The sequence below is a fragment of the Chaetodon auriga genome, chromosome 1, assembly GCF_051107435.1.
Source record: "Chaetodon auriga isolate fChaAug3 chromosome 1, fChaAug3.hap1, whole genome shotgun sequence".
NCBI classification, from domain to species: Eukaryota; Metazoa; Chordata; class Actinopteri; order Chaetodontiformes; family Chaetodontidae; genus Chaetodon; species Chaetodon auriga.
The window spans coordinates 14,680,975-14,753,063 of record NC_135074.1 but is presented as its reverse complement, the minus strand read 5'-3'; the positions used below and the strand labels follow the sequence as shown (position 1 = coordinate 14,753,063).

General features: G+C 42.7%; 1 protein-coding gene across 1 annotated transcript; it reads right to left on the bottom strand.

Moving 5' to 3' along the window:
• Positions 1 to 33,599: 33,599 nt before the first annotated feature.
• spata17 (spermatogenesis associated 17) lies at positions 33,600 to 68,501 on the bottom strand. Its single transcript, XM_076741813.1, has 10 exons — positions 68,434 to 68,501; positions 67,979 to 68,068; positions 66,775 to 66,856; positions 65,242 to 65,292; positions 62,441 to 62,544; positions 56,886 to 57,009; positions 51,918 to 52,160; positions 47,852 to 48,000; positions 46,914 to 47,011; positions 33,600 to 33,706 (listed from the first exon to the last, which is right to left on the bottom strand). The coding sequence occupies exons 1-9, from the start codon at positions 68,499 to 68,501 to the stop codon at positions 46,930 to 46,932; spliced, it is 993 nt and encodes a 330-aa protein (XP_076597928.1). The 3' UTR covers positions 33,600 to 33,706; positions 46,914 to 46,929.
• Positions 68,502 to 72,089: the final 3,588 nt, after the last annotated feature.

Here is a 72,089-nt window from a genome sequence, read left to right as displayed (position 1 = left end):
TTCACACTGGACATAAATAGCACTCTACTGGGCAGGCAACATTAAATGCTGTGTTTATTGTGTTTGTGTGTGTGCACATCTGTTTCAGCACTGGCACACACACACACACACACACACACACACACACACACACACACGTATCTGTGTGTGTAAATGGATTCTTTTGGTAATTTGGCATCCATTATAAATGCGCCACAAATGTCTTTTTAAGCTGTTGGGGGTAATTACTGTTTGTATGAGTGTGTATCAACCCCCAGTGGTCGCATGTGTGGTCGGCTTGTGTGTGTCTGCGTGTGTGCGCTCCATCCCTAAGGGATTTTTTTTTCTCCTGTTGAAAATCAACTGTCTATCTCTACTGCAGGCTGCAAATATTTCAGTCTGCTATGTAATTAATTATTTATTTAATATACTCTGTGTGTGTGTGTGTGTGTGTGTGTGTGTGTGTGTTGCAATTCAAAGAGAAATCCCCTCTACACGGACATCTGGGTGTTAAACAGGATCTGAAAGAGGGAAAAGCTGCAGTATTGATACTGTTCATCACTGGGGGTTGGAGTGAGGTGGGTGTGGTTACCTGGTTCCTCCTGCTGCCTTTTCACCTGCACACCTGAGGCTCATCAAGCAATCACCACCGCAGCATACAAACCCCGGCTCTTCACTCCAGTCTGTGCCAGATTGTCTGTTTACCCATGTGGTAGTATTCTCTGCTCTGACTCTCACTTCTGGATGTTGATTCACTTTCCATTTCATTTTCCCTCTTTGCCTCAGACCACCTTGAGCCATAGCACACCTGGACCCACTGCCATGAGCCAGTCAAACTCATTCTCTGTCTCTGCTGTCCTCACTGTCACTCTCCAAAGCTCACCTGGCTCAGCACTAACACCAAAACAATGTTTGTTGGGTTAAACACACGTAAAGCTCTCCTCTCTCACTAATGACTGATAACATGAAAAGCGCAAGATGTCAGCTCCAATTGCTCAATGCATTTATATGATTGGTTCACTAAAACACTTGCACACACACAGACAGATGCGTGCACATGCATGGACACACAAGTATCTACTGATGATCACATCATTGTATGATTGCAGAGGTCTGTGACCAAAGAAACTGACTCTTTTACTGTTATTAGTATGAGGCTCAACAGTTTTCTCTGTGCTCCTCAGATGGACTCTTTAATCAGTGTTCATTTTGAGCAGAATGTTTCAGGTTATATTGTTCATTTTGTAATGGTTGTACCAGCAGGTGAGAGCATCGCTAAGGGAGCAAATATTTGTTGTTTGTGTTGTTTCCTTTTGTGTGTAATTTGTCATATCCCTCTCTCATTGTAACCTTGGCTCTTTGCTGCTCTCTGCCACGCTGCTGTCTCATCAGTGCTTTGTTTGTTTGTGCTAAATGTAGTGTTTTCAGATGTTTCATACATTTAAAGTTTAGTCCATGGAGGACATGATGACTGTCTTTTTCAAAGCACTGCTTCTGAGTTTAATCATCTATAGAACTTATAAATCAGTGCCACATGACTCTGCTACCCTGTTGGCAAAGCAATCCAGCCTTTCTACACTTCACCAGAGACCAACTCGTCTGGCTCTGCCTCAACCACTCACCTGCTCTCCAACTACCAAGCGAACTGTGGGCTCAAACCTCGAGCAAAGAGGTACCACAACAGAAGAGAGGCGAGCGTGGGGACGTGAGACAGTAACTACACTGAAGAGATAACAGGCCGTTTCCACCATCCATCATTCTCTGCAAATCCCAGCAAAAGAAACAGAGGAGGCATTTGTGTCTTTGTTAACCAAAGGTGGTGCTCCAAAGTCTCAGACCTTTTTATTTCCCCTGTGAATTCGGGAATACTATTAGCCACCCTCATAGTGGACTGTGTTCACAGACGATTGCTACACATTCTATTCCTTTTACCCAGACTTGGTTTTAGGGGTTAAGTTTGATTAGGTTTAGGTTAGGGTTAGATGAGGGTTGGGGTTGGGCATTCTACTGTGTTGGTTAAGGTTAAAGCAAGGGGAGAGGGAATGCATTATGTCAATGAGTGTCTTCACAAGGATAGAAGTGTGTTTGTGTGTGTGTGTGTGTGTGTGTGTGTGTGTGTGTGTGTGTGTGTGTGTGTCTGCCTGGAAAAGGAAGATCTCATCTCATTCAGGTATTGATGTGCTTCAACCTTGACGCCTTCCTTTCTCACACTACACACACACACACACACACACACACACACACGCCTACAGTATACCTGACTGGAGCAAAGCAAGGTGTAATGGAACTCAATTCATCGGGAAGTAGCACTGAGAATAGATCACTCATTACTTGTCCCAAGGTAATCACACACACGCACATACACACATGCACATACATGCATGCGCGCGCGCGCGCACACACACACACACACACGCACAAAGTCGTGTTTCCATCACTTTCGAGGAAATCACATAAATTTACATTCATTTCCTGGTGACTTACCCTCACCATAACCACTACTGGCCTAACCCTAACCCCAATGGTTTACATTAGGGGGACTTGCATTTTGTCTCACTAAGTCCCCACAGTGTGACTTTATAAACAGATTCATGTCCCCACAACATGAGTTATACATGTCCACACACACACACACACACCTGGCTGCAGATGGCTGCTGGCATACATCGTGTCTACCTGTGTTCTGAATCATGGCAGCAGATGCTTTTCTGCTGGTGGTGCACGGCACAATAAGAACAAAGTGACATGAACACTGCTGCGCTGAGGGCTCAATTTCCAGCAGAGCCACCTGTGGCTATGTTACCAACATTTGATTGATTTTTCTAATTTTCAAAAGGTGTTGTTACATTACAGTATTGCTCATCAGTTTTATTTTACTTCCTTTATGCACATTTGTTTAGTTGCTCCTTTTAGGGTTGGACAATTCAGTCCTTTATCATTCTTATTGGTTCCTGATGTTTTGTGACTTCACGTAATTCTGGCAAGTCTAGGAGAGTGGTTCTCGCAGATTTAACACTTTTTCACCAATAATTCAATTTGACAGTTTTGTCTTCAGTTATGATAAAATTCGATCGGAGAATCCAAACTAAATACTTGCTGACTTGTGTTTCATTGTACGTGGACTGGAATGCTGATTGTGTTTGGTCACTTGCTATGCAGGCAGAGCATGTCACTAAACCACCAACTAAAATGTACCATGTGATTAAATAGGGCAAACTGAGTCTGGCAAGAGTAGCAGTGTTTTGTGTGTGTGTGTGTGTGTGTGTGTGTGTGTGTGTGTGTGTGTGCTGCAGGGAGGCAGACGTTGCTCAGTATGCAATGTCCGCTGAAAAGAGAGCATCTCTGATCTCAATTGCCACAAAAGTGCTTGTGTCGGTCTGTGTGTGTGTGTGTGCGTATGTGTGTGCGTGTGTGTGCGTGTGTGTGTGCGTGTGTGTGTGCACGCGCGCAGTGACTGTCAGGGCGTGGGCCTCCATCGCACTGCTGATGACCTGTCTGGTCCAGTCAGACCCCAGTGGGTGTGTGTGTTTGTGTGTGTGTTAAGGAGGGTGAAAGGGAGTCTTAAAATGTTACTTGGCACTCTTCCCTGGAGCTGCATCTTTGACCTCACAGTAACCTCAACACACACACACACACACACACACACACACACACACACACACACACACACACACGTGAGATTGTTTTTTCTTGCTCTCCCTCTTCAGAAATAAATGCTGTCAACAGACAGGCAGTAAATAACAGCTCTGAAAGCAGCACACAGAGACATAAAATACACTGTTTGTGTCCCACTAATGTGATGTCACTGACAGGTGAATCAGTGCAGGTGTGTTTGATGGCCACCTCAGTAATCTCATGCAGAGTGATTTGGTGTAACAGTCAGTGTAATGTGATTAGCAGTGTTTTGGCAGTTAATGATACATTATTGACACAGGTTTTAAAGTCAGAGTATTGATGCTGTAAGGGTAGTAGTGGGCTAATTGATCAACCACTTGCTTAATGCTGACAACATTAAGAACATGTTGGAACTCCATTACCAAGAGGCTCTGAACGGCAAACACGCACACACACACACACACACACACACACACACACACACACACACACACACACACACACACACACAGAGAGACGCACGGCCCTTCTGTGTTAATTTCAAGCAAAAAAGGTACTGAAATGCATTTTCAAGTAAGCACACAGGAATATAATTAGCAAGGGGAATTGTTTTCGATAACTTTGGCAATATAGGGTCATTTCCAATGAAAGACAAACTTCCCAATGCATCTGTACCAGAACATCACTGAAATGACAGTCAATGTTCAGGACATAATAGCTGTACTGAAAAAGTACTGAGATGCCCTAAACATCATTGATGGAAGGAGGAGCAAACTTAAACCTCCTTCTCTCTTCCTCTTTGCGCCTCTCTGAGATGCTAAAACAACTTAAAGCAACACTGTGTCTTGGTCTCCTCTCAGTTTCCCCTCTGCCTCTCTCTCTCTCTTTCTCTCTCTCTCTCTCTCTCTCTCTCTCTCTCTCTCTCTAAGATGCCAGCCGTAATGGCAGTGCCAGGCAGGTGATGGTGATGCCAAGCTGGAATGACACGCACACACGCACACACAAGCGGACACAAGCGTATCCCTACGGACGATCTTAATTAGACTCCACCCGTCCCCCACGGTCCCTGTGGCAGGCGAGACAAAGGGAGGCTCACTCGTTTGGACGTGTGAGTGTGTCTCTGCATGTGTGTACTGTGTGTTTGTGTCTGAGGGGCCTATCTTTAGCAGATGCTCATACCTCTCCCGTCTCTCTGTGTGCGGAGCAGTGGTGCTATCATTAAAGTGTCATTGAGAAGTGGCACCACTTAATTTTAGCTGCTCTCACTGGGGGCACTGAGGGAGACGCTGGAGACTGAGTGGGGAGGGAGGGAGAAGAAATGGAGACAGAGAGGGAAGCTTGTAGAAAGATGCAAAGGTTAGATGGAAGGGATTAGGAGGGAAAAGGCACGTAGGTTCAAGAGAAAAAACAAAAGAACCTTGATAAGAAAACTTACTGCAGCCATGGGCTCAACCATGTCTCCACAGGAGCAACACGGGGAAAAGCGTCCCTCATGATGCGTCCCCTCAGACACAATGCTTTCCACCTTTCTAATGTTTCAAGCTCAACCCCAAACGTTCAAAAATGTTTAAATCTGCTGAATAAAAATGTCCACTGCTGCACAGTTGAGACGAATCAGACGGCATAACCAGTTCTCTCGCCAAAACCCATGCTGCGTAAATCAAGCTGCATCATGTTTCCTGAGATTTGGATGAAAGACAGAAAACGAACGGAACAAAATATGGCAAACAAAAAGAGAGAGTGGGAATGAAAGAGGGAAAGAGTGAAAATTACAGTGTGCAGGGGAGTATATTACACCTTCCTCAGCAATTTCCCAAACAACTGATTACCCTGAGATGAGTTACATGAGACACGCACACACACAGCATCCCGGTGGCGTCGGGCTCAGTAATGAATCCATGTCTCAGGGACGTCAGGTGAGAGGCAGCACTTCCTATGGAGAACCCAAAATAACCAAGTGGTGGAGTGTTTGGAAGAGAGAGCAGACAGACAGACAGACAGACAGACAGACAGACAGACAGACAGAGATACTGTGTACCTGCAGAGTGAAAGATTATTAAGAGTATTTTCATTCATCAGAGAATGACAAGTCACAAATATTGTAAATACAGAGGCCTGTTAGACCCTATGCATATTACATTTTCATAGGGTCTTCCCGCCTTTTCTCACTCATTCCTTGACCTCGACCTTGGCGTCCCCACTCTTTCCCTCCCTCCGTCCCATTTGTCTGTCTGCCTGATGTGTCAGTAAAATGTTAGCACATTGTCGTTGTCTTCAAGAGCAGGTATAGACTTGTTAATCCCCCCCCCCCCCCCGCCTGCCCGCCCTCCACTGCTATCTGCTATTTAGATTTTGTCTGCGAGGCGAATGTGTTTTCATAAGGCAGTTGCCAACACATACAGAACATTCTTCCACAGTCTCCACAAACTGTTACTTTTACTGGAGGGACTTTTAAAACTTTTCCTGACTCCCTCTTACCGCAGATTCTTCTCTTTCTCACCTCTCCAGCCTGCCATCACTTCCTCCCTTCCATCTCCACTCAAGGTCTTTCAGTTTTTAAGGTTTTGGGATGTTTCACAACTTGCTCAGCTTTAGGAGTGGCCAGAGGTGCTCAAACTACCATTATTGTTGGTATCATTTATCAATTTTTGCTGGATAGAGCTAAAATGATTGTGATCCCAGCCACGTTCATTTAATGGATCTTGATCTAGTTCTTCTTTTCTGCCTTTTTTTTAAACCACCAGTAGCTGCTGCAGAGATGTCAGGTCAGGTTAAATGTGAAAATGTGTGCATCTGCAAGATTTTGTCACTGGTTTTGTTCCAAAAGTGAGAAAACCTCACTCAAAATCCCGTTGACATTTCTGTGTATATGCTAATCACTTGAAATACAGCCTCAGTATGCCATCAGTACATGGTGTGTCTCACTTCGTTTAGATAAGAACGCCATTGTTATGTAATATTTCTTCTTTTTAGTGACCTTTAAGAAGCACCATGTCCCATAAAGCCTTGACCTTTGTGGGCTAATTGTCACGGCTCCACAGGGTCTGCAGTCATTATCGGACATGTCGGCGACATCAGCAGGACAGAGGAGAGAACGCTGTCAAAGTTTTTAGACAGTGGAGATTAGAACTAGAAAGTTGGAAAAATGGCTGAAGAATAGAGCTTTGCTGAGTTTTACGGAAATGGAAAAAGCGTTTTTTTTTGTTTGTTTTTTGATTTATCATTATCATCTCTCCAAGCTCTGATCTTGTCTTCCAGCTCTCAGTTGGTTAAATATTTCCAGTGTCTGTAATAGATTTGTGAGAAAGTGGAATAAACATCCCCTGAGCTGCATGCTGCTCTAGTCTTGCTTGTTTGATGTGTAGCTGTCCGTGGTGCTGATGTGGTTGCCATAATATCGCTGTTTTGGTGACTTTCTTTTACACTAACTCTTTGTGTATGATTTGTAAGTTTAATAGTGGGATGAGACAATATGAGTATAGCATACTTTGCCAAAAAAAAGGTTCCACCAATGAGTCACAATTTATTTGGACTGATCCAAATTTTAATTGTCACCATTACAATATACAGCAAATAGGTGCCTCCTTTCATGATAGTCTTTTAGCACTGCTGTAGTGGATGGCAAATTGTCTCACAATATGGAAAATAAGTCCTAAGAACATGTTTTCAGTTTTTTAGACAGCCCTCATGATACACTGAAAGGAAGTTGACAAATCAAATGGTGACACAGATGTATCATCTGAACACTGTTGAACTATGTTAAAAAGCCCCACAGTAACACACCGATCACACGAAGCTAACAACCAGCTCAGCCAGTTTCATCCACGCGTCTCCCTGTTTTTTTTTGCCCGCTTACACAGAACTTTGCAACAAATGAGCTGGTGTCACATTTAATTGCATTCTGCTTCATTTCAGGTGTCTCAGCTCGGGAGTTTTTCCTGTGCGTCAGTACATAACAGACATTGACGATGGATGGTACTAAAGCTTGTTTTTTGTCTGCTACAAAAGCATTTTCGGTACAAAAACAACATCAGTATTTACCATGACCCTTTAAGGTCACAATCACTGCACACTATTATGAATACAAAGCAGCTATCTTAGTCCTTTTCTCAGCCAGAATGTCCTTCAGTCTTGTTTTAATACGCACTTCCCATTGTCTCCTCTCTCTCACCTCTCCTTGCAGCCACCCACTGCTCCCTCCACCCTCATTCTCTCCTTGTTTGACACTCACTGTCATACATTTTTGGCATCTGCTCCCTGAACCACCGCCCACACGTCTCCCTGCCTTATCCCACCCATTACAACTCCATACATTCCTTTACTCACTTTACATCTCCGGCTTTTTTTTATCCGTCTGCATGCTGTGTCTGTGTCTCGTCTCTCGTCATGTGCTGTACTTGATAGGGCAGCTGACTCCAGCGTCCTCATATGAATCTCTGCGTTGTTGGCTGGGGTTTGATGGTAGCACTTTCAGTGTTGGGACCCCTGGTGTCGTTTAGCCCTTGCTTCTCTCAACATGGGATCCTTCGTTAACCCTGCAACTTTTCTGAGTCTTTCTGCTTGTCTGCAGCAGTTTGTCTTTCAACCCCGGGGCTCTTTTGCAGGTGGGTTTAATATAAAATAGTATTTTATATAAAAGCAATGATTTTCTGTGTGTTTAAATTTTTTATGAAATATATGTGAAAGTATAAGTCTTCTGTACAACAATCACATATTTTAACGCGCCCCTTTTGTTTTCTCCATCTGAAAACCACATTTCTCATGACTCCAATATTTGAACCATTATTCATTCATAAACATTCTTTTATGAAACATTTATGGACAGTGCAAAATACAATTAATTTACAACTAAACAATTCAACTTCAATAAGTAGAAAATACAAATAAAAACAGATTAAATCCGAGACAAAGGTAATTCTTTTGTACATAACTCATCAAAGCATCTGACAAATGACGGAATACATAAACATATTTGTAACATGTAAGCAGTTTGTTTGTGCAACTTTACTCACAATATCTGTGCGTTTCTTAAATTTTTGTACACAGAGCAACATGAGTGTCCCCTGGAAGCCATTTTTATAACCACTTCACAAATGTGTCCAGTGTTCACTCACTTATCCGGTTAAAGAAGTCACTTGTTAAGCTTTTTGTCATTTTGTGCTGGGCCTGTCGTGGACAATGTGCTTGTTTGCCAGAAAGAACAGCTTACAGTTTACAAAGCAATGGGGGGCAGTGAAACTCAAGCACACAGTCCAGCTGCCAAAAAAACAAGAGTCATTAGATTCACTAGAAAATATCAGTTAATGAAGATCTAATTTTCTAAAAGGGGTGATCAGTCTTCAAAGTCACAGAGCTGGTTGCAGTAAAGACCATGCTGTACCACAACAGGGGTGACACCAAGGAAGTGATGTAATGAGGCTTCAGTTGGTGTTCGTGCATTTGGACCACTAATTAATGGTCCAAAGTGTTTCCAGTGTACTCCGAGCAAACCAGAATTTAATCATAGGGGCCATTTGTCATGGCTGCAACATCTGTCCCTTACAAGTATTACTGCACTCTACATCCTCTGTGTGTGTGTGTGTGTGTGTGTGTGTGTGTGTGTGTGTGTGTGTCATTTACAAAGTGGGATAGGGCCATAGGGTCATAGTTAGTGTGTTATGGGTAGATCACGAGAGTCCGCCATGAGAAGAGATGACAGGAAAGGAGAACAGAACACATTGTATGAGGAACGAAGAAAGAAAAAAAATCCAGAGGTGATAATTAATGACCAAAAAAGAGGATAAAAAAGAAAAGTGAGGACAAAACGGGAAAAGAATGAGAAGATTGAGGATGAGGAGAAGAGAACTGAGAAGAAGGCGTCGGGAGGTGAGAAAGGAGACGAGCGGGGACCTGAAGAAGGGATGAGAAAGGAGAGGATGAGGAGGAAGAAGGAGTGAGGCCCTCTTCATTTATTGCTCCAGTGGAGAAGAACGTAGAGCTCTCTAATGGCGCTGCCGTGGTAATAACAATAAAAACCAGGAGAACAAGAGAAAAAGAGAGACGGAGGAAGAGAGACAAAAAGAGAGAGGTTAGGACAGAGGGGGAAAACATAAAGCCTGATTGTTTTCTTTCTACATTTCCATATTTCCCCATCCAGCCCCCCTTCTCTCTTTCTTTCTCTGCGCCCTCCACCCAACACACACACACTTTCCCTCTCTTCCTCTTTTCTGCCTTTCCGCTGTTGGCGCTGTGTGTCCTTGCTCTATGCTTTGTTAGGCAGGGCAGTGGCACTGCTGTAGTTGCTGTGTCAGGGCTTTCTATTGGTGGTGATTAATGTATGGAGATGGACTGATCGTCACCAGCCACCAACAATATTCTCACCGCCGGCACAGTGGAGGTGCACACAGGGGGGTAGGGGATGTGGAGACAGCCTGCACATAGGTGTCAGCTGCACCGCATCATGAATGCTTGTTGTGTTTGGACACATATCGAACGCATGCACACACATATATGGAAGTGCATTACAATCAGTTAATAAAAAAGAACTTTTCCCCATAAATATGACTTTCTTACCTCTATTTATGAGAAACGATCATCATCTCATTATTGCAAGATTCATATCGACAGATGACAATCATGATTCGTAAATCTTTATCTCACAATTAGGAGATTCTAAGTCACAAAAACAAGAAACAGAAGACATGTTTTTGTTACAAACTTGTGTTAGACCACATAATAAAGCTGTACTCAGCAGTGCTCTTTGCTTCGTGGGGTACTTCCACCCTGTCACACCTGCTTGCAAGTCTTTTTTTTTTTTTTTTTGCTGTAGTAGTCCTTTTCAACCTGCAACGAGGCACCAACTTGGAATGTGATACTTTTTCCAACATATCCAAACATGACAAATGTCTCCTTTGGGGTCCAATAGGCAGAACATCACACCCCTTGTGTTAAAAATAATATCAGTCTCAGCTAAAGATGTGTTAATAGCAACACAATTTGACACAACAGACATTATCAGGCCAGGGGTGGCCTCATTACATCAGATCTTTATGAATGAATCCGCAACGCCGTGCAGCGCCGAAAAACAGAACTATAAAATAAAATGGAGCACTGAAAACAGTTGTTATTTAATGAGTGTAATTAAGAAGTAAAATTTGTGCGATATCTGAGTAACAAATGGCGTGCCAGCTTGGCATTTCTGCCCACACTGCATATGTGTGTGTTGTGATTAGACCACTGAGACAGTAGATAAATTAGGTTCGGAAGAAAATGAAAGTGCAAGATATACTGGATTGCCCTGGGAGAGTTCATGTAGTAAATAGCCACACACACACACACACACACACACACACACACACACGCACTGAACCTTCCCTCCCTTCCTTCCGATCCACCTTCCCATCCATCAGGCCATCTCAGGGAGCTGCCCGCGGTTCCGCTGGCTGGTTTAATTGTTAATGCTAATTGCTATTTATTGGCTCAGATGCAAATGATAGGCTGGCCAAAGTGAAATTTTATGAGGAGTGAACTCCCCCTCTCACACAAATTGAAAAAGTGAAACAAGAGGAAGAGGGAAATGAGGCGAGAAGAGAAGAGCTTAATGGCGGCTCTTTAATGGCAGAGAGCAAAAATTAAGACTGATTTAAGACACGGAGCTAAATCCCCCCCAAAATCCACTCTGAGCCCCTCTCAGGGAGACACCCATTTGGCACGAGAGGAGAGGAGAGGAGAGGAGAGGAGAGGAGAGGAGAGGAGAGGAGAAATTTAGTCTTGAAAGTCTGTCATCAACACGTTAAAATCTGATCTGAATTTGATGCGAGAGTAAAATTAGCTTGTAGCTTGGCCCTTGACATATAGATAGATAGATAGATAGATAGATAGATAGACACCACTTCCCAATTGATAACGGCAAAGACACAGTGGAATAATTGTATTAGAGGGGAGCATATGGAGAATGACACTGGGCTGAGGTCAAACTTAGCCAGCGGCAGCCTCTCACTGGCTCCCTATATACCAACTGAGCTTGCACTTGAACATCATCCACTTTCTAATACACTCTAAAAGGCAAAGCAGCATTTGCACAGCACATTATCTTAATGTAAGCCTGAGAATGTGTGTGTGTAAGTGTGTGTGTGGGTGTGTGTGCTCTCCCAGAACCGAGCACAGGGCAAGCTCTGCAGTCCTGCGTGACACAACAATGTCCTCTTTTTAGGCTCGCTCATTTGTTTTCCATCCATCCGGTACTCCCGTCCTCCCTCCTCTCCATCACTCGCTCCATCACTCCGTCTGATTGAAGGGTCTTCTCTCCATCCTCAAGGTGTGATCGCCCCGCCAATTAAAGACCAATCCAATCACATCTGAGCTTCAGTGTGTTTCTGTGTGGGGGAGCAGTGTGTGCGTGTATGCGTCTGCATGTATACACTTACATGTATGAGAATGCATGCATGTGTGTGAGAGAGAGATGTGAGATCTGGGAGGTTAATGCAGTTAGGGTTATTTCACAGTCCATTAAGAAGCTTATGTTGACCTCCTGACCCTAAAGCCAACAACACAGAATCCATTATCATGACAATAGGACTGTGTGTGCACGCACGTCTCTGTGTGTGTGTGTGTGTGTGTGTGTGTGTGTGGACTCACACATTTGTGATGGTTATGCCATGTGGAAAACCTAAGTTAGCATGTATGAGAGAGAAGATCAGAGGCGGAGGAAGGTAAAGAGAGAGAGAAAGACACGGACACAATGACAGCAAGAGAGGACGACTTCCTGTCGTCTCTCTCTGTGATTACTGAAGGTTTGGTGAGATCATTCTGGGCTGTAGAGTAATTTGTACCATTACAGTTTACGGAGTGGACGAGGAAGGACAATCAGTGGCCATGCAAAACCCAATGGAAGATGCTGACGCCATGCTTTTGTTTTTGGTGGTGGAGAATTTGATTCAATTACATAGAGAGCAAAAGCTAGTTGTCGTCGTACGTGCTGGCATATTGAGTGTGTGTGCTTGGGTGTGTGTGTGTGTGTGTGTGGCTGACAGATGAAGCTATCACTGGAAAAAGAAGTTTGTCAGCTGTGAAGGAAACCTGAGTGGCTGCTACAATAAAAGCACGACTCTAACAAGAATGGCATTTTCCACCTCGCCTGAACAGTGTGTAAAATACAGATTTAGTATCTTTTGTTATATTGACAAATTTTGTTTTCCAAAGGTGATTGGCAAAAGGTGAAAGGTGAGATTTTTAGTCTTGTGATATTATATTACTGACATACGTTTTTTTTTTTTACAGTATGACACCACAGGTTCCACACATATGTGTATTTTAATAAATATGTATGGCACTATGTTTTGTTCAGGATTAAATGTAGAAAAAATAAAAAATAATAAAAGATGTAACTCTTTATTAATTCTATCAAATTTAACATAAGAACAACAAGCAATAATAAACTTTTGCTTTTTCGCCCCCTTTGTTGAAAAGTGAGTTAAAAATGAAAGAGTGTTTTAAAGTGCAAACATTGTCACCTCTTTAACAAAGATAAAAAAGAGTAATAAATTAATTGTCTCATGTGTTTCTGTGTCGAGTGCTTACAAGGAACCACAATACAATCTATTAATTCATGTGATGATTCACAATTCCACTTTGTGTCAGCGTCTCTTTCTCTCACTTCCTCTCCAGGAATTCATTTACTTCAATCTCTCTCGCTCTCTTTCTCATCTGTTTATCCACTTATTTCCCTAACACTGGGCGGCTAACCCTGACCCTCACCTTTCCCCTCACCATGCACACCTCTAGGATGGTTATTGATCCACACACACACAGACAGACACACACACACACACACACACACACACACAGAGGCCTGGCCGCTGTGTTCACGGCTAATAAGACAAACAGGGCCAGTCTGGATCTGGATGGGTTACAGTTTGGAGGCCTATAAATAAACTTAACCCGAGGGAATGGCGAGATTGAATTTATTCCATTTTTGTTCACAGATTGAAAGATATTATTTGTAAAAAACAAGGTTCACACTGACAGAACTGAAGGCCAGAGAAAAATCATCTCTCTATATGGAGAGAAAAGGATGATAGTAAAGAGAAATAATAAGAAAAGGACAACTAATTGAGCAAAGGAGATGAATTGATACAGCTGCTACTTCTTCAACCTTGACATTTTATTGTGTAACATTAGCTCTCTTTTAGCAGACAAGGTGCATATTAGGAGAAAAATGGACAAAAAAGCATCCTTTAACACTTCCCTTCTCTGCTCACCCCACTGCCTCCCCTGCACAGACACACACACGCACACACACACACCTACAGACACACCTTTACTCTCCCCTTCACCTCTTCCCTCCCTCAGATGTTGTGTGTGTGTGGTGTGTGTGCTGGAATCAGTCAGTATGAGCTAACACCCTGTGTGATTATGTGCATCTTAAAGCATGTATTTATGTGAGTGTGTGTGACAGCACACGCAGACAGTTGAAATTGATATCCCCGGCCGTATCGTTGCGTCCCAGGCAATGTATTACCTGTTCAGGAACGTATCAAACTGATGGATGGGAGGGGGCAGAGCCCTGTGGACCCCTGCCTTAATCAACCACACGCATACACACACGCGCTGTAACAATTTGAGCACTAACAACTCAAGACAGTATGGAGCTGTGTGCATGTGTCAACCTGAGTGTGTTTAGAATTATGGTCATGAGGACCACTACAAAAGCACACATGCAAACATTGTAAACACGACGTAGGCAGGTGGGCATGCACAGACACGCTGAAGAAGCCACATGTGCATGTAAACATACTGTGTGCACACATCCTTCAGCAGCTTTGTGAGCACAGAAATAGAAGCACATACATTTCTCCACACTGTATGTTCTCCTTGGAAGAACCTCTGAGAGCCGCAGTCCCATGCAGGACGAGAGGGACCAGCAGACAGAGACAAAAGATGGCAGCAAGAGAGAGAGAGAGAGAGAGAGAGAGAGAGAGAGAGAGAGAGAGATGACCAAAAGAGTTTGAGATCTTGTAAACTGAGAATAGCAGGGTTTTTTTTCTTAAAAACGGTAAATGTCAAATTTGTGAATTGTAGGTAAAAAAGACAAAGAAAACTCAAAAAACCTGCTTTAATTTTTAGCCTTTTTTGCCTGCAAATCTGTCATGTGTTCATGTTTACATCATCGCTGTTTATCAGCACTGTGATATAGAACATCTTTGCATTAATATAACCACGTCATGTTTCTACTCGATAAATGATTGAAGATATCGTGAGTAGTCAAACAAAACTTTTATCACTCCTCAGCTAATTTTCATGAGCATAATCCTCACAGAATTAAGATCCTAATGATTTTGATACTCATCTACGAACCTAAAACATTCAATAATATTAATTTTATTCCTTCATCATTCCACGATCTGAATAAATCCATCCCTTATTTTAACTTGATGTAGAAAATTGAATTTCAGCTGTACATTAAGCTGTGATTAAATTTCTATTTGAAACATTTGTCTTTGGTCTCTGTGCCCGAGTGTGTCTGTGTGTGACTGTGTATGCACACACACTAACTGTTTTAATGACTCTGGAAGCTGTTTATCAGTGAAGGGTATACAATGCTCTGTTGTCAGTATGTCCAAAAAAAAAAAAAAACCCTACTGGGACAAAGAACACACACACACACACACACACTGACATATAGATGACGACGCTCTCTAAATTGTCCTTCACACGGCTCTCCCTGTATATTGACTGTGTGTCTTTTTTCTCAAGCTGACGTTATTGTCAAATTGTTTCTCAAACGGGACACAATTGAAAAGGCGGACAGTTGTTCAATGGCTCGAGTTTTACCATTGATTACCAATAGGGCCGTCTATTCGTCTGTCGGCTGGAGGAATGGAGAGAAACTCCGCTCTGCACTCGTCCAACGACCGCTCTCTTTTTATTTCAACACACACACACACACACACACACACATCCCCTTTCATTTCAATATTGCCCCTGTCCCAACGCATTCTATTACTTGATACAGCATGATACCCATGGATCAATTGAAACCAAGGAGACACCACACACACACACACACACACACACACACACACACACACACACACACACCAGCCTGTGTGTAGCCTGCAGGCAGATGGTATCTACAGTAGACGCTTGTTATTCTCAACAACTCTGATATGGAGATCATTAGCACAAGGAAAACACTAAACTATGTTGAAACACCTGAAGCATACAGACGAGATAGAACTTTTTACTTATGAAATAAGCATATTAAAGCAGCCATGTGTGATTTTTCTCTGTACTGTATTGCTGTTAAATCACTGAACACACATGGCACAGCTAAAAACAACAGATATGGAGATAGGACGTGAGGAACACTTTAAAACTGACGGAAAAACAGACACGCAGTACCCAGGAAATGTTATTCAAAATGTAAATTTTTACCATAAATATGAAGAGAAAATTGCCAAGATGGAATATCCCCCTTAATGTTCCACTTGAGACACATATCATTGGTGTTCTGCAGTCAAAATATCCACAAACTTGTAAATGATGTTGCTTTATTTAGAGACATTTCTCTCAATTTCAGCACACTTCACAGAGCTTCTTAAAAATGTGCAATGTAAATAAATTACCAACAAATAATAAAAGTGTGCTTGGGTGTCCTTGGAGTTTATGTAAGTATAAATAGGGATAAATACAACTCACACACCAGTGTACAATATGCCTTTCAAACTGCAGGGTCAGTAAGAATTAGGAGCGAGCAGAAGGCGGTGAAAGTGTTCAGTGTCTTTGTAACAGGAGGGGTTGCTTTGTTTCACTGGGTATCAAACATGTGTATCATGTCAAAAACAACCAACAGTGTGCTTTACTTTCATGACTGTTAATGTCAGTGTTAAAACTGGTGCAAATGGTTTAGACTGAAGCCACCCAAATATGTGGTTTTAATGGCAATTACTGTATTGTTTTACTGTATTTTTACTCGTGTTTATGTTCCTATGATTTTCTGTCTTGTTGCAATAACAAATTTCTCTTGTCGGACGATAAAGATTTGAACTGAACTGAACTGTTTAAGTCCCTGAGCAAACATGCAAAGTACAGACAGCACTGCACTCGTGTGCATATGTGAAAATATTTTGGTCACCACTTTATATGAATTAGTTTGCAATGTGATCAGCACATACTGAATACTGTACATACAAGAATCAGCCAATCAGTAGAAGTTATATCAAAGGAAGTACAATAGAATAAAGAACAGTGGATGATAATATGAAAAAGCAAATGGAAGAAAAGTCAAGTGCAGTGAAGAAGAAGAAGAAGAAGAAGAAGAAGAAGAAGAAGAGGAGCCTGGACATTATTTTTCTCCTTCTCTGTCCCTTTCTCCTTGGTGGCACTTTGCAACAGTAAATAAATTAGACAATGGAAATGTGTGTGTTTGTGTGTTTGTGTGTGTGTGTGTGTGTGTGTGTGAGAGAGAGAGAGAGAGGGAGAAACAGAGCAAGGGAGATAGCGCCAGATACATTACAAGGCCTGTGGTGTGTGTGTGTGTGTGTGTGTGTGTGTGTGTGTGTGCGTGTTTATACTTGTTCAAAACCCCTCTCTGCTCTCCCCCGTTCCTCCCTTTCTCTCTGTTTGTGAGTGTGTGTGAATGAGACAGTATCTGAGGGAGCGTGCGGTGCTAGATTGATGCGTACCGCCGGCGTGGCCGTTTCTGCTGAGAACGGCCACACTCCTCTGCCTAATGATGCCACATCCATCCTGGAGCGCTGAGTGCTACGCGGGTAGGTGTGTGTGTGTTGTGTGTGTCCACAAGGCGTCTATCCTGGGGGCTACAACGCAGCACCTTACACAGCCTCTGATCACTCTTTATTTGGCACCAAGCATGTGTGTGTCCATATGTGTGTGTGTGAGTGTGAGAGTGAAGGGTCCTATGTGCCCATTAATATTAAATATAGATACCCTTGTCAGTGAATTACATCCTCTGATCCCATATCCTCCTCTCAGGGAGGAGAGGTGAGGAGGGAGGAGACACGGGAGGTGAAGGAAGGAAGAGATAAAATGAGGAGGGGAGAGGAGGAGGACAAGAGGTGAACTAGGGAGAGAGAGAGAGAGAGGAAGGTAGAGAGGGAGTGAGGAATGGTTATTGCATTGGATGAGAGGGGGAGTGAGGAGAGAGGAAAAAGGGTGAGGATGTCGAGGGTAGAGGAGAAGCAGGAAAGGGCATGACGAGGAGCTGAGGAGTTTAAATGAGAGGAGAAGAGTTAGAAGGCAGGGAGAGGAAAGGAAAGGGAGGTAGAGAGGACGTGGAGAGGATTATGGCAGACTTGTCTTGTTAAAAGTGGCTCATGAATGTTTAACTTGACCAGAGAAAAGAAGTGAAAAGTGAGGGAGAAATGAGGGTGGAAGAAGTGGAGAAAAGGGAGGAAAAGAAGTGATTAGATGGAGATGAGTGATACAGAGGGAGTGCAGGAAGGTACAGATTAGAAGAGAAGGAAGGCGAGGCAAAGGTGGAGAGGGAGGGGGGAGACTGGGAGAAATGTGGGGAAAGAGGGACTACAGAGGGGACTGTGGGGTTTTGGGATGGATGGAGGGAGGGAGGAGGGGGCAACTGATTGATTGTGCAGAGTGTTGGAGACTTGAGGAAAGAGGGATGAGGAGAGGGGGAAAGGGAAAAGAAAACAGAGGACTGAATCCATCACTTGGAGGGGGGAGAGAGACGAATGCATTGGGATGCAAAAGACAGAAAAGGGAGAGGTGGAGAAAGAGGGGTGAGAGTAAGGCAATAACATGAGATGGAGGTATAGAGTGAAGAGGAGAAAACAGACCAGACGGGTAGAGATGAAGAGAGACATCAGCAGACACAGAGATTTGTAGGATGAAGATGTAAGAGAGCAAGAAGTGATTGAGTGATGACGGATGGAGGAAAAACAACAGCGTGAACGGCAGCAGCTTTGACCTGTCATCTGTCTGTAATGAAGGAGAGAAGGGAGGAAGAGAGGAAAGGAGGAGTGACAGTTTGATTTTCCTAGCCAGGCGTTCATTCCCATATTCCCTGGCAAGCTCTCACCTGATGGAAAGATGGCAGAAAATCAATAGTCCATGTGCGTAATGGAGTAATGACTCTGAGTGTATGTGTGTGTGTGTGTGTGTGTGGATAATGATAAGTGTGTGTGTATCTGCCCGATCCCTAAGCAATCACACACAGCTTAAGCCAGTCCCAAGGGGTGGGGGCCACTTTAACTAACAACTTCATTACTGCAGCCACACACACACACACACACACACACACACACACACACACACACACACACACACACACACCAGACCATGCCCTAACGCAAACACTGTTGATCATAGGCAGTTTCACAATGTGACTTATCTAATTTCAGTCTTACTTTGAAATGATCTCACAGGCATTTTACATTGAAATATTTGATTTGGACCCTCATACACAGAGTTTACTCTCTCGCTCTGCACTGATCAGTGATTCACAGTGAAAGTGGCACCCTTGCTGTCAGGGACTGCTTGATATCCACTGGTGATGCATGCATCCAGCACTTTGGTGATGAGAAATTAGCTTAAAACAATATGATTTTCTTGAAAGGGCTACAGACACAGTCCAGGTGTATCAGCATGGCATCCCTTTGTGAGTGTGTGTGTTTATCCAAACAGCTCTCAAAGTGTTTCCAGTCTCTGCCAAGTTGTTCTGAGGCTGTGAAAACATTCCCAGTTCTGGGAATGCAAGGCCCTGGCACGCACGAACACACACATGCAGAGATGCACCTCAATCAACCAATTAGGTCATCAAGGGGATCTCTCATCACAAAAACAGGCTCACTGCCATGTCCAAATGATGGGGTGCTGACGTGCAAACACCCACCCACACACACACACACACACACACCCACACACACACACACACGCGCACACGTGCACGCAAACACAGCCGTGATCCTCTCTTGGCTCCAAACTCAAGAGATGTTGATCCACAGAATACACATGCATGTGCACACACAGTTACGTACACCCCCCCAGAAACTCAAGCACACACCCACACAAACACAATTCAAACACGCACGTGGCCCCTAACTCATTATGCGTCCACTGATCAAAAAGAATGATGCTCCACGTAACTATCCACAAGAGGAGGGTAGAGAGAAAAGAGGAATTTGGACAAAAGGCGGCCCGTTGCGGCTCGGCGGCGGCACAGACCAGCAGCTCATGGCGGCAGCCCCCTCTGTTTACTAGCGGCTAATTAATTCGCCACATATGCTGAGAACATCTGTCGCTAGTGACCTGCCGGGAGAGCAGAGGACGCACTGCTGCGACGGCCCGCTCCCCCCCACTCTCATTAGCACACACACACATACAGTTTCATACACACACGTACACACAGGCATGGATGAATGTATGTGCTGGTGTGCGCAGACACACATAGCTTCACGTATATGGAAATGTGTTGAGACAAACTTTGATCTGTCACTACTTCAGGACTTGTCTAAGTTGTTTCCCTGCAAGATTATTAGATTCAAAGAGTTGAACAATTTAAATATATGATGATTTCAGGCATCATGGTGTCGAATACAAACATGAAGTCTTACAGAAACATTCAACTCACAGTCGACCAAACCATGTAATATTGGTATTCTGCATAGGTTTAGATGAAGGTGTAGTTAGTTGAAGGGCAGCCAACTTTCAAGTCGTCAAACATCTATCTGATGTGCATGGGCAGATATTAGTGTAAAGACGGATTCAAGGACTTCCATGATGCCGAGAATTTTCACTGTTTCTTCCTAAATATCTAATCAAAAATATTGATGAGAACACAAAAACCTGATGCATTTTAAAATATTTTAGAGCTACAATTCTCATAGCAAGAAGCACAGATAACACACACTGATTACTGAGACCACACATACAAACTGAGTGTGTTCACCTGAAATGAAGATAGAGGGCAAAGGGCTCTAAACAGATAATCATAATGACCAAAACACCACCGTCATGTCATGTCATGCCTTGTGCCGAGTGTTTAATAATTTACATGTAAACTGTATGTTTGTGCATCTGCATCAGCGCCTCCACAGCGTTGAATCAAAGTTCTAGCCGATCCCACACCTTTTTTAGCACACTTTTTGTCTGCCACTCTGCCCTTCATGCCGCGCTGTGCCGAAGCCAAACTCTGCAAAATAAAAAAGTGAAGCCCTGCGAGTGTGCAAACCGCAGCACCAGCAGAAAAACTCCCACCAGCCAATCAGATTCATTAACCTCTACTATCCCACAATCCCCCCAGGGGGACCTACAGAGACAAAGACAAACTCTCTCCCCCTTGTGTCCCGCGCGTCCCCCTCTTTCTCCCCCCATTCCTCCTCCCACACACAATAACACCCACCCATTCCCCCACCCTCCCTCACATGCCACCCAACAACCAGGTTTTCAACACTGGAAGAACTACCTGGAACATAATTAATGAAGTACAGGTCTAACTTCTTGCTACAGAATAAAAGACTAAGAATCTGGATTATGGGCCACTTTTAGAGGGTGTGCCACAGTTAAAATCTGGAAATAACCATTAGTCTACGTTCACATGATTAAGAATCAAAATGCACAGATTTGTGTAGTGTCGTTCAGCTGAGCCAAGTTGGACCACAAAGGCATTTTAATTGCTGCAACTGATAACTGATTCTTAATACTATTATTATTTCCACTTAAAGATATTTGAATTTTGAAGTCACTCAGTGGGTCATTTTGGGTGTCGCCTCCCCTGCCCTTGTTAATCAGGTGAAGAATCAGTCAAATCATTGACATGTTTTCTGAGGTCTCCTCACCTTCATCTGCCCTGAAGGCCTCTGAAGCAGCCAGCCAGTCAGCAAACTGATCAGCCAGTCAACTGCTCTTGCCGTAACTCAGTCAAGTGACCACCAAACAAGTCAACAAGTCAGCCACTTGGTGAAGCAGCCGACCAAGCATCCAGTCAGTCAGGCAGCCACGCAGCCGGTGAGCCCCCCACCTGTCCCTGCTAATTTGGTGAGGAATCAATTAAGGCTGTGTTTGCTGAGTTCTCCTTGCCTTCAGCTCATCTGCTCCTCTCTAATGCAATTGTCCTGTGCGCTGCGTGCAGAGCGGCATAATAAAGTGATAAGGCTAATCAGGTTGGCTGCTCCTCTCCTCTCCCCATACGCACACTACACTTATTCTATTAGATGTGTAATGAGATTCTGCACTCCATCAACACGATGCCGCTATGTGTGTGTATGTGCATGAGAAAAAGCGTGTCTTTGTGTGTGTGTGTGTGTGTGTGTGTGTGTGTGTGTGTGAAAGTATGAAAGTGTGTGTGTGTGTGTGTGTGTGTGTGTGTGTGTGTTTCAGCGAGAGAGCTTCTGTTCTTGCAGAGGAAATTTGCTCCATTTACATTCTATCATTAGCTTGAAACAAATGTGCCCTTGAGCTTAGCGCCCCTGTCTCTCTCGGCTGCAAACACTTTACTTTGGCAGGCGATCATAGTAACATGCGCGTGCACGCACAGACGCGCAGAGACACACACTCGTGAGAAAGACACTTAAGCATATAATCGAATACAGAAATGCACAAACACACACTTAAATGAAACTAACGGCACAAAGTATTACTCAGATGAATGTGTAATGCTGCATGTGCGGCTGTGAGATCATTAGCTTCGGAATCATCTTACTTTTCATTATGTAAACACGCACATAAGCAAATATGCACGCGAGGCGCACACACATTTTCACATCTATCCATCCACTCATCCCTTCATTTATCCATCCATCTAACAACCACATCTTACCTATCACATACACACACACACCAGTCCATTCAACCCACCATCAACTGACACACACAGGCAGACTTACACCCCCCATTCAGACAAGCAGGGAGAGTGATGGTCGAATAGATGTAGAGGACACAGGGATCTATGATGTGTAGAACAGTTCTGGTCAATGGGCCAGATAATGAGTTGCCATAAACAGCAGCAGTCTTCCACTGTCCAGCTCAGCTCATTACCGTAGCTAGCATATGTAATCAGTGTGTTGCTGGGGCGTGTCTTAATGTACTCTACTCTGCTGTTTCTCAAAGACAGGGCTGGGCCCACAGGGTGGGTCACGAGAAGGTAAGAATGGATCAGTGGATCATCGTCAGGAAACGTTGGTGATTGGTATTCAGAGCGGTGAACATTGAGGCCCAAGTCTTTCCAGTTCCTCTGACTGTAAGCTACTAAAGAGCACAAGAGTGCAAAATACTCAATTTTAGTGGCCCAAAACATGTTATTTTTATGACATAAAAATAAGAACTGCAAACACTGTTGAAGCATCGAGTCAGGAAGGCTGCAATGTTTTAAACTCAAACAAAAATATAAAGCACAAGCTTATATATTCTCTCTTTTGTGATTGACTTCATTAACATGAATCAGTGGGAAGACAAAACAACAGAGGGTATACAGTATATGGGTATTTTGGAGGCCAGAAAGCTGTCACAGAGACATAATTAGAAAACACACACACACACACACACGCACACACACACACACACACACACACCCTCACACACATACAAACACAATATCAAGCTGTGCACATCCTCATTAACTCCTCGAGTATGATAAAACACGATTCTCTCTCATCCCACCCAAGATTCCATAAAGAGGAGATAGTATTTCAAGCTGCCGACACTAAATCTCTAATTATAACTTTATTTGAAGAAAACAAGGGAGCACTTAATAAGCAAATGAGAGTGATAATAACTTGGAATATGGATTGGACCTAACAGACTAGATTATAGGGGTGAACCCCTGCTGGGAGAGAGAGAAAGAGAGAGAGAGAGTTGTAAATAATGTGACAGAACGAGTAAATTATGAGGCTAAATACTCAAAGCTGTAATTATGGCTTTCTTTGAGTAGACAAAGATGAGTGGGTATGAGGATGATCGGATAAAAAAAAGTTAACTGCCTCCCTCATTTGCTCTCGTTCACACACAGCAGACACTCATTCTGCACCTCTCGTCTGCCTTTCTGTTTCTGTCTTGGTCTGAGTTCTGCGTTGGGTTTTGTTAAACTCGATTTTAAAAAGAGATTAAAGTTCAGTCAAATTAGTAGACAAATATGCAGACAGATTGTACTGTTTTCTTTAAACTCAGTTATGGGGACCTCTGCCGACTTTCCACCTAAAGATTGGTTTAACCTGGACTGCTTAGTGTGTGAAAACAGCTGTACAATGTAAGATAAATAATCCTTTTACATTTTTAACAGAAAACCTGTCTAATTCTACTTTATGGAGGTGCAATAAATCACTGGATCACTCCATTCAAATTTTAAATACTACAGTATTCAAGCATTTTACGACTTTATATACATAATAATCTCAATCTAGCAAACCAAGAAAATTATTTGGTAATTTTTTTTTTTTTTACCAATTTTTAAATACAGTTGTCCAAGATTTAAAACACTGTGGTTTATTATTGGAGAAATATTTGTACCTGCCAAAACTGCCACAGATCACTGCTGGAAAATGAACCTGATTTATGATCTGACAACACTGTGAAGATTTGGTTTAGTTCAGGCACAAACTCGACTTGTTAGGTTTAAGGAAATATCATGGTTTGAGTTAAAGTAACTACTTAGTTAAGGTTAAGAGACTTTTTTTTTTTTTTTAAATCTATGAATCTAGAAAATAAATCTAGATTAAACAGCTCAACATTTACTCGTTACTCAAACGAAGAGGTCACGATTGTTTTAAAGGAGAAGGAGGGCTGTTGACACACTGAAAACTTACATACAGACAAAAAAATCACAGCCTCACCAACAATTAAGAGACCAAAACATTACGCGAACAAAAACTTGAGAGCTTGAAAATGTCAGTGTGTGGAGTGAGTCTCCTTTGCCTTTGTTGCTGTTTTCCATCCTGCACATCTACACAACTGAGGCTGGATGTGCTCACTGTTCACCTTTTTTGCAGGGTTATTACCCATCTCTAAAAGACACACAGGCCATTTGAAGGCAAATTGTTATTCATTTTGACAGCCTGACAAAAAGCAAAAGACCTCAAACCCATAACATCATTAAATAATGTCATGTGCCTTAACTCACTGAGCTGTCTGAAAGAATACCAATCCCATCTAATCTGCTGGTACAAGTCAGTGTGGTTGTAGTTATGAATCGGTGGTACTGTTATGACTTTTCAACCCCAATTTAACACACGATCCCGGCTCTCACCAAGGTCTCCCTCTTTGTCTGTCACACTCTCTTTCACTTTCTTCACTTTCTCTCTGTAACCCCTTTTATTCCTCTCCGTCTTCCGTCTATTTCCACGCTGTTCTCAAATCTCTTTAGATTTGTCTGGAGCTACAGGATATGAAATTGACTTGTAAAGAGGAGACAAGTATTCACAGAGGGTTTTGCCATTCAAGGTTGATTTCATTTTATTCGCTATCAGGGCTGTCTGTCTGTTTGCATGTTAAAGATATGAACTGGGTGTGTGTGTGTGTGTGTGTGTGTGTGTGTGTCTTGTGTCTCTGCCATTCAGCCAGCTGTACATATGTCACACAATCTCACTTTCTATACATGGTTATATTTGACATATGCTTAACGGGGACCTGGGGGATCGCTCGCAGCATTGTGTGCTTATGTAGGTGTGTGTGTGTCTGTGTGTGTGTGTCTTTGTGTGTGTGTGTGTGTGTCCCCGAGCAGCAGTCTGTGCTCCTGTACCAATCCAATGAAGTTGTCTGAGAATGACAGCTTCATTATCTTGTATGAAAGTGGGACAAATGGAGGCTTGTCTCTCTATCACTCTGAGTGTAAGTACGGAGAGCTGAAAAACAAGGCACGCACACACACACACACACACACACACACACACCTGGACACCTTTTATTCCTTTTCCTGACTTGTATTCTTTCTTAACTTGTCTCAGGCTTGTGGTCTTTCTCTCACACTCTTTCTCTTGATGAGCGTGTGTGTGTGTGTGTGTGTGTGTGTGTGTGTGTGTGTTGGCAGCTGGGGCCAGTAAGTGATGACTGTGTCTAAATGTTGATCACTGGGAGATGCTCTGTTGTTCTGAAATGAGGTGGTAGGGGAGAGATTTGTGTGTGTGTATGTGTGTGTGTGTGTGTGTGTGTGTGTGTGTGTGTGTGTGTGTGTGTGCATGCGTGTTTTGGAGGGGGGTCGCTGGCAGATGTCAAACAGTTGAAGCCTCACACAGACACACTGACAACTCTCTTAGTAACTGAGCACCTTAGGGGGCAGGACAGGTGTGTGTCTGTGTGTGTGTGTGAGAGAGAGAGGGAAACAGACGTGACCTACCCCCCCTCCACCCCATCCCATCTGCATCCTGACATCTGACAGGGGCATCGCACCAGGCCAATCCACCAATCCATGTGTGTGTGGTGCCTCATATCCAATGGAAAGGTAATAGTATGTAAATGACCCCACGTATGTCATCCATGAGAAGATGGGGATGGACACACACACACACATTTTTTCCCCTCTCTATTACACACACACACACGCAAAAACACCCACACACACTTTATGCCCTCAGGGTTGGGGGGTCTCGGCCCCTGTCTGATTTCTTTGGGTCAGTTTCTCACACTTCTGACAGGGTCACACACCTCTCCTCTCATTATTAACCTGCAGTAAAACGCCACACAGCCAAACACTGAGTGCATATATCGGTGTGTGTGTGTGTGATTTAGAGAGAGAGGGGGAGTGTGTGTGAAGGGAAAAAATGACAAACTGTTCATGTGTATGTGGACAGAGATTGAGAGATGGAGAAACTGAGGTGTGTGTAGGAGTGTATAGAGAGACAGATAGTCACTCCATTGTGTGTGTCCTCGGGGCATTACCTATCACATTAGCGATATGACAGACTGCCCAGCCTCCTCTCTCATTTCCTGTCAATCAAGCACAGCACATCACATTCAGCCAACAATACCTCACTTTAAAGAGAAAAACCACCCAATTACAGTTTTAACATGCCGTCCCTGTGCTTCAGGACAGTTTAATGTACATCTATGAACATTCAGCACCATTTAGTAGCCTTTACCCTCACGCCTCCCATCTGCAGCCATATCCCTGCAGCCATTTCCAGTCCCACATAGGCAGCTTTCACTTTAATTTGGTTATAATATCATGCAAAATTGCCATGGGGGGAGAAGAAGAGTCATAAATATTTTGTTAAAAATAATGGATGCAGTGAATATGTTAGTTGTCACCTGTTATTGAGGCTTTCGTACAGACTGCAAACTGACACTGCAACAGAGGAAAAACAGAAGCAAGGGGATCAAAGTGACATGAAAACATACTGCAGGAAGAACAGAAAGGAGAGGAGTGTGTGTGTGTGTGTGTGTGTGTGTGTGTGTGTGTGTGCGCGCACACACATGTCCAGGGCCTTGCTTTTTGCTCCCATGATTCACAGTGTGCTGCTAGATTTATAAAAATTTAAATCCTCTCCAAATTCCATCACAGTTACTGACAGGATTATAGTGTGTGTGTGTGTGTGTGTGTGTGTGTGTGTGTGTGTGTGTGTGTGTGTATGTGTGTGTGTGTGAGGTGACAGGTGATGAGAGAGTCCTGCACTGTGGTCACTGCTGATACACAATAGGATTATGACCAACACCGACCTGTGTGTGTGTGTGTGTGTGTGTGTGTGTGTGTGTGTGTGTATAAGCAGAGCAGTGACCAACGGAAGACGCTCCTGAATGATAAACATTGACTACATCTGTCTTTGTTCCCTCTGCCTTTGTCTCTATCTATCACTCCATCTATCTCTGCAACCATCTGCACCTTCGTCCAGCGAGGGTGGATGGTGGGTGTACAAGGTGCAGGACTTTGACACTGCAGAACGGGGTTCACATCCTCAGTTGTGCGTGTTATTAGATATAAGCAAACCCCCTCCCACTTTGGTTAAGGTTACGAAAAGATGTTAGTTAACTTAATATCTCATGCTTCAAATCACATGTGACTTTTTCAATATTTAATCAAGGCCACAATGTTAACCAAGCAATTTAACTGTCAAAATTAAATAAAGTTTAATAACACTTCAGTTGCTGTGAGTGTTTTGTGACATAAAAGCAAGAGTGTGCATAAGAAGTTGGACAAAGTGCAACTGTACAATGGTGCACATGTAAAAGTCAGTCCTCATCTCGTTCCTCTCATTTCCTGACTACTCTATGCTGCACACTACGCAACGAAGGGAAAAATATCACTCCCCACCCAATAACGAATGAATAAAGCCACGTATGTGTTACACTATGTTTAGTATGAGCACGCATTGTCTCCTTATAACGTCTACACATGTGTGAAAGTGTAGCAATGTGTGTGTGTGTGTGTGTGTGGGTGTGTGGGTGTGTGTCTGTGGCCCCCCAGGCTCACTCCATCAACCTCCCCTCACCACCAGCTGTCTCCCCTCATTTACATACTCTCTCCTCCCACTAATGGAATTAGCCACAAGTTTCCTGAGGTGAGGCAACACACGAACACACACACACACACACACACACACACACACACACACACACACAGACCTATAGACACAAGTGTGAGTACTGTATGTGTGTGTACAAGATAGTTTGGTAGTGATATGTGTGTGTGTGTGTGTGTGTGTGTGTGTGTGTGTGTGTGTGTGTGCTGCGAAGGTCAATCAGAAGACATGCAAAGATAGCGGCTCAGTCCAAAAGTACGCTGCCTCAACAATGAGAAACTAAAAAAATAACTAAACAAAAAAAACTGAATGCCTAATTTTATATGTGAACATTTAATATGTAGAGACTCACAAATGACTAGTTGACCCCACTAAGGTGGAGAAACCCTGAACTGAAGTCAGGCAGCAGAAGCCACTGTTTATCTTTTGTGACATGTTGGCTCTTGTTTCTGCTTCTTAGTGGTATTGATGACCATTTATCAGTGCAACGATGGTCAGTCACCAGTGCCTGATCTCCTTTGTCGTTTTCCTTTTTTGCTCAGTGAGTCCTCCTGCACCTTTTTTCAGCTCCAGCGTCTCTGCCACCACACCGCCCAGACTCTTGCCTCCACCTGCCTCAAGCCTCAAGCCCTCAACCATCACCAGCTTGCTTCACCTGTGCCTCCCCCACCACGTGCCCTCAATGCAAGTAATCACAGCACCTGAGCTCAGAGCGCTCCAGCGTATCTCTGAGCTGCTCTCCATCTCAGTACCTCGTGCCTCACCTGCTGTTCTCAGGACTTCCCAGCCACAAGTTTCCTGTGTACCTGGAGTCTCCACTCATTGCTCATTCAATAAATTCCTATTTTACCCTGACTCCCAGTCTGCATGTCTGCTATTGAATCCAAACTCTGTAACAGAACAATGTTTCTCCTTCTGATGAGAAATGTTGGCTTTTCTTTTGTGCATGTATCTCTATCCCAGCATTGCAAACTGTTGGCAAAGCAATGCACAGAGGTGACCATCAATAAGAGGCCATGAGTCTCAAACTGTAGTATAAACCCCAACTGAGACACATATTCTGAATGAGATGTACACATGTCCACAGAATGCTCCAATACCCAGACTATATTGGCATATCCCATGAGTTGGAAAATGCTCCATCCAGATAAGGCCCAATTTGGAAAGTCCAACTGGAAAATGCCGTTGACATGACTCATATCAATTTTGAAAACATTGTCATATTTGGAGTAACAGTGGAATATTAGCGTGCATGCAAACGTCAATGTTCCAACCCAGAAAAATCTGTAACTTTATTCGAGGTAACGGTGCTTTTCATTTGGTCGCCTCCAACGCAGGAAACACCAGATGATACTTCAGAGTGAGGAAGAAGTCGCTGAAAGTGTCTAAATGTAACGTGATTAAAACTACAAGAACATCAAACTTACATGTTGTGTTTTCATTATTTTGACTGAGGGAGCCATAGAGGCAGAAATGACATACCATGTGTTGAAGCAGAGGTTGAATGCACTGTTTGTGTACACACATACACAACAGACAGGGGGGAGACAGACAGGTGACAGAGGGAGAGGGAAACACAAAGACACAATGGGAAAAGGAGGAGAAACGTGCAGATCAGAACAGAAAGGAGCCATTGTTAATATCATAACGACTGTGCTTTTCCTACAGTGAGTCAAAATGTCTGCTGTGAAAGTGGCCTGTTGTTAAGTCACTTTGAATGAATGCAATGGAATGAAAATAAACCCAAAATGTATTGTGAGTGGTGGAAACATGGTTTCCATGTCTCTGATTCAGTGAAAAAAACAAGCATTCAACAGTGAAACTGGTATTTCAGTGGTGTTGGTCTAAATATGCCATTATGGTAGGTTCAGTTAGATCTGAATCTAAATGGCATACTCAGTAATTTATTCATCATAGAGCATCATCGCAACGGTCACAATGGTGTCCACAGATTGGGTAAGCGAATTCTTGGAAGATTGTTGGACTTGAACAGAACTTGGACTTCTGAAGAAAATGCTCTCTTGATGGAGCTGAATGTGAACGGATAGAAACCCAGGTTAGAAACTCTCCTTACCGTGACCTTGGGAAAGTTTCACAGGTCCCAGTCAGTGTCCTCCCCCAGCCTTTTCTTCTCCTTCCCTTTGCTGTCTCCTCTGCCCCTCTCTGCCAAAGGTGCTCTGTTTCCTTTTGTTTTGTCCTCCATTTCTCCGTCAGCAGGTCCCGTCCATCAATACACAACTGTCAGTCATTTGAGTAACAATTGGCAGCTGTCGATACAGCGTAGAAGGCCACCAGTCTGTATATAGGCTTCAACTCCTAAAATGCTATCAGCTGCCAATACATAAACACACACACACAAGCACATGCACGGCTTGACATGCACAGGAGCACAAGAACACACACGTACACACACTCACCTTACTCTCTTTGCATCCTCATCACACTTGATCATCGCTGACACAGGAAAATTTGGTTTGGTAGCAACGAGATCAGATCAGATGAGGAAACAAAGAACCACCTTCTGACTATTCAGTCTTTGGCAGCACACACACACACACACACACACACACACACACACACACACACACAATCTTACTGACGAAGGTCTTTGATAGAGACTTGAGTCACTGGCACATGGCTCCCCCTACTGGAGACCTATAAGACCTTTGGCAATGACATTCCAATCCCTGGTTACACTGGAGCACATTAACATTCATTAATTGATTCAATCATCCATCTATTCATTTAATCACTCCTCCCTCTCTCACTTTCCTCCTCACTTTTTCAAACTCATCCTTTTTTCCTTCCTGAAGTCTTCTCCGTTTCCATTGAGTTGCTAAACTTGTATCCTTCCTTCCCATCTTTGTTTCCTATATACATATGTGTACAACTTCTAATGGATATTTAATCTGAGAAAAATTCCAAATTAAATGTTAACACATGACGATGCTGGAGGGGAGATGGAGGGAGCTACATTTCTGAAAGCATGCTGGAAGGATGCAGATCTCAGCTTTGTTGTATGCAGACCAAATGAACACGATCGGATGATGGAACACGCGACTATAAATGACTTCTGTGCCTGGCTGAACTCCAGAGAGGGCACCTGTGTTTTCCTTTGAAACACATCTAACCCAAGGGTTTGTTTAAAACCTGTATGATCCTCAGACTGCCCTTGTTTCTTCCTCTGTCTACTTAATTTTAGTGTTACTATCAGATTTTCAGATCTCACTAAATAAAGTGGTGAATACAAAGTAAGATGTTCCTTTAAAGAACCAGTGTGTAGGATCTGTAGGGCAGCTAGCAGTGAGGTTGCACATTGCAACCAACTGAATGTGGTGAAACCAAACAGCACCCTCTTGGGCTGAAAAAGTAAGCTAACACAGAAGTGGCAAAAAAGTGCAGTTAATCGAATGACCACATCAGTCTGGCTCCAAAAGCAAGTCAGTCCCCACAGAGACGCATATTACAGTTTTCTCTCTAGCTAACTTTCCCAACTGTAAGGGGGGTTGAAGTTTTATAACTCACTCATTTAAATTATATTAAGGTTTGAAGTTATGTAGAATTGCGGACATGGCTGCTTTGGGTAACAGCTAACCGCTAGGATTCATTTGGCCCACCTCAGCTCCACCCACACTCCATCTCTTTGCCTATTCTTGGATTAGCTGGGAGTTAGACAGCACCAGGCACAGCAAAGATGGCAACATGCGGAGCCACTGTCACTGAGCTTCACAATGGCCCTTCAGAAACCTATGGGTGACGGGGTGCAACATGGCTGACTGCATGGAAGAAGACCTGTTCCCTCTGTAGATACAAACGGATCATTATATGGTAACGAAAACACTTATTTTCAGATGATTATCCACTAATAAAAACATAATAATCAATATTATATTCCATTCCTGCCATAAAGCCCCCTAAATCCTTCACACTGAAGCTTTAAATTGCATTCAAAGACTGCTGATGACAGTTTATTTACGTCTTTCCATACATCATCCTGTAAAATGATGAAAACTGCTCTGATGCTACCTAAGACCATGAATTAAAAGAACTGAGTGCAGCAGAAGCAGATAGAATCAAAAAGCACAGAGAAAATGCAGCACAGAGCAGACTGAAAGAAGGAACTGGGAGGGGACATGCCTGTCTGTCTGCATTCTGTCTTTTACGCACATGGCGTCCATCCGTATGAGAAATGTGATTACAAATGAGAGTGTGAGTGAGAGTGCGGAGTGCCACAGCTGGCATGGCATCTGGCTTGGCATATCGTTGCCCGGCCTCGCCCGCTGCCTGCGCGCTCTAATGTGGCTGTCGACAAGCCCATTAAGAAGCCATTACTAAATGCTCTGTCTCTGCTCCTCTTCCACGCCTTACAGCACAGGCCCGGGGGAATGCCAGCAACATGGAGGAGAGGGAGAGGAGAAGGATGAAGAGACAGACAGGAGAGAAAGGAAAAACAGGTGGAGGAAAGAATGAGGACAGAGGGAAGTTTGTCTTAGAGAATTAACAGGTACATTTAATGATGAAACTTTTGCATCTGTGACTGTTCCACAGACAGAAAGTGATGGAGAGGAGAGACTCTGAAATCACTTTATACTTCACCATCAAAACAGAAGGACGCTCTGCCTCAGGGCCTCGTAGGAGGAGGTGTCAGGTTCAGTCTTCACTTCCAGACGAAGTTCAGTAGTCTTAATAATTTAGACTCAAATTTTAAATGAGCTACAAAAGTTTTTCAAAAGGTGTCAGAATAAAGAAGGATGATACATTTGTGGAAGACACAGTGATGGTATTTATCACAGCTGAAACAATTAGTTCATTAACTGAAAACTTATCAACAACAACTTGACCTGATGAACCTGATAAATAACTTTTTTTTTAAAATTGCAAAAATTCACTGGTGTCAGCTTATTGAATGTGAACATTACTAATAAGAAAAAATACACAGTGTCCAGGGTGTGATCTCAAATCCATGTGATATCTACGGCACAAAACCTGGCATCCAGGACCTTATCAAAACCAACATAAAATTCAAACCCGTGTACGAGAGATTTTGCCAACTGTGTTGACAATCCATCAATGTTTGTGAAATTGTGAAATGTTAAGTGCCAGTGCTGCTGCTGCTTTTTCAATGCTCATTTGGCCTTTATTGCTGGAAATGTTATGGGACTTGTGCTACTGAAAATGAAATCCAACCCAACTCTCTCTCTTCCATGCACTGCAAAGCAGTGTGACGTGTTTATGTTAATACACAGTCTGCACAGCGCAGAGCTGGTGGTGAACGGCATGGGAGAACTGCTGTGTATCTTTTCCATTGCTGACACTATCACTGCCTATAGGCACACACGCTGTCTCTTAGAATGGGTCACCAGATTAGACTTGCTTGTGTTGCACATTCCCACTCTGACTCTGATTCACAAACATTCTGGACAATACAACTGACATATTAGGCTGCAATACACTGTGAAGTGTGTTAGGGTACTTGAGGTGAACTGTAAGTTGAATGGCAACGCTGAGCTGAAAGACTCAAAGGAAGAAAAGGTTCAGATGAACACATCAGGTACTGGAATAAATACACTATAACAAAAATACAATAAGCAGTCTTTCTTTATTTGCTCTTCTCTTCACGAGGAGGTGTGTCAGACGATGACGCCTGCCGTGGAGCGCAGATGAGGAAACTTATCAAAGACGTTGCAGGTGGTGAACAAGGTCTTCAACGGCTGGAGGGGAGGAGAGCAGAGGCAGAGAGGGTGGAGGGATTTTTTAAAAAATGAGAGGGAAAAGGAGGGACAAGAAAGCAGGGGCATTAAATATGTTTTGCCTTGATTAACCAAAAATATCAGAGGACAAACATGTGGCAAAAAGACTGTTAAAACCAAAAATGTGACCAAGAATCCTTTTTTGAGATGAGTTTAAAAAAATCTCTTGTGCAAACCAATCAGAGGCACAGGACAACTGGGGATGACTTGTGCAACAGGGGAAGTGGACACTTCTGTGGCTGCTGGGTTTGCGTCTGAAAATGGTGTGATGTGATGGCATTTAATTACACTCTTAATATACTTTTGGAGAGAAGTCATTGTCCCATGAAGATGGCTGAAGAACACAGAGGCCATGATGGTTTACTGGCTCTCATAAATGAGGATGGAGGTGTACATCCATCCATTATGATTCACAAATACACTCATCAAGATCATGTGGACTTCCTGTGTGTGTGTGTGTGTGTGTGTGTGTGTGTGTGTGTGTGTGGAGCAGTGAATTGCTCTTTTCATGAGTGACTGTGACAGGTTTCTCATCAAGCCCTGAAGCCTCCTCGCAGTTAGAGACCATGTACAGCACAGCCCCTGAACAACAAACACGCTAACACTCACATGAACGCATGCTGAACTGGATGATGGTGTTAAACACAGAGTTTTCTGTCAAACTACAGAGTACCAGCGACGTAGTTGGTACCACACATGTGCGTGTGTGTTTGTGTGTCTGCACCGGCTGCTGGAACTAAGCGGGGCTCTTAATCATGGTTGTAACGGGCAACATTACCGGCAGCGGCAGCAGGCTAATGATGAATGCCCGAGTCTCCGTGCAAACCCTGACCTCCTTTTCTGCTGCGATGCACAAAAAGCTCTCTCACCAAAACATACATACACGTGCATTCCTGTGCAAACTCACAAACAGGAATAAGTTTGCATCAACACATACACTAAAATAATAATAATAAAGAAACATTGCTGAGGCAAAAGAATATGGATTAAAATGCTTGTGCACGCACACACATGCAGACACACTTGAACACACACCTGAGCACATTTTTATAACCACTGTATGTGTAAATGTATGCATGTGTAGGTCTGAACTGATACAATCAGTTCAATTTACCCTCTTAACCAATCACTTAGATTTCCTAGAAAGCAGTGTGATATCCAAAAAAAAAACCCCAAACATATCTTAAGCTTGGCACCGAGAGAAAAACTGAGACGAGGGGACGAGGACAGACAGAGACAAGTGGAGATATACAGTTGTAAGAGTATTAAATGAAATGTAAATGAGAGGGAAAGAGCCAGAGAAGTAGAAATAAAAGAGAGAAGGAGAGATCAGGACATGAGAGGGACAGATGGTTAAAAAAAAGAAGTAAATGGGCGAGATTTTGCAACAGAGGGAGTGAGTAGTTATAAACGAGCGTAAAGTTTTGATGAAGGACAAACTAATGTCAGGGACTCGGGCGGTTCGGGCTTCCTGCTCCCCGGCTACCACATGTGATCCCGCCTGTCACTCACACTCCATCGCCATGACAATCATCGTAATGCCGACGCCTGGGGGCGGGGACAAGCCTGTCCTTGTAACAAACAGAAGCCCTCCGCGATCTGACGCCAACAACTGCCGAGAAGATCTCTCTCTCTCACACACACACACACACACAGCGGCCATCAAACGGTGATGCCACACAAATAGAAACTTTTGCGCACAAAACTTGAAGCAAAATTCCAGAGTGAATTCTGCTACATTTTTCAGTAACAATGATGTGATGTGATGTGCTGCTGTCACGGTGTGCAGAGCATGCTGCATCTTTTGTCAAACACATTCATTGGGTATAATTTAGCATGTGGTTGTCTGTGCGTGTGTGTGTGTGTGTGTGTGTGTGTGTGTGTGCATGGGTGTGTGTGTGTGTGTGTGCATGTTCTTATACATTTATTCATTGTATGCATTCATACAGTGCATGTGAGCTTGTGATTGGTGAGTTCACATATCATACGTGTGTGTGAGAGAAGAGTGAGAGAGATAAAGAGACGGTGTGTGTGCATGCGTGTGTGTGTGTGTGTGTGTTTGTTAGCCATGGGGTAGGGAGCAGGGACTTGTCAAGCTGAGGAAGAGATGGCAAACTGGATGGTGATGCCAGCACTGTGTGACAGCTCCTTCACACACATACGCACACACTCACATGCACCCACATACACACATGTTGTAACCCCCCAAACCTACCCTAGCCCACACTCCAGAGCTGTGAAAGCTGGGACACAGAAAGAAAACGAGACTGGTGGAACCTCCTTTGGACTGGAGGCTGCTTCGTGTGTGTGTGTGTGTGTGTGGGAGGTGGTGGGCTGGCGGGAAGGGAGGGAGTGAGGGGGTTCAAAGTGTCACATCAATTTGTGGCTGCGCTGTTTCTGAAAGAGGCTAACCCCACTGCCACTTAAGCTTAGCACAACAGTGAACAGCATACTGGCAGACAGGACGCATACATACAGTGCACACATGCACATGTGCACACATGCACACATGCACACACACAGCAGCCAAACTCCAAACCCCTCATGAGGTGTTTGTGTATTTTGGTCATTTTGTTATAAATTATAATCTAGTTTCAGATGAAAGAGACACGTTCATTCAGCACATACGACAGATCACATACTGACAATATTTGTGGTCATTTTACATGCAGGATGACATCAGTCCAGCAAGGCTTGAAAAAAGCAACACCATGCAAACAATCGCTAAACAGGCCGTGATGCATTTGATGACTTCATCTCCACACATCTGCACACACACACACACACACACACACACACACACACACACACAAACAGAGTTGAGTTGAATGTCATTTTGTGCAAATCTATCAAAGCCTGAAATTGTATTTTGGTGGGATGCTCCATTGTGCCTCTGAGCCCAGAGCACAAGCAGCCTCCGAAGGTGAGGTTGCTGGTTAAAAACCCCCAGGGGAGACCTGGCCAGGGCCCCAGACCACTTTAACCACTCGTCTCCATTAACAGGCTCCCAGATATCATTATGCTCCCTGGGGACCAGGCGTGCTCTAACCAACCATTTACCCTCTCTCCTCTATTTCTCTCTCGCATCTCTCCCTCTCTCTGCCATGATGTTACTCAATGAAAAAAGACAGCGGGGAGAAAAAATATGAGATTGATTTATTTGCTTCAGTGTTCTTTGGGATGGAGTCCTCTCCCTCTCTTTCTTTCCTGTTTCTCTCTCTCTCTCTCTTTCTCTGCAAACTGAAACCAATTAGCGAGTAGAGCACTTGTAGCGGGGAATGTAGGGCAAGCGAGGAGTAATAAAAAAGTATTGACTTTTCTGTGACTGTACGCAGCGTGAAAGGGGTGCCGCGGCCTTGTCCGACATGAAAGGAGCTCCATTAATTTCACTTATTTCACCCAGGCCCCTGTCAGGAGGCCCTAATGCGTCCCAGGCACACTTCTCACATGCAGGCACTCAGACAGCGCAACGCAGCGCCAGCCTGGTTACCAAATGAGTTTACATTATATATCAGGGTGAGGGAGAGAGAGGGGAGGCAAGAGAAAGGAGTAATTTCTAATTCCCTGGTTGAGACACAAAGCGAGGCCTTTCATACGTAGCTAATTTTGCCCCAGCCTCACCTCCTCATCCTCCTCCCATCTCACTTTCTCTCTCTCTCTCTCTCTCTCGTTCTGCATCATGTAAAAGCCACAGTTCCAGCAAAATGTGCGACAGTTATCAAAAGAGGACCACAACATACCAACCTGAGCAAAGAGAGTGAGACAATTTCCAAGTGACCCACCAAGAAGGGAAAGCAAAACTAGATCAAATAAATTTCAGCTGCAAAGATGTAAATGCCCTGCTGTAACAATACGTCTCCTTTTAAGAAACAACCTTATTTACAAAACACAACAATTTCCTTTTTATAGTGGATTTGAGTTTTCAATGTGAGCTCTAATGCAGAAACCTCAGTTAACAGTTCTTGTCACACTGCTTGCATGTTTTCTTCTAAAAAACGTAGCTGTAATTTGTGCCATTCAGAACCCAAATCCACCTCTGATGTACAATATTTGGGGGAAATATTCCGTTATTTTTTTTTTTTTTACTGTTATTATCTGGGGGATTATCTCCTGATTAAGTAAAACCAGTTAGCAATGAGAGACTGAACTTTTCTCATCTGGCTCTTGGGGTTGGACTACTGTAACAATTTACCTGGAATTTTAGCAGATTTGTGTGTGTATGAGCCTGTGTTTGCATGTGCAGAGACAGACGCACCCCATGAGTGCGTGTGTGTGTGTGTGTGTGTGTGTGTGTGTGTGTGTGTGTGTGTGTGTGTGTGTGAGAAAAAGAGTAAAGAGTGAGAGGCTATCTGCAGACAGAAACTAATCAGTGTGTGTGAGATAAGAAAGCAGCCTTTATGGTGTATGGTAATCAGCCCCCCCTCGGCCTGCCACCGCCATGCATAATCACCACGACTTATTCACATGATTGATGAAATATGCGTCTGTGAAATCCGAGCTGCTTTTGTTATCATCCTGTTTTTTCCCCTCTCCCCCCTCTCTTCCCTTTTCTCTCAATCTTTTTTTTTTTGTCTTGTTCAACCTCTCTGTCTCTCTAAATATCTTTTCCCTGCTCTGCAGTGGCCAAAGATGTTTGGAACCATGTACAAACAAGAAATTACACACACAGCATAGGGTCCCTCTTGAAACTATGTCAATGCACACACACACATGCACATACAACACGCTCACGCTACACAGTTTTCTCTAAAAAGGTAGCAATATGATGCATGAGACAAACATGAGAAACATCGTCTGAAGAGGAATATCAAGAAAAGGAAGAGTGAAAAGAGAGAGATAAGGGTGGGAGAGAGCGAGTAAATGAGGAGACACATTAATTGTTCCGTCCTGCAGAGAGAAGTGTTGGCTGGATTAGAGGGGGATGAGAGGAGAGAGACAGAGAGAGAGATGCAGTGATAGATGGAATTAGATGCATAGATGCTTCAGAGAGCTCTTGTCATTGACACTCAATTGCATTAATCAGGGAATGGACGCAGAATTCACAACTAACGCAACATGAAGAAACAAAGACCGACAAAAAAAAGCAGCAGCGAGTCTGTACGAGGACACAACTACTGAAGGAATGAGTGGCTACAGTTGATATGCATCTGATGGTGACAAAAAAAGTAACTACAGTCATAGTCAGGAACACAGTCTGAAATGTAGCCTTTACCAGAAATGATAATCATGACTCTAAAATTGTAACAAACATTTTTATTGACCTCACTGAGCCTTGAGGTGTCTCTTAATTTTTACAGTGTTATTACCAGCTCAGAAACATTGCCTTGTTCTTTCCACGGCACCTTGAGTGAGCTGGGACTGAATACTGTGTTTTACCAAACCCCTGTGTTTCCTGTGTGGCGTTTATCTGTCATTCTTCAATTTTAGAAATATCAATATATACTGAATACTTATACTGTACGTAGCCTCAGTAATTTTGGCAATGCAGGTGCAACAGCAAGCAGATCTGACTGCACATCCTGAAGAGAAGTAGAAAGTATGGATGACTGTGTTTAAAAAATCTAGACCATTGGTCAATCAATTGAATATTCATCAGGTCTTTTTTCTTCTGAGCAAATTTAGTCTGTTTTGTTTGGGGGATGTACTTCTCTGCTACACCGCCGTGAATTTTCCCATCAGGTTCACCTTTTCCTCCCGAAGGGTCTGTCACAGTAAAATGAAACAGAGCACTAGAACTCATGAAGACAGTGTGGCAAAAGACTGGTCTGAAGAAAGTTGAGCCAGATTAAACCTGGTTCAACATTTGCTGCAATGCAATACATCTGACAAGGTGCAGCACTGTCAAATGAAATACACGCACAACCACGTTCTGGGAGATTAACATGTCACAAATTGCAGCATTTTTACTGTTTATTTTGCAACCACTGCAACAAAAGATAAAAGAATTGCTGCTGCGATCACTTCCCAGAGTTGAGCCCCATCAATATTTAACCCCCCCCCGAAATGTAGCTCCTTGCGTTGTAATGCTGGGCTGCTTCCTGTCTGAATGCCTGCTTGGAAGGGTAAAATGGCTTTGGCCTAGGACTTGCAGGGGTTCGATAACACACAAGGCAGGAAAGTACTAGGAGAGACGGAGACACACAGCTAGGAAGAGGGCTGGGACTAGGGACTGATTTGGGTTGAGAGTAGACGCTGGGGAAAGGTGGGGGCTGAGAATGAGGGTAAGATTAAGACTGGGGCTGGGGCTGGTGAATTAAGGCCCCCAGCCTCAGGGTGCTATTACACATCTATAATGAGAAACGGAGAAGAGGGGGGCTTGTCTTTGCACCTCGGCACACCTTAGATTAAATATGCACAATTCCCATGCAAAATGGGCCAGGAACAGCCGGGACCAGCGTTGCTGTCTAATCCCCTGTGCTGGAGTTGTTTCAGCCAGGGTTAACAGGCTCATCAGTCAACACAGGCTGCTTAGCACAGGACATCAAGGCCATTTGCAGGTTTAAGTGTTTGTGATTGCTTCCCTTTCCAGATCTCACCACCACCCCAACCCCCCACACATGCTCCCTGTGCTGGCTAGTGAGCATATGAGCCTGCAATAAGACACACACCGTCATACACACACCGACACACACACACACACATATAAACCATTTTATAGCATAGGTAAAGGTGCGGCTTTCACATAAACATCAGACTGTTTACCGACTGTAAAAAAACATGCACGAGAGAAAAATTGTTAATTTATCTGGTCTATCGTCTTTCGTGTCCAACACATTGAACATCTTGTTAATGTAAAAAATAGTGTCAAAAAAATCCTTGAAACACAGTTTTGTCCCGGTGTCTTCTGCCTTTAGCTCGTGCATGCATTTCATGTTGTTTACATAACATGTATTTATCGTCTGCTGCAAGAGGGGAGAGATGGCGACTTGATGTCTTCTGTTAAGTTACATCTAGGTTACAGCCACTGCTCTCCCTAAATGAGTCGATCCATTATGACTTATAAAATATATTTAGCTACTCTTTTGACAGGTCCATCATATATCAATTTGTTCACTGAAATGTGAAGAATAACAAAGGATCACTGAACCTTTGCCACGTCAGATGATATCGACGCGTGAAATTTCCAGATCTGGCCCATGGGCCGAGATGGAACTCGCATGTAACAATGTTGTAAAATTAGGTAGCTAGCTAACGTTACCATAACTGTGTGTCAGTGCTAGGTTACATTACTGTGTCTAACAGGATGTTTGACAATGTTTGTTAAGTTGCTAACAACTCTGCCAACTCTGCTTTGGCTTTTTCCACACAGCAAGTCACAGCCTGATGGTCTGGGCTTGTACTGTATTGTGACTAGGCGCTTGTAGCCTTTTGTTGACAGTTAATGCATGCACATCTAAACGCAGATCTGGAGTACGATAAGATGTTTTTGCTCTATCGTCCTCTATAGAAGTTACCTAGTAGCCCTACCCTCCAAACTGTATCTTCAAGAATCAACATTCGGCAAATTCTGGCAAAAGGTTTGCATGCCTTAAATATTTTAAAAGGAGTTTAGAGCAAAACAATGAGAAGCAGAACATGTAAAATATAAGGAGAAACAGGCAACATAGGAGAATCAAAACATATCTTCTCCCTGCTATTAGAAAATGTATTCTTTCGCTTTTTTGACGGCAAAGCACACACGTAAGTCTGTGTATGCTGTCTGCTGCTTCCTCAATGTCCGTCTGCTCCGTAGCTTCATCACAACCCATTTGCATTTCACAGCCAGGGTTGACTTCTATCACCAACACACTGCTGTATGAGAGGGCTGTCATGTTCCTCAAGTATGTGTGTGTGTGTGTGTGTGTGTGTGTGTGTGTGTGTGTTGTGCACTCCGGTATTTGATGGCACACACAGACACACACAGACACACACACACAACACATAGTTTGTGAGAAAAGCAGTGGGGGGAGCGGAAAAATAGTTGAAGCTACGCAGCGCAGACGAAGAGGATAGAGAAAAAGAGAACAAGTGTGCAAATAAACAAGACAGCAAGGGAAAGAAAGAGTGACGGCAGGAGATAGAGATAGGCAGTGATTATACCACACAACATACAGTATGGTTCAGTGGAGCATATCTGCACAGGGACAGGTGGTCCATTAAAAGCACAGACATCCTTATCCTGCTTGTCTGTCGACTTTCTCTTACATCCATGTATACATGGAGAAGAAACTATCGAAATAAACCTGAAAGCAATCTCCCATCTTGACGTTGCCTCAAAATAACTATGATGACAATGCATTTTATACAGTAGGAATCTCTTATTTCCTTTTATTGGGCATATCATTTCCTAAAATAATGATTTTCTCTAATGGTTAAATAAACAGTATATTTGCTAATTATACAATTGTTTTGATTGGAATGTTTGAGAACTCGTGTACTACCGGATGCATTTAGACTGAAACCAGCACTCTTTAGTATGGTACATCTAAATAGCTTTATTTGTCATACTTGAGTCTTGTTAACCTCATTATACATCATGCAGATTGTAAAATATCTCTGAATGAGAGATTTTACTTGTCCAGCAGTGTCACTTTCCACGCTGTATTCTATTTTTGTTAACAGCAACACTAATGCAGATTAGAATAAACACTAAAGGGTGACTTGAAAATGACTGAAAATAAATCACCAGGCTTTTTAAAAAGGTTTATGCATGCTTTTCTTTTATCTTTTGTTTGCTTTTTTGACTTACAGGCTATAAGACTTGGTGTGAAAAGGCCTTGATTTACAACAGGCCCCAAGGCTACATTCAAGCCTAAAGAAACAAATCTAAACCCGCTACTGATTCTTACTCACGGCAGAAGTTGTGAACAATTTTAATCATAAATTCCCAACACCATTTAATTTATTAGTTTAAAACAGGAGCTTGACACAAATTCATACAATTAAGTTAAAAAGATTGACCTGAAGTGACCCAAGTTAATCTGGTCAAGTCAGGTCCAACAGATTTGAACATAAATAATAAAGTCTAATGTCATTCATTCTCTTAAGTCACACCAAAATATGATGGCTAATCATTTAAGTGAGACTGTCCATTTAATATCATGTTGTGTGCACTCAGCCCTCATCGTTACTCTGTATGCAGGCCTCGTGGTGCAAAATGCCACCGTAATGGAAGCGAAGTGTTGGGTTAATTGATAAATCTGAGGTCCTGAGTAGGAAGGAGTGTGGCAGAGGGAATGTTTTATGGCTGTGCAAATGAAGGGGCTGCAGAGTTTTACACACGCCGTAAAATGGTTATGGAGAATTAGCGTTCTTTCTTTCTCACCGCAGTAACCTGGACACTAATGCAGCAGAGCTGGAGAGATGGATGGACACAATAACACTGGAAATACATACACAGACAGACAGGCATAAAAGGTGGACACATATGAGTTCATGCATTTGCTGCCCCTGCCCCACCTAATTCCACTGTTTCTTCTTGTGGCCTATTTCGGTTTAGGTATTAATTGCTAGTGAATACTGTTCCCATTAAGAAGATCCCTCATACATCGGTTGTGTGCATCATGGTGATTCATTATGGCTAAGGCCATTAAGAGTTAGCCAGCATGTGTGTGTATGTAGCAGACACACGTTTCCTGTCCCCGTTGCCCAAAGCTTTGCACCCACAATACAAAAACGACAATAAAAAAGGTACACCATAGTAGCTGGGAGGAGATCATGGTGTATGTTTCTGTGGGGGTAAGAAGGGATGTGTGTGTGTTGTGGTGAGAAGCGGTAACAAGGACGACACTGGGGCAACATTAAAGTGTATGTGTGGTTGGGCATTCAGCGGTGGACTGTGTATATGCATGTATTCATGTGTACACATATGATTGTACATGTCTATTTGCACGTGTTCAGTAAAGCAGGGATGCCTGTGCAAACGTGTGTTCTGGTGTTTATCAGCATGTTTTCTTTCTGAGATGCTAGCTTTTGAAAGTTGTGATGGATGTCAGTCTAATGCAAGAGGAAAGAAAGGCTTGGAGCGCAGACAGACACAGACGTGACCACTCACTGTAGTGTACTTGATTAGCACGTAGCCTCCTAATTAGCTATCCTCTATGGTTACAGGCAGTACCGCTGGTGACATGGCTAATAACACAACCACAAAATTAGCATGGACAGAGAGGGCTTTCCCATTTCTGCATTTGAAATTAGCTATTGTTGGTGCATTTAGCTGGTGCAGAAGTAAAAAAAAAAAAACAACTAATATTTTATCGTACAATGAACATTACAGTGCTGACTGTATAAAACTCTCCAACCTTAAGAGGTTTAGGCACTGTTCACTCACAAAACCTGGCCTTTTTCAAAAGATGGGGGATGTGAATAATTGAAGGATAGAGCTGCAAAAGAGGGTCTGAGGTCTATGAAGGTAAGCTTTAGTGGGTAAGCTGGAACATCAAGGCAAGGGCATATAGGAGGTGGAAAAAGGGCAAACATTACACAGCCCCCCTTGGCCTAAGCCAGGGCCATTGAGTTCCTGGAGAGGTGGGCACTAGCATCTAAGTGATTGTGTGTGAATGTGTGTGTATATCCTGACAGGCTGGGCTACATTTGCATTGATAGATTTTCTTACTGTGACACAGATGGCTAAGGTAAATAAAGGTCCAGGAGTCAGGCGCTATTTCTAGGGCTTGGTTTGGACTGGGGATGCTGTATGCTATACTGCCAAGAGCTGTGATGGTCAAGCCAAAGAGCCACGGTCTGGAACTAGGAAAAAACTGGGCTATGTTAATGATGAAGCTTCAGGCTGTGTAGAGGGTTGAAGCAAGGCTTAGGGTGATGATTACAAGCAGGGCTAGGTAATGTGGCAGAGGCTGGGTGAGAGGGCTGTGGCTGGGGTTGGAAAATAATTAGGAGCATGGCTGGATAACATAGCTAGATAATGTGGCTGGGGGGAGGCTGGCTGGGCACGGTATGAAGATGATGAGTACCAGGGCTGAGCTGTCCACTCCATTGGCCCTCTGAGCTGTGACAAGAAGCTCTGCTGGCTGCTGCTGTAGCTGGGGGGTCAAGCCAACGATAGGACTAATGCACTAATTACCACAGAGCGAGAGAAGAGAGAGAGTAAACAGAGGTAGAGAGAGATAAAGAACGATGGAGCCTCAGACAGAGAGACGAAATGGGGAAAAAAATCTGAGGTCTGATAAGCTCTGAGTGACAGCAGTATGACAAGAACAGGCTGAGAGCAGGCGCTGCTATCTTCGTCTTCTTCATCTTCTTCAACAGCCTACACAGCAGCAGCAGCAATGTTGTCACAGAGAACAGGGAGGTCAAGTTTGGCCAAAATGTATGAACGTGGGTCTGGATGGTTTGTGTGTGTGTTTGTGTAGTTGTACTTGCTACACACTGAATGAGGATATTTTTGGAAAGTCCTCACAACTTAAGGTTAGGCTGCTTGAATGTGCAGACCTGGTTTTAAGGGTGGGGTTGAAATAGGTTAACGTTTGGGTTAGGCATTTACTTGTGACGGTTAGGGTTGGGGTAAGGGGCTAGGGAATGCATTATGTCAATGACGGTACAAGTGTGTGCGTGTGTGTGTCAGACATTGCTTTGGCAATTGGCAAATAGAAAGCTGTCATTTTGCAGCATCCATCAGAGAGTATGAGTGCAAACACACATACACAAAATTTTACAAAACTTACCAATATTGTGTTGCAAATAGGGTTCAGTGATGGCTGAGGCCTTGACTTGCAGACCACAGTGTGTTTTGGCTTGCGCAAATGTCTGTGTGAAGGGTAAGGGTCTAATTTGAAAGGTGAGCCAAATTATTGCTGATGGGATAACACAAACACAGAGACCCCACAAGCTTTCCATCAATACAGTATTTTACAGATACAGCATAGATGCACCGAGCAAAACTGATCTTACTCCCTCACCCACTGTTGTCAGCGGCAGGGGACCCCATTCACCCGCCCACTCACTCCCCATACTTATTTATCTCCACTTCCTGGGGCCGTGTTAGTTCATTCCCCTGTCGCTGCTCTCTCCTTCTTCCCTTGCTCCTCTCTCTCTCTTGTTTCACTCCTCGTTTCCAGGCAATTGGGTCTAGGTGCTGGTAGTGGGGGGTAAGAGGTTGGGGTGGAGCTGCTGGGAACTTTGTGTGTGTTTGTGAGTGTGTGTGTGTGTGTGTGTGTGTGTGTGTGTGCTGGGAAGTGAGCTAATAAAGGACGGTGATCCATGAAAGGCCTTGAGCAAAGACACAGTCAATTACCTAATGCCTGGACCAGACCGCAGGGCCCACGCACACACATTCTCTCTGTAACAGACTCACACAAACACACACCCATGCATGCACCTCATTTACGTATACATGGAGAGGGGGCAGTGGAGGGCATAACTGGGAATTGTGTGCATGTGTGTGGGTGGGTGTGCATATGCGTGTGATGGAGAGCGGCGATTTATTAAATTGCTGTCACTTTTGACAAATTTGTGTAACTGAAGTTGAAAGGGTTAGGCTGCACTGCCTCCGTTTTCCCTCTTTTCTTTTAGAGGAGAATAATAACTTTCAGACCGAAACTCAGGCAACCCCAGGATAAACCCGTGACTGCCATCCGTTTGCAGGGGTTGACAAGTGTCGTCTAACCTGGTTTCATGTCCACGTTCCAGACCCGGGTTTTACACGGACCTGACATTGATTGACTTTGATCTGAAAGGGTGAACACGGGTTTCTATAATAACTGTGTGATAAAATTATTATAGGATTCCTATAAAACTATATAGCAAATACTACAATGATCTTTCCTTGTCAACCATTAATTTTGTTCTTCTCAATTTCAGAGACATCTGACTCTTGATTGTAAAGTTTAAGTTGCTGCATTACCATGAGGTGACACATACACAAAAAAAAAAAAAAAAAATTCCACATAATCATGTTCAATGTCCAGAAAAAATAGTGCAGCAACCTCTTTAAATGAAGTGATACACAACAGCTGTGTTCGGCAGAAAGATACAGTTGTAGATGGTCTTGTATAACTGTGTGTTTTAGCCATAATGTTTTTGCTTCACTTAAGTTTCTGGTGAACAATGTTGAAAGCAATCTTCGGTCTTCAACAATGACTTAATTTCGGTACATAGTAGGTATACTCAAAAACTAAATGTACAATCACAATAATAATAACAATTTTTGAGTTTGTAGTTTTCAACCTACCTCTTGGAGTCATCTCCTATCTGAAGCTCTTGCCATACGCCTGCTGACTAAAAGAACTGCTTCTGTGGCTCAGATGGCGGAGCATACTTCCTGTTCCTCTGGTTGGAAAATGGCAAGAGCAAACAACAAAAAGTTATAGGTCACAAAGGTTGCAGCTGAGTTCAGGTTAATCTTTACTAGCATATCAAACCATCATTAGGTTGAGCATGAATCCATACTGCAGAATATGTAGCAACCAGAAAACCGACACAAAATACACTGACAAGACACATGGAGAAAAGTCAGATACAGTATGCAAGTTCCTTTTAAAAAATGTCCTGTGCCATTTGATAGCAGTGAGACAAAAGACTAAAGAAGGCTGGAGTGGAAAGAAAATTGGGTGGTCTTTTCTACTGGAGTCAGGGAAATTATTGTGTGAGACAGATCAAACAGAGGGTTAATAACAGTACTTTACACACACACACACACACACACACACACACACACACACACACACACACACACACACACACAACCGAGTAGATTAGCCCGTGAGTGGTAATGAGGTTATAGCCAAGTGTTTTAGCAAAGACACGTACACATACACACGCACCATTCCTAATTAAAACTAATACAAGCCTTGAAATAAAGCAGGGAGAGACTGTTTGCAACAAAGCCCAGTCTGAAGCAGTCTTAAAATAATCTCCTGGCATACACCCATTAGTTTTCATAATAAGGATGTGTCCATTTGCTACTTAATGTTGCATGAATTTGCTTGTGACTGTGTTAAGTGTCCGATCATGTATGTGTTCGCAAGCATGTATTCCTTGGTGTATATGACGGAAAAAAATGACATAATTAAGGGAAACCTTTAATGAAACACTTCTGGTTTATGTGTGTGTGATTGTTTCGTAATCTACTTTTGTCTGTACGTGTGTTTTTGCGTGTCTGGTTCTCACAATGTGCCTCTGTGGAGTCTCATGGACTCTTGTTGTCGTAGCTGGCTCTGGGCCTCCTCCAGGTGTGTGCGAGAGGTCTGCAGGTGCACCGTCAGGTCAGGACAATGCACGCGCTGCTCCCACACTTCCCCCGGCTCTCTGAACAGACCCTGGAATAACCAAACGCCAACACACACAGAGACACACACAAGAATCAGATAATGATCACTGCATCTTTCTGTTTCAGACCCCCGTCTCTTTCTTTCTCTGATCCCTCTCCCACAGGTAGTGATGGCTTACTGCTAAAACCAGAGGCCAATCCTCTTCATCTCTCCTCCTGTGACACAGAGACAAAGAGAGAGGCAGGAAGAGAGAGCAAGAAAGAGAATGAAGAAAATTATATCAGGAGAGAGAAAGAGGAGGGAGGAGGAAAGCCAAGCATGCATGAGTAAAAGTGAGGGACAGAGAGTGAGCAAAACAGCGAAAAGAGAGGAAAAACATGCTCACTCAGCTGCGCATCTACTATATTCTTATTAACCTCTGAGACACTTCTGGTCCCCTACTCCCAGTGATTATATCCTTTATTCTCATTTACCCCCAACATTTAATGTCTTCCTTTCACTTATCATTTCTTTGGAGCTTGTTTCATGCGCAACATCATCACGGCATTGAAGTCTTTGAAAAAACACCTTAAGAAAAGAAAAGAAAATGTCACTGACTTTCACTAACTTTATGATCAATGTGCAAAACCAATATCAATATATAAGTAAATATAAAATGAGAAGGGGAACGAGAAAATAATTTCTGAAGTATTAAATTAGACATGTTTTTTGTGTTTTTAACAGTTCTTGATAAGACTGATGACGCTGATGATGCCTCTAACAGGGTAAATTCATTGTTGGTTTTGGTCTTTTCTGGGGATTTGTTGATAAAAGAAGAAAAAGATAGAGGAACACCGTCATCATCTTCGATTCTGTCTTGAAGTGTTTGACATGCAGTTGCATAGAATATATATCTGACTTTCTCTCTTACTTTATTCAACTGTTTTTGGGGACGAAATCTCACAAACAAGTCAGTTAAACTTTAAACAGCTGTCCATCAATTTTATTCCTTGTATATCTTCTTGACATTGTGGCTCCTACCCTGCAGTGATGGGGTGCTGATGTCTACTGACATATCAAAGTTGAAAAGACAAAGAAAAGTCGCTTTTAGCAACAAGTTTTCATGCCGTTCCTTGTCTAACCTCACTCCCCCTGTTACTCCCCCTTGACATTTCATCATGCCTGTCATCCTCTTGTACAAAAGGCATTGAGTATTTGAAAAATGGTCAATAGAGTGGTTACTGTCTTAACAAGTACATGTAAAAGCGATCTCACCAAAAAAAACAAATTTAAACATTTCACAAGTCAGTTTTTTCCCTTTCTAAAAGCACAAGCAGCACAACAATTATACTTTTGATGATCTAGATTCTAGAACACATATGTCAAACTGAAGGCCCGCAGGCCAAAACCAGTCCGCAATGGAATTATCTTTGGCCCGCATGATAATATCTAATTATTATTAGAGCTGGCCCGCCGGTATAGTGCATGCACCATTAGTACTACAAGTCCAACAATGCACTGCCAGTGCGTTGGCACGTCAATCAAAGGCCCGCAAGCGCAAGTTCCTGCCCCACTCATTCATCAGCAGCCTGATGGAGCTAGTTACCTGTGGCCAACTTTCAGCTACCCTCTCCCCAAAAAATGGCTAAACAGACGGTGGACTTTGAAAACAGGGGTTTTCAAGGCAGGTGGAAGGCAGAGTATGTGTTCACGGATATGAAGGACAAGGCTGTCCTTCTGTGCGGAGACAGTGTGGCTGTAATGAAAGAGTATAACGTAAGAAGACACTATGAAACAAAACACCATGACAGGTAAATTACTCTGGAAAAGCTGCATAAGAGCCATAAGAAACTGATTTTCCTGGTATTAATGTTTAATGTTGTTGTTTATAGATAAAAAACAGTCTTATAAGCTGTGTTAGTTTCAGCTTCAAGTATCTGGCTTAGACTACTGTGCATCAGAGAGCAGCAAACTCGGGTTTAATATATGTTTACCTTTGCACTCCTCTCTTGCTACCACTGGGCCTGTTTGGTTTTTGTTTGAAGGAAATGATTTTTTGGCTCTTGTTGGCCTGTGGGAAAATGTTTTCATTTGAAATTACTATGGAAAGCTGCAGATAACGCCATACGAAATGAATGCAACTGATTTTTCATTTATTTAATGATTAATGTTGTTTCATAAGCAATGACTTAGGCTGTGTTGGTTCTGGGTTTAATATGTGCAATAAGGTCATTTCAGTCAGTTTTCAATAAACAGTCCGGCCCTCAACTTGGAACAATTTTTTTAATTTTGGCCCACTGTGTATTTGAGTTTGACACCCCTGATCTAGAAGCAAAATTTGGTCAGTGGTTCATGTTATTTTACACAGTATGCAAAATATGTGTTAGCTGTTCTGTTAGTTACACATACTAAACAAACTCAGACATTAGTGAGTCTGGTGAGGAAGAATAAAGTGCAGCCTCTAAGCATGCATTACTATGTAACTCTATCTATGGGTGTATGCTCTTTTCTGAGAGTAGTGTGTAAACTTTGTGAAGTGCAGATTAACTTAAATGTTGTTGCTTTGTTTGAGGTGACCTTCAGTTGTTGTTTCGTGTTAAAAAAGGAGGGAGGATGAGAGCGGAGAGATAGAGGGAGGGACGGGGACCCTGTCCTTGCTCCTATCGCCACGGGATCGGTGGCCTGGCCTGACCACTTCCACAGCCAGCACCTCAACCTTATCCATCACCACTAGATAGTTATCACACCAGGGAGGGAGGGGGTATGGGGTGTAGGGGTGAGTGCAAAAGAAAGAAAGGGGGACTTCCCGCACTAATCACACACACACACACACACACACACAAAAACAGAGAAACACAGGGAGGCAGAGACAGAGAAAGACAGATGTGCATAAATATAGATAAATAATGTATTCTTCTCCATGTCAGCACCAGGAGACTTTTCTGACACCACTAATGAACTCACCCTAACTACATCCAGCTGGAGACATGTGCGTGTGTGTGTGTTAAGTGCAGCTAATAAAATGAGACAGAGCCACGCCTCATTTCTGCTCACTTATGTTATACATTACTAGAAACTAATAATAGGGAAAGCACTTTGCAATAAAGAGCTACAGAGCGTAAATAACACAAATGGTGAAATGGCTCCTCATCAGATCATCAACATACACACACACACACATGCATGCACACAATCACACACGTACAAACACACGCACAAAACAGTAACGAATGCACAGCTGGACAACGATAAATTGTACTGAGATAAATTCTCAACTGTCAGCAGCTTAAAGGTTCAACTGTTGCATTGCTTCAAAGCTCCATTCATACTGTAGATAGTTTGATATTTACACTGAATTCACAGGCTTTTTTTTCACAGGAGACATTGTGACCCAGTGTTCTTATATCTACCTATCAGATGCATATTACAAATGGGAAATTATATTCCAGTGGCCCAGTACATCTAAAAATAAACTATATCATACCTTAAACCTTCAGATTCTAGTGTTCCTGTCACAACACAGATAATATTGGTTGGACAAGGCCACACTGAATTAATGAGAAACAACAAATGTAAGGGGCACATGGGATACACACACTGTGGTACAAAAACATGTGATAGGACCTTGTAGCCACACAGTCACACATATAGTACTCACTGAAAGACAGGCACTGAGCTGCTCTGTGCAGTAGCCCCCAAGAGAGCCGTCTGCCATGTTTTAATGATGTCATTCTTCTTTAAAAGGAGTTTTAAAGGATCTCTGCTTTCATCAAGAAGCATCTCCAGCAGGACAAGAGGGGGATGTTGGGGGGCTCTAATAATTAGTATGACACTTATAAAACGAACACTCTCTTTCACCTTCTGCGCATGCTCTGTTGCTTTGTGTTCTCATTCTTCCCCTCTATAGTCCATGTGTCATATATTCTGTTTCATATCATTGTACCCTGTTTCCCTGCCTGTCATGATCCCAGCTTTTACCATCTCACCTGCTGTTTCTTGCTGGCAATGGGGGGCAGTATGAGCCTGGAGGAGCAGCAGATTGTAGAGTTTTTCATCCGTGGGGATTCAATAGTCCCATGGAAACTGGAGGTTGCTGGGCCAGGCATGCCCAAGAGACAAGCTCTGCCCCTGGGGGGCAGCCTGGTGGGGGCCTGGTACTTGACCTGCCTCAGAAGTTGTTCCATCTCATGGGGGGACGGCCTGAATGGAGAGTTGAAGACCCCTGGGCACTGACGAGAGAGAGAGAGCATGAGAGAGAGGGAGGGAGAAAGCTTAATCTGATGTAACAGAGAAATTTAGAGTGAGACAGTGTCAGTATGAGCAGTGTGATTTGATTAGATGCATATTGTGGAGATCTGCAGTCTCCCCTCCTTTTTCCCTTTGTGCTCCTGTTGTCTCTGTCTGTCTCTCCCCTGTCTGTCTTGTCTGAGTCTGTGTCACTGGAGGGTGTGGCCGACAGGTTGAGCCCAGCCTCCTCTCCTCCTGAGGACAGCTGCATTCAATCAAGCAATCAAGACTCACCTGCCTACACAGTATATAAGGACCAGGGTTTCAACCATTCTTTGTCAAACTGTCTGTCTTGCTGTGTGATAATGACCGAATCAGAAGAATTGCTGAGTACTTTCCTCCCTTGTCTGCTACCTGCCTTCCTGACTTTCTTTTCCTGTCTGTGCCCAGGTGCCTACTCCTCACCTGTTGTTGTCCACGCCCTGTCTCACTGAAGAACCTGGAACTGTCTCAGCTCAGACTCTTGTATAATCCCTATTATCACTGAATTGCCATTGCCATTAAACCCGCCTCCTGTCTCTTCTGCAAGAGCCTGATATTTTGGTTGCTGTAAACTCTGCTAAAATGTAAAACTTAACACATATGTGTCTTTGTGAATGGTTAGGACATAACTCTTACTCAAGACTCTTTTTTTTTTTTTTGAATAACAGTGTAGCGAAACTGAAAATAGGGAAATGTTAGAGGGTAGAGGCGATGCAACAGAGGTCTGCACCCAGGTTCCAACTAAGGACGTTGCAGTTGGATTATTAATGATTGGATTATACTTCATGGATTTTGAGGAACCAGGATGTCCTCCTGAGTGTTTCACTCTCAAAGGGAGTGCCATCAAGTTATACAATGACCATCTGCTGGGACATCTTAACATGAAACTAAGTCTTAGTCATTCAAACTATTACAGGCAATATTCTGAGGTATATTCTGAAACATCAGCATTGTTAAAAAATTTTTCCATACAGTATTCCATCAAAGTTTTGCATTATTTTACTCATATTATCCATGCAACCTAAACCTTTGGTGTCCAATGAAAACAGTGGTTGATCTTCACAGCCTCAAATGCATCCACCACAGCTCTTGGCCAGCCAAAGGTTTCTGCCAGGTTACATATTCGTCTGAAGCAGTTCAGTGTGTGCCGTTCACACAGATAACAAAAAATAACTACAAGGATCACCTAGCTGCATCTTTCTCAAATGTGGTATTATAAAAGACAGAGATCTCATTGTTCACCAGAACGATATATCAACAAACACATATACATACACACAAACTTTGCTTCCCCTGTTCTGAAGTGGGGTAGAGATTTGCCACAGACGGCCTCAGTAATAATTATTCAAATCACAATGATCCTTTTGCCTATGTGTTAATTACCAGACCAAAGCTTTGAGTTGGAGGACTCTGTATCTACTCTATATGCTAATAATACTGCTTGCTATTTAGGCCACTCTAAAAGACTGGGACAACGGAAAGAGGGAGAGGAGAGGAAAAGGGCATAAGTGGGAAATTGCTCCAACTATACTGACCAAAACCTGACTCTTTTTAATATAACATATTAACAAGCCAGTTAATTAGTAAATGTTTCATTATTAGAGCATGAGTGCTTTTGATGTAAATGTCAAGTGTTTCACAAGGAGTAGAGGGAAACTTCCCTGACGATGATTTCTGCAACCATGTGTTGTAGACACACCTGGATCACAGATTTTTAACTGAGGGGTCTGCAGTTTTTTGTGTACACACAAAGCTGACAATAGAGCTAATGCATTATTTTCAGTGGGCCAAAATGGGTCGACCACCTCATAAATGCTCTGCATGTAATTTCCGCCACAAGGGTCTCTCAATCAAAACAATGAAAACAAAAGACGTAGTCCGATGACGTTGTCCATTGTTGAAAGTCTATCTGACGTGACTCAGGCAGACATGTTCACGGACAAAGTAATGCATCCAACTTTTATTCATGTTATGTTTTCTCACAGTCATCAACTTCGCTCCTCACTCTCTGAAGTAGCCTATTATCTGCTGTTTCCCTCGCCACAATTGGATGTGACCAAATGAAACACACAGGTGCCCTGAATAAAATGACCGATTTCTCTGGGTTTTAACATTGTTGGAAACTTCTGTGATAATGTATGTACACAAGTCAACAAAACATATATTATTGTACGTATAAAACTAGAGCAATTTTCATGGTTCTGGTTATCAGACGCACCCATACTACATCACAATACAATGTTAATATGATTACGCCAGAGTCACAACTTGTTTCCTTCCTACAATGCCTTCCACAGCTTGTCTTATAAAATAACTTCGAACTCATATAACTTATTTTAGAAGACAAAGTGTTTATCCAACCATAAATTCAACTTTAAAAATGGGATGTTATATGTCCTTGGAGATTATTTTTGGTGCTGTATATTTGTGCCTTGTCACTCTGTGCCTCCAGAGAACCCTGACAGAAGATTGCAGCGACTCCACATGCTGATACTATATGCTGCCTACAAATGTATTACTGTACCACTGCAGCAGGACTGCACTTGTTCCTTCGCTTTCAAAGCTTCTAATAAAAGGCCCTAAACAAGCAAATGTTTCCATACTAGACCATACTTGACTATAGTTAAGTATATCAGAGTATGTTGAGAGAATAAAATATCCATGAAAATTGTTGATGCAAAAGACCAGCAGCATCTGAGTGTTTGACACTCACGAAACACTAACAAAACACAAACCCAGAATCCTCATTATCAGGATTTTCTATCTATTTAATGGCATTTTTCAGTATTCAGTATCAGTCTATAAAATGTATTCTGGGTGAGTGTACAGAGCTAACTCAAACAGGAAGGGACAGAAGGCTGGAGACACTCAAACACACACAAACACACACGCGCACATGCTAGCCCAAAAGAACCAACCTAGCTACGGGAAGAGCAATGATGTTGACCCCAGGAACACACCATCTCTGTCTCTGTCATAGGGACTTGGGGCCTTTTGGTAAGCTGTGTGAGTGTGTGTGTGTGTGTGTGTGTGTGGGCTGGGGTCCGAGAAGTGAGGAAGGATGAACTGTGTGGGAGAGCCATCTATTCACTGCTGACAAGGTCAGAGCTACGAAGGGAAAGAGTCCCCTGCCATATGCAGAGAAAGAGAGAGCGAGAGATATATAGAGAGAAAGCGATGGACAGAGGGCGGGGAAGAGCACACAAACTTTTCCTGTTTTCTTTCCTTCTTATTAATAAAATGTGCCATATAGTCATATATAAAATCCTAAAAACAATGAATATATGGGTAAACAGCTGATCCAAAACATTTGGAGAGTCAAACATGATCTGACAAAATGCAAAATCTACAGCACTCAAGCTTACATCCCCTTCATAATAAAATGTTTGGAAGTTGTGTAGTTGTGTGAGTGTCTTAGATGAACATGGAATACCTGCAAAAAGTAGGTAGCAAGCCAGATGATGACGATGCTGGTTGCACAAGAAGGAGCGAGAGAGAGAGAGAGAGAGAGAGAGAGAGAGAGAGAGAGAGAGAGAGAGGTAGTGGTGCTGAATCAACAGTGACCAGTGTGCTTTGTCTTCATTATGATCCCAGTAGGGAGCCACAGAGTTGCGTAGATGCCACACACACACACACACGCACACACACACACACACACAGATACGTACACACCTGTGCCAGGGGAAGCACTAAAATACTCCACTCAGCACATCAGAAGAGCCATGAGGACACATACTTAGTCATGTGCATGCACACGCACACATGCGCGCCCACACTCATGCATGCACATGCATGCGCACACACACACACACCTCAGTTCCACACAGACCACCTGTGATAACGTTTCTCTCTGCAGCCAGTTTCTGGAGGAACTCCCTATCTGTAGCTCTTATCTCATTGTCTGAGTGGTTCCCTGCTTCTTAAGCTGTGCATGTGTGTTTAGGTATGTGTATGCTAACTTTCGTCGTAAAAAGTTTCTAGTGAGTCAGTCATGTTAGCTGTATATTTTCTAGCACAGGGCAAAGTGGGGCCGTGGGCGAAAGTTGGCCCACAATTGGTTGAGGTGTTAATTGAAAGAAATTAGAATTTAAACTTTTTTGTGAGGTAAAATGCTCTTTAAATATGTCTTAAACCTGCAGGGCAGAACATTTAAGTGGGAGACAAATTTTCACTGTTGATGCTTGTGACACCATGCACTGTAGCACACTCGCTACACTTCACTTAACCAAATCAATGATATAAAAGAACAATTTTTCACAAAATCAAACAAACACAGAAATGTTTGAAGTATATGTATATCATTTTGTAGACACAGGCACGAGGAGAAGCATGACGTTATTTGCCCCACTGAGTTTAAAGGATAATCCACCAAACCCACCCAGGACCTAACCCTTCACATAACAGACCACATTCATCCCACTGCTATCTCTACCAGTATGAGCTATATAATATAACTCAGCCATACATGTAATGATGTAAGGTCCTGTTAAATGTTGCAGATGTCTGTTGTGGGTTGAGCTTCACTTTTTTACGCACTGAATATGATAATGTAAACTATTTTTTTGTAGCTGTGGTTAACTAGGAATTACAATTTAATAACAGCCTCAGTCAATTATTGGTCAAATCATAGTCAAATTTACGTCAAATGTGTGGGATTGCGTGTGTTTGTGTTCCCGTAGACCAACCTGCTTTGTACTGAGGAGGTGGTGTAACCTGTGAGCTTCGTAGAACTTGGTTGTCTGCTCCTTCACCATCTCCAGACAGTCTCTCTCCTTCTTCTGAAGTTCCTCAAGTTCATCCAGCTCCCTCCTACAGCGCAAACACACCATATATGAATATTTTTCCAATTCAAATTCTAAACATTTCATTTAAGTCTATTAGCTGCTATCACAATCACATGAGACTAATGTTTTACGTTACACATTATCCAGAGATTCAGCTGACCTTAGAACTGAACATTCTTTCAAAGAAAGACTCTAAACTTCATTCAAGAACATCTGTGCACATGTTAGTGTGTATTTGGAACACTGTCTTCTGTCGTAAATGCTGATTGTTCCCTGAAGTGTCCTTCAGATGGATAAAAAAAAAACTGTCAAGTGATAAGACAGACACGAAAAGACAGAGGAGCTGTGGGAGAAAAATAAGAGAATGAGACTGCTTGGACAGAAAAAAGCAAAGTGAGAGCGCAAGAGGCTATAAGTGGGAGGATGATGGATATATTTCATCACCGTAGCCAGGACAGGTCTGTCTGTGACATCTGTTAAGCGAAGCTGGCTAAATGGGATGCATTAAAAGCCCATACACAGCAATTTCATTCCGCAATCACACAGCATCATTGTTACAAGGGGGTAATAACTTAAAAAGGGAATTACTAAAACACACATGCTATGGTAATGTGAGAATAAACACACACACACACACACACACACACACACACACAGCTAAGAGTAAAGCCGTAGCTCATCAACAATCCTTCGTTTTCCTCTTTTCGTATCCCTCCTTTTTTCTCCCCTTCTTCTCAACTGCTTCTTTCTCCACCCAGCTTCTGTTTTCGATTACAAGCCTCCACAGTGGAATCAGAATATTCATAGTGTGTCTGTAATGTGAGGTTAACACATTCTGCAGCTACTGACATTTAAAAAGAAATCACAACACCGTCTCCATTGCCTTTGCATTCTCATTCCTTCCTCAGCACCAGATTAAATTACAAAATAAATGAAATATGCAGAGCACTGTGTGAGTGTGTGTGTGTGTGTGTGTGTGTGTGTGTGTGTGTGTGTATGTGTGTGTGCGTGCATGTGGTGAGAATGAGAGGGAGCCTAAATGCGTCTGTGCGTGTTTATGTAATATTAAGCACAGTAATTTAAGACTGTGTATATGGATGTGTGGCTGCATGTCTGTATGTGCTTGTGTGTTTCTGTGTGTGCTTGTGTGTGTGTGTGTGTGTGTGTGTGTGTGTGTGTGTGTGTAAATATGTGTAAAAATAGGGGTTGCTTGGCCCCTATTTGTCCACCTGGCTAACAGGGATATTACTTATTAATGTAAAATATAAAGTTTTGGTTTAGTATGGGACAGTCTGGTTCACAAACCAATTGGTGCATGTGCGTGTTTACAGTATATGTGTGTATTTCTGTTCGTTCGTGCATTAATACACCTTTAAAAACTGACTGTCAATGTTTTCAGGGGTCGGGACCTATGTGTGTACATGTGTGTGTGTGTGTGTGTGTGTGTGTGTAAGCAATACGTATGTGTGCATCAATGTTCATACTATGTGTTCACACACTTTTGCTTGTATGTGTGTCCATATATGTGCATGTGTGTGAGTGTGAGTGTGTGTGTGTGTGTGTGTGTGTGTGTGTGTGTGTGTATGTCAGGCTGAATGGGTGACCTTTGCTTCCCTGCCCCCAGCCCCAGTGTTATTAATTGCTGTGTAGTGGACAAAAGCCAAACAGATTTGTAACGGCTGAAGGCACCTCGATCTGTGTCGACCCAACCAGCCGCCACAACATACAACCCTCATTAGCCCTGTTCGGCACACAGCACGTGCCGCGTGTGTGCGTGTATATGTGTGTGTGTTTGACAGAGTGAAAGTGAAAGAAAGAAAGCAAGAAACAGTGTTTTAAAACACCGGCTTATAATTCTGTTATATATATTTTTGTATATCTGGTTAATTAACCTATGCTGGTTAGTATAGCTTGACCTCTGTATGTGAAAATAAAAATATAGGCACAAATATAGTCATTTCACATTTAAAATACAGTTATAGTAATGTGCACATTATATCATTATTTTATCATTGCATTTACTCCATTATAATGATTATTAGATGCTTATAACGTGCTAAGTATGCCATATACTGCAGTGTGAGCACACTGACTTCTGATGGCTTCTTAACTGTTGGACAAACTAATAAAGCATACTTTCAAATAATTGAACTCCAACTGACATTGTCACCCTGGACTGTTAATTTATTTAAATGGATAATATAGTACAGCTAAATTTCTCACTTCTTCCTCAATTATTTACTCCCTGGTTCACAACGGGCCATCAAGGGTTGATGGGATATCAGAGAGTGAAGCAGTGTGGGACGGTAGGCCACACCTGCGGTCGTCCAGGCCAGCACCAGAGCAGTTAATTGGCCAGGTTCTAAATATTTAATGGAGGCTTGACCTGATTGGCTGTTTTAATTGCTTCAATTAAATGATTCAATAGCTGGCAAGGAGGGGGTAGTCAGCTAGTCAATTCAGACAGTGACCGGCTCAATGTATTGAACGTTCAACACAGTGTTTCCATTTAAGTGACTGACTAATTGATTAACTAATTCACTAAAGTAGTAAAACTGATGCCAAGAAAAGGTGCGGAATTAAACAATGATTATGCTGTTGAAATGATCTCAAATCAATGTTTCAATTATTCAAAGGCAGAAATAACATTTACAACTTCATACATTTTACATACTCCTTCTCTTGTTTTACTCTCAAAAGTTCCTACAGCACCAGATTATACACCCTAACACTAACACACACACACACACACACACACACACACACACACACACATACAGAATAAACAAATCCAATCAGACTGGAGGAGTGAACTTGTCTCCACCCAAACTGGATCAGAAAGAAAGAGCAGCAAAAGAAAGACTGACGCATAGAAGCGGAGAGTGATCGCAGGGCAGGCGTGCAGGCAGGCCTGCACTCTCTCCACCATAGCAGCTCTTCTTTCATGAATGTCCTTGAGAGGGACACAAGAGAGAGAGGAACGAAGATGGCTGGAGTAAAGAGAGACAGGAAAAAAAGTAGAGAGAGGGAGAGAGACAGCGTAGCACCAGAAGAGAAGAATAAAAAAAAAACACCAGCGCTGCTCAGCCTTGCAACACCAAGTCCATAAATTCTCCCTTGTTCTTGTTCGGATAAGTTAAAAGATTTTGCCATGTCGTTGCAACATCACAGCGAGAATTATTTATCTGATTATGGCAGTAATAATTACCCAGCTGTTTATTGCAGATAGAGGAATAATTCATGCAGTCAACAGGCCGTGTTGGTGGCGGCGGCGATGACACCAGCACATTTAGTAAATATGCAAAGCGGGCTTGCTCTGCTTTCCTAATTGCCCCCATCGTCCCACTGCATGCCCTTATTAAAGCCCAGGAACTTTAAGTGTCTCCCTGACAAAGTGATAAATTGTTGGGGTATCAAGGAAAACTGTGGCAGAGTGGGGACTGCGCTGGGGTCCTGACTTCATTAGGCTATGCAGAAGGAGAGGGAGGATGAATGAGGATGGACACTGAAGCACAGTGAACCGGCGGCAGAGAGAGAGACAAAGATATAGAGCAAAATAGATTGAGAAAGAGAAGGAGAAAGAGAGGAGATTGAGGGAGGGAGGCACAGTGAGGGCAGAGGATAGAAGAGGGTAGTGTAAGTAGCGTGTATTAGCCGGATGCTGTACCTAATGAAATGACACAGATGGTTTCGTGCGGAGGAGATCTGTCATGAGCGAGAAAGAGAGACTGAAACAGAGAGTCAGAGAGAGAGGTTCGCCAGTCTATGTATTACTCCTATATCATTACCATGCACAGCCTCGGCCTACACTAAATGGGGCTATTAGTCCAACTTTGAATAATTTATGCAGCGGGTTGGACAGACAGACAGACTTACAAGAGGGAGGGAGCAGGTGGATTAAAAAGCGGACCTTTGCGGGGTGAGTGATCAGGCAGTGTGTGCTCCGAGGGCTCAGCGGCTAACACAGAAAGGATATTTTAAATAAATGCCGGCACGGCGTTAATTGATCGTGACCCCGGCAGCACTAAATAAACATGTGATTAACTGGAGAGAAAGTGACCTCAACACCCCAAACAACTGTGGAGGAGGGGCTGTGTGTGTGTGTGCGTGTGTGTGTTTGCGTGTGTGTGTATGAGGAGACTGGGGATGTCACACAGTTGATAATGAAACAGTAAGACCAAACGACTAAATTCTTTTCTTCCACATTGCTCTGATCTAGTCTAGTCTAGTCAATATGCAAACTGACCTGGTCCAGTCTAAGATAGTTAGAGACAAACATTAGTTTAGTTTAGTTGTTCTCATATTACAAGTTATCACAAGCTCTGTAGTCTTCGGTCTCATTATACATTACAAATATATTTTCACTATGACTTCTATAAATGCCCATTCTAAGTATTTTTTAGTCACATTTGACAAATAATATCTATAATATCTGTTTGTATAGAGGCAAAGACTTCCTGTTTAAGACAAGCCATATTGAAAAAGACAAAGCACAACTGTACCAGTCTCAACGCATATCTTTCATCACTGTCAGTGTCAGAACGCTTGACAAAGTTTTATGTGTTTATGTGTGTCTGTCTTTGTGTGTTACTGAAGAGGCAGCATTTCCTTAATGGTCTTTAACAGCCTAGTTCCCCCTACCTCTAAAAGGGGCAAGAAGTGTGGAGGAAAGGTGGAACGCTGGTGGGGAAGTGAGGGGGGAAGTCAGTGATCCAAGGAGCACTTTAACAAATTTACATTTAATTTTAGCAGAAGCCTAAAGATATTTTCCGGTAAAATATATTAGCAACATTAAAAATGTGACTATTAGCTAAACGTGATGGTTTTTTTTGTCAAAAATAAAAGATGGCGTATCTCTAGCAGTAAGCCCTGGAGCACAGGATGTTTTATTAATGCACGAGCTGCAGTTCAAATCAGAGGCTAATTTTTAATTTCTTCACATCGTTCACTTCTCTCTCTCTTAGCCTTGAGCGTTTTAGAGGACTTCTCTCTCTCTCTCTCTCTCTCTCTCTCTCTCTCTCTCTCTCTTTCATTCCTTCACTTTTCCTTTCCTCTTCCCCTGTCTCTGTTCTCTTCCTCTGAGGTAACAACTATGCAAGTACACATCTTACAAACGCCTCTGTTTCTCTCTCTCTCTCTCTCTCTCTCTCAGTTATGAGTACACAAGTACACAATCTAACCAACTGCCTTTATAGTAATCAAATCAATTCATCTTGACTGACTGAGAAGTACTAAAGTTGACTATTCCACAAATTCTTTTCAATATGTCGGTTATAATATCTGTATCAACTGTACTGTATAAATGAAAAATATAATAACAACCACAGGACTTACACAGGAAGGTCAGTATGCAGCATCATACAAACAGCACAAACAAGCCAAAGTAAAGGAGGAGCAGGTGACTGTCAGCTCTCTTGAGCCTCATATACATCACCATATTTTGTTTTGTTTTTTACCTGACAAGTTCATTTTTCCTTGAAAGTCCAACCAGGTAATTCTTGCGTGCATAGAAATTATGAATGTACTTCCTCACAAAGAATCCTCTCCATCTCCGCTGGATCTGTGAGGGGAAAAAGCATGACAGAGGAATTTTCAGAAGTTTTCCAACAACATGTGCAAACGTGGGAAACAGGAAAACTGGTACTAAACATTATGGCAAGTCATGGCGATGTTACAGTTTTATCAGTTCTTAGTTTTTCAGATGTTTTGACTCTTCAAACATGCAATATTAAAAAAAATTACCAGGACAATACTCTGTTATGTACCGTTATGTGTCTCGACATTGTATTTGCTGTCTAACGACTTGCCAATACTTTTTCTCATGACTTTTTCTTATGACTTAAACTTGTGGAGGACACATTAAACATAAAAAACTAATAGAGATGACACTATCAACGCCTATGAGACAACATTTTTAAACCATGTATGACCATGCATGCACTTTTTTCCCCTGTAGTGATGGAGGGACAATCCAAGGGGGTACAGATGGCTGTCACAGCTCCATACGTTTAACTGTATCAGTCCACATTGATTGTGGAGGCTGCAGATTAGCTAGCACACAGACACCCACACACACCAGTGGACCATTTTAAAGCAAGGGGGCGGATGTCCTTCAGACTAATTAGGAGATTAAAACAATGGCAGGTAAAAGAATAATCACACTATGAGAAGAGGGGAGAGGAGAGCAGAGGAGAAGCGGAGGATGGGGAAAAACAACAAAGAGCAAAATGAGAATTAGCATTGATCTGCCAGTCAATAGATAATTTTAAATAAAGTAATTGCCGCCTCCCAAGTTCTTGCTGACCTTTGTTGACTAGTGAAATCGATGCTGTTGAATCTAATACAAATCCGAGGTGCGGCATGTAAACACTGGTTTCTATTATGGCCCTAATACATTATCCTCTGTTAGCTACCACGCCGTGATAAAGACAACACGAGGGGAAAGAAAAAAGAAAAGATTTACAATTGATTCAAAGTAAGTGTCACAAGGGGATTCTGAGATGATTGTTTCTCCCTTTATGTCTCTCTTTCTCTCTATTTACACACTGAATATTTCTTCAGTAAAAGATGGTCTGTGAGCACAGATGTCCTTCACTCGCTCATTTGAGCACAGGGTCTCTCTCTCTCTCTCTCTTTATTTTTCAGTTTCATACATAGGAACAAACACTGTTGCTTTATTCTGTCCTGAAGGCCAATGCATCTACAGGAAATGATAAATCTAATAAATCCTAACATATTGTATCTTTAGGTCTGGCATCCATACTAATAAAAATACTCTACAGGTGGAGGGTCCAGGTCCAGGTGCTAGATATATTTTCACAATGCCGTTATATCATCTATAACCATTCTTAAACATCTGAACTATTAAATTACCCAGACTCAATACGCTTGGAGAAATTTGTCTGTATTAGCCCCATGATATCTCTTTAGTAGCAGTGGGCAGTGCACAGTGCAGCGCTCAGGGACCAACACCACCTCTGAGGCCAAAGCCTTGGTCAGGGGAAACACCAGGAGTTTTCTAATACCTGCATGTATGTCTTTTGTGGTGGGAAAGCATTGGTGTATCCAGACAAACACACAGAATAAAATGCACTCTGCACAGAAAAGCCTCATTTGGCCCTTGTGGGATTCAAACCCAATACCTTCTTGAGCTGCTAACCACTGAGCTACTTTGCTGCCCTATTCACATATATTTCATTTTTTATTAAAATTCCTATTGCTTCCTTTAGGAAACCGTGGTCATTTTATATGGTTGGTAAAGGCCTCTTTCCTCGAACATCAGAAGCTTCTGCTCTGCTCTAACCTTTCGCCCCGTGACCTAAAACAGCTGGGTCAAACATTACTCCTTGTGACATTTATTGAAACAACAGGGTGGTCAGTTTTATTTGTTTGGGTTTCTATTGAGTGTAAAACTTGAAGCCCTCAATTCCCAGGCTTTTGCACCAATATGAAAATATTGCATCCCTCTCTGCCCAGCTGGACGGCGGCACACCCTCGTCAATAAACACTAGTGGATTTTTTGTTGGCCTATAAAACCCTTTAATGGTTTAGGCAGAATGAAACTGTTAGCCAAAAGAGTAGGCTACATGGAATTGTAAAAATATAAGGTTTCCATGCAATATCCTTGTGTAAAAGTGCCAAAGCATCAGTCACAGCCATGGTGTTATGATTTATGGGCTGAACAGTAGTTGCTGCTGAGGGGACAAATGGGATATTTGATGAGCATGACCACTGAGTAAAAACAAACCAAAAAAATAAACGTTGCTAAAACTGAGATATAAGGCAGATATTGAGATAAAGGATAAAACATTCAGAATACATTTTTATTCAGAGGGCCTCTTACCAAGCTCTGTGCATAAACAGAATAAGGCTTGAGGTTATTTATGAAAAGTGCACAATGTTCAATCCGTTTAGATGGACCAACAAGTAATGTGCCGAGACATAATCATGATTTCAAACAGCAAAATCAGAATTATTTTTATTGTGTATTACACCTAATTCTAAAAGACCTAAATGATGTGTAAAATTGAACTGTACAGGAATGTTGTCATGACGTGATGTCACATGATAACAAGTAAGAAAACAGACTGCAGTACAGATTAGAAAAGTTGCTACGATGGACAATTCTTGCAATGAAGTGGTTACAGGCTGCTTATTCAAGGGACCTCCCGTTCACGGCACACACAGAGAAACAGAGTGTCCCCCACACCACCACGACACTCCATTTGCTAAAACAAGACACTGTGGTGATATTTACCCTGACCGCCATCTCCTCGTAGAAATTCATCTTCATGATAAAATATGCCGCCTGTGAACACAAAGGAAAAGATGGCGTTACATCTTGTCTCCCAGCCCTCTGATCTGTCCACAGCAGGCGTCAAAGATAAAGAGCTCTTTATACATAATACATTGCACAGAGGCAGCACAGATAGGGCCACTGTAGAGGGGAGGGAGGAGGGAAGGGGGCAGAAAAAGAGAGAGGGCAAGCAAGAGAGACAAGAGGAACAAGAGAAAAGTCGGGGAACGGAGAGAGATAGAAAAAGAGAGAGAGAGAGAGAGAGAGAGAGACAGAGAGAGAGAGAGAGAGAGAGTAGTTAGCGGGACTTTGTATCAAGGGGAGGACGGTACTCTCTCAATACACCAACGCAGACAAGGGCCAAGAAAATCTATGGTAGTCAAGCAGCACGCTAATGGAGATGTATGACGGCCAAACGCTCTCCTCTGGATTTCATAATCAATGACAGCACTGCCAGAAGTGACAAACAAAAGGCCAGAGAATATTCAGCGGCGCACTCGATGAGGTGTCACACGCCGCATGTGCCGGTCGACCACTGGGGGCACATTTCAGGAGCAAACTGGAGAGTCGGCCATAAAAGGGATTCATATCTCAACACGTCTTTTTTAATAACGACAGGGAAGAGAGGGAGGAGAGGAAGGGGAAGGAAGACAAAGACTTGAAAGGAGGTTGTAAATTCAGCTTGATGTTTTGAGATGAGGCTTTGTGCACGTCACATTACACATGATAAGGGCCGCAAGAGTGAGAGAGAAAAAGACAGACAGAAAGAGCGAGAGAGCAGAGGGAGAAGAGAATCTCTCAGGGCTAATTCAAAATAGTGCACTGTGGCAATTTTGAGTGATTCAAATTAGTGCTCGTCTGTTTCCAAATGAGACCAAACAGCCTCTTTTTAGCCCATATGTGTGTTGTGACACATCCTTCATCGTTTATTTCAACACCCCTCAACCCCACCCCCACTATACACCCCCCCCCCCCCCACCCCCTCCTTTCCATTTCTTGAACGCCTCCCAAACGGCGGCTGGCAGTTATGCTTTAGCAAACAGTCAATTTACAGGCATGATAAATAGCTTGTTGTGATACGTTTACAAAACTCAATCCAGGGGAAAATTATACGTGAGAGCGCTGGGTATTGGATCCGGTATCAACAATCTGTTCAATTAAGAAGCAGTTGGAGGCAATATGCTGAAAATGGGGCCTTGTTTTACTAAAGCACACACATACACCCACACACCATACACCCCGACTCCTCTACTCTTTCCTTCTCTCTATTCCTCTTCATACTCTTTCTATATACATCCCAGGAGTTACAAAATAAATGGAATTCCTTATCATATTACATCATATTTCCTAAGTGCTAATTTCCCAAGGTGTAATGAGTGAATTATATCTCTTAAGGGGTCAGACACAGGGACTAAGGAATATAGCAATTGAATTCTAATGCATGCTATCATTACATAATCAATATATCTATAGCTGTTCCAGGGGCTGACTTACCTTCACCATTTGTCTGAAACGTGCCCTTGCTGTGAAGCCCCGCCATATCTTCTGGATAATGATTGCTTTCTTGTGCAGATGGCTGTAAAACAGTCATTTTGACAGAGGACTGGATGTGTATTTTTCAGTAGTAGAAATGAAGGAAAACAATGAAAAAAAAGTTATTGAGATACACATGGAGGGATGGAAATTAAATTGTAGATTTCTTTGTTCAATCTTTAGTCTGTTTATGCACATGGACATGATTTGAGTACAAAAAAACTAATCCGATGAGGAAACAACAAATACAAAATATTCCTGTATGTAATGCAATTTAATTGATTAAAACATAAAATTCACTTAAATCACTACTGCTATAATGAACTGTGATCTCTTTAAAAAAAACAAAGAAAAGCCTGGTTTTGTTTTCTGCATACTAATGTTAGGTTGGAAAGGACTTCAATTAAAAGGTCAGGGAAACATTACACTTACAAACACACACTCTCACAAAGACATACACATACAGAACAAACCTGCTCCTCCAGGCTTTTCGATCATGTCTGATGAGCCTTTCACCCCCTTTAGTCGGCGGCACACATTTGTATTCATCTTCAAACATACTCTAAATGCAAGTCCACTGCGATGCTCTGCCTCCAATGAGGCCATCAATTTCCAAAAGGCCATTCATATGCCCAGAAAATCAATGCTTATGGTAGGGATAGCACAACCCCGGAGTTGCACTTAGGCAGCTAAAATTGTTGCTAATTATCCACTTAACGCATTGATCAATTAACTAAAGTAATCTGAATTAACCTACTGTCTGGAAGTTTGTCTGCTGACCCTGCAGAATGGTGCTGGGGTCACAGTACAGGAACAAGCACAGAGATAGAGACATTCATTTCTCTGTGTGTGAAAGGAGCGCAGAGTGCAAGCGACATTTATTCCTCTAGGCCATTTGCAAAGCTCTAGAAGTGGGATAATTATGAGAGTGAGCTGGTATCAGGGTTTCCCTTGAAATTAACTCTTAAGGGTCCTGCCTGAATGTTTTTCAGCCCCTGAAGGGAAAAGCAAACCTAAAATTGGACTATAAAATATTAATTTTGAAAATTTTATTATTATTACTCTATTTTTTCCCTCCATGGAATATGGAGTACCAAAAGTCTATTTTTCAGGTTTACAGATATAAATTGGACAAACACACACTCACTACGCATAGACATCATACCTGAGGTAAGCCCGCACCTTGCAGGCTCTGAACCAGCTCTGAATGCGGGTGGCGGCCTGGCTTTCCTTCTGTCTGTTCTCCTCTGCTTGGCTACAACACACACACAGACACATAAAAACAACAGTGTATTGTAAGTACATTACCTCAGTGTGATGCTCTATCTTAACGTCTATTAACATTCTATAGAAACAGTATTACTGTCCGTGCTTTCAAGTGCGCAGCCGGACTTTGCTGCGTTGTTTGCTCTGGAGGTGCTTCACAATTTCATCATCTTCGTTATGGCACCGCTGCCAATGCATGCTACGGTACAAACATGCTAGCCTTTGTTGACACTACGGCTAAGGTTAGCTGGCTAACGGGTGTAACGGTTTGGCTTTTGCTGCCAAACCACTTAACGACCGCCACAGTGGTTTTCATATCTGAATAATACATCTGCTCATATATAGGATAAATACCTGTTTCTGTAGACGTATTCTTTTAGGAACACTTCAACTTCACTTTGTATTTTCAGCAGCTCCGCCATGCCTACTCAGGAAAAAGTTTACCTGTTGTCTTGACAACAAGGTGGTGGAGATGCGTTCAAAGTATCTAGAAAGTAGGAATTTTCCAGTCTAACTCAGTGATAAATGCTTACTTCACTGTTCCTGTGTACCTGTACGTTTTACTGTGACAAAACAGACGCTTTCAAAAACATCTTGCTTCGGTTGATGTCAGTATCCATATTAATCAAGATTGTCGGTGAGGTTAAAGGCACCTGCTTAGTTTATGTTACCAGTCAAGATGGAGTACTGACTGCAAAAGTTTATTTTGTTTGTTTTATCTTATTTCCAAGACATTAACTGACTTTGCGCTTTGGTTGGGTTGCTGTGCATTTTTCAGCAAGTTTTGTTCTGTTGAATCACTGAGTATTTTAACATAAAGCAGCTCCCTTTTCCCCTTTAGACTTCAGTTTCTATTGAAATGGATAACAAGATGGCATGGCATTCCTTCCTTAGAGTTTTATTTACAGACTTAAAGAAACAAAGACTAATACTTAAAAATATTTTAATCAATTTGGATTCCATTAAAAGTTTATATAAACATATATTCTTAAGCACTGGGCCAGCACACTGCATTTTAAAATCTTTTTTTATGGAAACAAAGAATAGGTAGAAAAACCCTTGTTTATGATTTGCTATTCTCCAGTCTCCATAATAAATGATAAACACCAAAACTAAAGAAAGACCTTGGTGTCCTTAGTCGTTCAAACGGAAATTAAACCACATGCCATCTTGTTTATTTCTTCCTCTGCTTCTTCCTCACTCTTATCTACTGAAGCCTACAGAAGCAGAAATGCAGTGTAAATAATATAAGGGGATGGAAGATGAAAGGGGAGAAAGTCCCAGAAAAGACATTTTAAAATGCCTGCTCTCTGGATGCAGATTGTGGATCTGAGTATTGATCTGCCAGCTGCCTCATTTTTTCCATCCATCCCTCCATCCATTTCCCTCCTTTCCTGACGTTATCACCCTTCATCATACAGTTATCAGTTTAATTCTCCCCACACTTCCTTCCTTCCTTATTTCCCCTCCTCGTCACTCCTTTACAGCCATATTCACCTGTCAAAATGATCACCTCAGCACAGTGTGTGTGTGTGTGTGTGTGTGTGTGTGTGTGTGTGTGTGTGTGTTTGTACTTGTGCATTTGTGCATGGAAAGATGTCTGTCTGGCCAATGGTCAGAGGAAAAGACTGTCTGTATTATAAATGAGTCCTTAGAGACAGGCAAACGACAAAGAGTGAAAGTGAGTGAGTGTGTGTATCTGCATGCTCTTTCATGTCTGTGCACCGGCATTCCTGCTTTTCTGAGCCACGCGACGTGCTTGTTTAAGTGTCTTTTTCCGTCTCTCCGTCTTTCTCTCAGGCCAATTTGCTGTCTGAGGGCCACCACAGTGGTGAAGAGCAGTCGGCAGACGTCCTAGGTAGAGTTATGGCTGGAGGGGCAAACCCATGGTCGCTCAGCCCATCCATCGAGGGGCAGCAGGAGGGCGGCCACCCTGGTAATTACCGGAGAAATGTTGTTGTGACAAGACGTATGAACAGTGTATGTGAGTGAGAGAGATTTTTAGGGAAGTGTTGTTTTTGACAAGACTGTAAGGACAGCTGGAAGCCATTCGTCCTGCCACAACGCTGATTAGGTGTCACCAGGAGTGTATTGTATCTGTGGGAGAATGACACAAACAGGAGAGCTGGAGCACTTCATAAAAAGACATGCTGTTTACACACTGTCTAATGACCCACTTCTAGACCCAGCCAGACCATCATCTTCTCCACACCCCTCTCCTCTTGTAATGCACTCTTCCATCAACTTCCTCCCCTTTCATCTCTTTTAGATATCTTCTCCTTTCGTCTCTCTTGCTCTGCGCTTTTGCCTGCTCTCTCCACTTTTCTGCTTTCCTTTTTCTTTCTCCCCATCCTCTGTCCTTTCTCAGTCAAAACATTTTTGTTGCTCAGTGAGGCAGTAATTCCTTATCCAGGATTACCCACGTATACCCTCTCTCTCCCTCTCCGTCTCTCCTTCCATCTCTCCATACGGGGCATGTCATTTAACATGCCTCCAGTCACCTCTCACAGTCAGGAAGCTCATCCAACCAGTCATTCTCCATGCCCATTGTTCCTAAATGAGGGCCATATGCGCTGTGGCCAGCACTGGTCATAAAGACACACACACACACACACACACACACACACACACACACACACACACACACGCCAGTGGTGATACCAGTGTCCATGGGTGAAAGTGTATGCGTGTGTGTGTGAGACTGTCACACATTGCTCTGCACAGTGCATGTGTATGAATCATTATTGTGCGTGTCAGTGTATGAGTGATTATATGTGAGTGTCTGTGTGTGTTTCTGTGTGTGTCCGTCTGTCTGTGCGTGCATGTGTGTTCCTACAGCCACAGTAGGGTGCGGTGGATGGAATGCGTGTTTCTCGGCAGGACCAGTTCGGCCATTATTATTAAACATCTGTCCACAGCACATTAATTCCAGCACTCTGACGCATCCCTCTCTGCCCAGGGATCACTTAATTGAAATCCATAATGACTCTTTCTTCTCTTCTCTCCCACACTGAGCAAAGTGAAGCTGGAAAATATATTTTAGACAAAAAGGAAAGGTTTCTATCAGCCATTATGAAATCATTCTATCACCTCTTGTCATATATTTTTTTACAGCCTGAAGGTACCACACAACATCTTGATTTTGTGTAAAACAAAAAAATTATGATGACAGTATTTCCTGATACATTTCACAATTTGGCCAAGTTAATGTGTTGAATTGTGTCATTTTGTCTATTTATTAGTCTCTGTAGTTTCAATAAGATAAGGGAAATTAAATAGAAAATAACAAACATAAGAAAAGAATTGTGATTAAGTGCATAGTTGACAAAAGATTAATGATTACATTGTCTATAAGAATCAGTTAGATTGAAGCCTTTGGCAAAAAAAAATAACATGTTCAGCTCAGATTTTTGATTGTACCGTTATTTTGGTCCCAGGCAGCTCAGAGGATCAGCAAACAAAGAAAGCGTCAGGGCCTCGTTGTTTCCTTTGCACAAAGCTTATCTTTCATTTTTGGGTAGCTTACTTAATGATGGCACCTGATGCAAACACCAGCTCAGCATTTTCAATGTCCAGCTCCACATGTTTGCAAAGAATCTGTCTCAAATAAATAACTAAATGTTTACATTTTAATAGGCCGTGGCTAATTCTGTTATGTTAATTACAATATAAAAAGAATATGATTTGTTCAGTACTGTCTCTTGATTCACACATTTCTCAATGGGACAGTTTTTGAAGGGAAGATATATGAATCATCATGATAACCACAAATATGTTCAGAATAACTTTATTCTCATGTTAAAATTTAGGACAAGGGCGAACATAAAAGGAGGTAATTTGTTTCTCCAAAATGAGTTTAGTGGATAATAAACTACTGACACTGTTTTCATCAAAGTTTTATTGAATCTTTTTTATAAGATAATTGAGGGTATTTTCACCCGAGGCCTTATTTTCCCAGTTTTTGCAACGCAGACAATTAAAATTCCCCATCACACGGACAAGACTAACTC

Bases quoted from the DNA above. Each gene is read 5' to 3' on its own strand.
- spata17 (XM_076741813.1), bottom strand. From the start codon at position 68,501: ATGGCGGAGCTGCTGAAAATACAAAGTGAAGTTGAAGTGTTCCTAAAA. The intron at 62,545-65,241 runs GTAAATATCACC...TTCCCCTCACAG, and splicing joins ACGAGGAGATGGCGGTCAGG to ATCCAGCGGAGATGGAGAGG. The intron at 48,001-51,917 runs GTGAGATGGTAA...TGGTTATTCCAG, and splicing joins TTGCCAGCAAGAAACAGCAG to GGTCTGTTCAGAGAGCCGGG.